The sequence below is a fragment of the Cryptomeria japonica genome, chromosome 9 (genome assembly GCF_030272615.1).
Source record: "Cryptomeria japonica chromosome 9, Sugi_1.0, whole genome shotgun sequence".
Classification (NCBI taxonomy): Eukaryota; Viridiplantae; Streptophyta; class Pinopsida; order Cupressales; family Cupressaceae; genus Cryptomeria; species Cryptomeria japonica.
This window is the reverse complement of record NC_081413.1, coordinates 365,026,153-365,098,241: the sequence shown is the minus strand read 5'-3', so window position 1 is coordinate 365,098,241 and position 72,089 is coordinate 365,026,153. Positions and strand designations below refer to the sequence as shown.

Sequence of the window (72,089 nt, the reverse complement as noted above, 5' to 3'; positions counted from 1 at the left end):
CAGAAGATCATTGTAATGACTTAGAATTTTTTTTATTAGATCATTAGAATATGGCATATCTTTGAATCCTAGAAAATGTCATTTTGGGGTTACTGAAGGAAATTTGTTAGGTCATATTGTTTCAAAAGATGGTGTGAGAATCAATCCAAAAAGGATTGTTGCTATTGATAACATTCAAATCCCCAAAACAGTTAAAGCAATTCAATCTTTTTTCGGTCAAATTAACTTTGTAAGAAGATTTGTTTCAAACTTCTCTGAAATCATAAAGCCTATTGCTAAAGTGTTGAAAAAGGGTGCTGAAATAAAATGGACTAATGAAGCTCTTGAAGCTTTTGTAAATATCAAAAGAGTCATCAAGGAAGCCCTCGTATTAAAATCACCTGAATTCTCTAAACCCTTCCAAGTGTTTCCATTTGCTTCATTCCATACCATTGTTGTTATCATGTTACAAAAGAATGATGAGGGTCATGAACAGCCAATGGCATTTTTTAGTAAAACCTTAAAAGCATCTAAATTGAACTATGATTTGAACGAAAAACAGGCTTATTCTCTTGTGAAATCTATAAAATCTTTCAGACCCTATTTGGTTATGTGCCAAATGTTGTTGTTAAAGACATCTTCAGACAATCAAAAACTACTGGAAGGATATGCAAATGGATAAATTAGTTCCAAGAATTCAATATTGATCTACAAATCACAAAGTTGGTAAGGGGTTAGGGTTTGGCAAAGTTAATGGCAGAATCTAATTTTGAAGCAGCACAGGTAAATCAGGTAGAGTTGGAAGATGTACAAATTAGCATTGAGAGATGTCCTTGGTATACAAATATTGTATATTACTTAAAATATATGAAATTTCTGGATAGTTTAAATGATAGTCAGAAGAGAACTTTAAAGCTTCAAACATCTAATTATGTGCTACTTAATGGAGATCTATACTAGAAAAATAGAGATGGTATTCTTTTATTGTATCTAGATGAGTGTCAAGCATCTGTTGTTTTGAGAGACTCACATGAAGGTGTATGTGGAGGCCATTTCTTAGCCAAAACCATTGCTCATAAAATTCTTAATGCCGGTTATTATTGGCCCCAAATTTTCAAGGATTGTCATGCTTAGATCAGAAAATGTAAGCATGCCAAAAAAATTCAAGAAGCGTAAGTATAATGGAGCTATTCCTCTTAGACCCATGCATATAGAGGAACCATTCCAGATGTGGGGTATTGACTTCATAGGGGAAATAGAAAACAAATCTAGTGGTGGGCATAAATGGATTTTGGTGGCTACTGATTATTTTACTAAGTGGGTTGAAGTCATTCCCACAAGATAGGCTACCAGCAAAGTTGTGATAAAATTTATTTTGGAAAAAATTCTTACTAGATTTGGGGTACCTCAGAAAATTGTGGTAGATAATGGGATGTGTTTCAAATCCAATGAGTTCTCTGATTTCTATGAAAATTATGGCATCACTTTGTCCTATTCATCACCTTACCATCCCCAAAGAAATGGATAAGCAGAATCCAGCAATAAAAACTTGTTGAAGATTATCAAAAGGATGTTGGGTGATAATAAAAGAGCTTGGGATTCGAAGTTGATATTAGCAGTATGGGCTGATAGAGTGACAGTCAAGAAGTCCACAAGATTTTCTCCATACGAGCTTGTATATGGCAAAGAAGCAAGATTACCCTTGAGTAATTTTCCCCTAGTCTATAAATTTGTTACAGAGGAATTTTCAGAAGAAGTAAACTTTATGGGGGACAGATTGATGGCTTTGGCTGAGTTGGATGAATGTAGAAAACAGGCTCAGGAACAAAACATTCAGAGGCAACAGATGGTTAAGGCTTTACATGATAAAAGGGCTTGTGACAGAACTTTTGAGGAGGGAAAATGGATACTAAAATGGAATTCCAAAGACCAAGACAAAGGAAAACATGGAAAATTTGATGAACTCTGGCTAGGACCTTATATCATCTTTGATAAGGGTGGAGAAAAATCATATTACTTGCAGGGTATTGATGGCGAAGTGCTGGAATTTCCAGTCCATTCTCAATACCTCAAGCATTTCTTCTCTTGATGATCAGGGAGTATTTCTTGTATTATAGTAATATATTTTTTTATTTTTTTTCTGTTATATGTTTTCAATTTTCATTTTGGTCTGCTTTCCAGAGATAACTAGGATCTTGCTATGTCCTTAAAGAGATCATACACCCCTAGAAAGAGCCACTGTTAACACATATTTTCACAAAATATTTTTGTGTTGTATATGGATCCCTTTTTTCTATCATACGAGCATTTACTATTGGTGTCTTATATGTAGGGGCATAACTGAAGAACATGGAGCTGCATCAGAAGAGGGAAATCCTTTTTCCCACATTGTTTGTGGGATAGGCTCTTTTAACACTTAAATCCAAAACGGCCCGTATGATAACTGTCGAAAGACAAATGGCTTTTGGTGTGAAGAAGGTTGAACCTAGTGGATCCCATGCATGCAGATGCGCATCTCGAGGCTACCAAAGTTTTATGACAGTCTGGCAAGGATGTAGGCTAAAGATCAAGCAAGTCAGATAGATCTAACAATCGGGCGGATGATCCAACGGTGATCGCTATACCGCAATAAGAAATAGCTCACCAGTTAATCCTCATGACTTGGAGACTAAGCACGTGTACAAAAGGGGAGGTTAATGAGCATGCAAGTTTGAGATTGATCCAATGACTATTGCTATACCGTGATAGGAAGTTGCATGACCTATATCCCCCATGACATAGCGATTGCCAAGGTGGCAAATGAGGTGTCATCCTGGTGGATCTACAAGCGAATCAGGATGTGCCACGTGGCGGAGAACAAAAGAAGAACCTAGGTCCAAGTGGTGGGTAGATGGATCCGTGGGTGAACCAAAGAGTGACACGTTGCACGGATGGATAAAGAGAAGAGAGAGCCGCTTAGGAAAGGTTAAAGGCCGAATAGATAAGGAAGATCGGACGGTCGGCCGAGTTGATCTGACGGTGGTCGCTATACCGCGATCGGAAGATGTGCGATGTTTATTCGCCGCGGCATGGCGACGGAGTGGTGGGGCCCGCTAAGGAAATAGTTCAGAGGATATAACAACTGTGCAAGTTGAAAGAGATCCAATGGTTGTCTCTATTCCACTATGGAAAGTTGCACGATCAATATCTATCGTGGATCAGTGGCAAAGAGGAACCAAAGTGAAACGGTGGGTCCCGTCAAAATGAGTTAGCAGCTGAAGTGGCAGTCAGGTGGTATGTCATCAAAAAATGACTTATCGAACAAACCTAAGTTGTGATGGATCTCTAAAAGGACTCACCGAAAGCAGCAGTTTCATCGACATGAAGTTCATCGAAGAAATTAGAAGCGGTCCCATCGAAAATAAAAGGTATCGATGAAACTACAAAATCGATAGGACATGAGAACAGCTCGCCGAGAGAAGAAGTTTGGCCGAAAGAATAATAAAAGGGAAGTATTTCTTATCGTATCACACTGCCTTATCTATTCTTTGAATGTGCGTTAAAGATGAAATTTATGTATATCTATCCTAAAAAAGTGCTTTGAATATATATTTTAGGATAAAATATTATTTTATATAAATGGATGTTATGTTCGCGAAATTATTTTCTTAAAGATGGAAATATTTTGATTTAAATGAATTATTTTAAACAAGTATAAGGAAATAAAGATCATTGACTTTTCAAACTAAAAGCTAAGGTGGAATATGTTTTGATTTTTAAATCAAGGAATTTGATTGGCTTATCTCGTGTGCAGGAGATAATGAGAAAATGATGGATATTTGCTAAAGAATTTTATCAAGGCGGAAAATAAAAGACACATTATTAAAGAATCATTTATTATTTTTAGGGTTCTCATTTGTAATTATTTATTAAACCAAAGGGTGTTTCCTTTGGAAGGAAACTATTCATAATTCCCTTCGGTGTATGAATGGGTGGGTCCTTTCATATATGCCTTTTGATTTACATACTTAAAGGGAGTCATTTTTGTATGTAATAGAGGAGAGTCATAAGAACAAGATACTACTGTAAGGATTGAATATCATTTTGTATTAGAGAAGTCTATAGGAAGAAGAAGTATCATTTTGTGCAAGCAATTTGTAATGGAGTATTTGCAAGTGCAGCTTATGTATGCAATTATTTCCTGAAGATTAATATACAAGGTTCGATGTTTCTTTTTCCAAATATTGTGTACACTTTTGTGTTGATGATTATCTTTGTCCTCTTGATAAAATGGTTTATATATTTTCTATGAAGTGAATCACCTGTCATTCCATTAAGTGAAAGATTGAGTTCTTATTGTTTGTGTAATGCATACTAAACCTTCATAGTTGATGATAAATTATCTCTTGAGTTGATAAGATATTTTGTCCACAAAGTGTCATATATATCCCTGGATAGAGGCACTGGTCTGTTATTGATCCTTTAAATTTTTGATCTATATGCATTCAAGGTCCTTGATAGAGAAATGTTCTTCCCAAATCCTATATGAACTGATCTATGCAGATTTCATTTAAGTCCTGAAAGCAATCTCATTTTCAATATACATTCACAACCATTTCTTTTCAAAGCATTCATTTAAAGCACATAATAAAGCATAGTTGCAGAACAATAATTTATCATTTGTGTAAACTTTCTAAAAGGTTTAAATCCACTATAAATAACGTCTTTTGTGCTTGAGAGGAAGAGGCATACCCACCTAGGTGCAATGGAGCCTAAAGTACAGAGGGATTTGGTCTTTGACCATCCCTGTTCGTTGGCCACAACTGTTTGGACTACTTGATGATTTAGCAAGTCTTTGGGTTTTCCAATCTATGGTTTTGGGAACCAACAATACCAATTGATGGTATGATGAAAGAATAAGTATTCGGTAAACTAGTTAGAGAGGGGTGAATTAGTAGATAGAAAAACTGATAATAACTTCACCAATCTCAAAATCAATCTCTCAAAGTAAACTATCAATGTAATACCACTGTCAAGATAAAAACTCATAAGATAAACTGGTTGATTGTTACAACAAATTAATAGTAAACAACTTCAAACTCATAAACATCCAAATGCTTTTTCATATATCAACAGAATTCATTTCTCAATGCTTCTACTTATCATGACTTATCAAAGTAGTTAAGTAAATCAACCATAAGAACATAACCACAAAAACATTCACCACTTGACACAAATATTTTTGATGTGGAAACCCAAATGGGAAAAACCATGGTGAGATGAGACACAAGATAATTATTTGAACTCTTCTGAAGTTCGCCTTGTTAGGAGCCTAGCCTGTTAAAGCTTTACAAAAGTCTTGTTAAGAACAGATCCATCATCTGATTTGGAAACCACGCACTCAACTAATCTTTGCCAACACTAAAACTAAACAACTTCATCGACCTTATAAAAAATTCAATTAGGTCAGTAACACAACAAAAACCTAATTCTCATAGAGATTACAAACAAGTCGGTTCAAGTATGATCGTTGGATTACATAGCAATCTCTGCAAATCAATCAAGAAAACCTCAATCGCTCCTTGATCACCACTTCAACAAACTTAGTAACTCATCACATGCTTTGCATTATATGCAATATACTTTCTCATTCCCTAGACAAAAACCGTTACATCAACTCGCCAAAATCACTTGAAATTGTCTTCATATAATAATCATACGTGTCATAATCATTGTCGCTCATCATCGGATTGTAAACCAATATAACCAATTCACCAAACTTAATCGATTAGGGTTTATAAAAAATAATAGGTAGGGTTTACCGGTTATCGATTCAACTCTCCAATATATAGCAATACTAGTTCACTTCACAAATTCTTCCTACCGGTTATAGTTTCCTTCACTAGTTCTTCCTACTGGTTACAAAACAATATTAACAATATCAACAATATTATTACTGGTTAATTGACATCAATGACAACATAACATATCATTAATGTAATCTTCATGCAAATGCCAACATTGTTGGCATGAAATCACTACAGGGTACCAAAAAGATAGAGGGGCAAAGTGGAGTGGTGGTACTTTAATAAAATCTAATGCAAATAGGAGCAACTACAAGAATAGTGCACATGATTTTTTTGTGCTAACAAGAGGTAGTGTGGGACGAAACCTTATGCAACTCCCAATGAGGCTACAAGGTAGTACTCCTATAACCACCCTTAGTAAAAGAACATGGGGGTACATGGATTCCAACCCCTTTCCACCTTGGCATGGTAGATGTGTAGGGGGTACAAGATATCACACCCCCTAAAAATCTCTAAAAAGGAATTAAGCATTTTCCAATGTCATACAAAGAGGCTTTTAATATTTATTTTAAAAAATAAAAGCATCTTAGGAGATTTGTGCCTATACAACACAAACACTTGCATAAGGATAAATATGGGGTATACAATTTGTGATGGTGGGAAAATGATGAGTGGTAGATAAAGAGGAAAACTAACTCTTTCCCTCAAAGAGAGATGAGAGTTTCACTATTGATTATCCTTCAAGCACTTTTCACCATTACATTAGGGAGATAAGAGGTAATTCACTAGATCCAATCTCCACACAAAGATGATAGATTGAATTCTGAATGAATTAAGGTTGTTATGATGATCCCCTTATTCCCTTTTGTTTGATTTGGAAAGGAATTTGATTGAATTATGTAGTGCAAAAGTGACAAAGAATCAATTATAACTTGAGATCTGAATATGGGATGGCGTTGTGCACCTGGATTTGGCAGTAAAATGTCGAGATGAAGTTGCCTTGCAAATTTGATGAAAAGTTGTCCGGACCGTGGTGGGAATGTACACGGTCCTCCAAAAAATCCACGAAATGAAAAGCATTTTTTTGCCTCTGCAAATGAAGCCCGAATCTGAAAGTACAATTGCGCACCTGCAACCTCAAGGGAGGTTGTAGTAGAAATGTTGATGGAAATGTTTGTGTGGAATTGAATGTTGAAGGCAATCTCCTCTTCAAGGGTTGAATCCTTGACTTGAATGCAACACCTAGCCATGAAGGGAGACTTCAGAATGCTCAATGCTGGAAAAGAATGCTTGAATGCTTGATCACTTGAACATATCCAGCTTTGACCTATCCAACTTATTGAACTTATGCATATGAGAGGATAGATGCCTCTTCAATACATGTTTGAAGGATTTGAATTTTGTCACGGGCTGACATCGGGGAGATTTCTCGCTCACTGCACATCCCTCAATGCTTGCACTAGAAAGGTTCTGCCCCAAAATAGGGTAGGGATAGGGGCACCATGCCCCTATCCTGGGAGGACAAAGGCACCATGCCCTTGTCCAAGGGGGGGATAGGGTGCCACACCCCTATCCTATCCTTGTCTCCAGGGCAAAGTTTGGACATAGTGTTGCAGAGGCCAAGGAAGCAGTAGTTTTCATAAGTTGACCACTCTCTGGTCTCCAATCAGGCTAGAGGATTCGAGTTCGCATGCATGAAGACCCTAATGTAGTCGTAAATTTCTAGGGTCACAATTTTATGACACTATATTTATCCCCCACTTTAGCTGGAGTATGAACGTATGCCGATACTATCGGTAAAGTAAAAGGAAACAAGATTGAAAGGATTTCACCACGTCAAGGAGGCAAGGTGGGCCAAGCCCCCAGTGGACTTAGGTTCTTACAACTTCGATTGACAAAGTAAAAGGAAATATCGAGAAGGGGAGAACCATGACAGCAAGTAGCAAATTTCCCTTCACTATGATTCATGAAAGCAAGGAAAGATTACAAACCAAAGAAAATTTCACTAAGTAATTCTAAGTATAACAAGAAGGAAAGTATGAGTGGAGTTTATGCCCCCACGTTAAAGTGATTGCACACACCTTATCAGGAGTGATGGCTTTAAGGTAGGATACACCTAAGAGGGAGAAGGGAGGGAGCACATTATCGCATGGATTTAGCCCCCAATCAAGGTATAAACCCAAGGATAATGTGTTAGATTCAATGACAGTCTCGAAAACACTGAGAGGGGGGTGAATCAGTGTCTAACTGGTTGAATGAATATTTAAACTTATTTATAACTTTGCAACCCAAAATAGTGTACCGGTAAATAAGAATAAATGTAGTAAACACAAATAACAAAGACAACATAGAAACACACCATAACACAAGATATTTTAACGAGGAAACCTAGTGTGGGAAAAACCTCAGTGGGATTTGTGACCCACAGTATTTACTCACTGGCCAATGAATAAATACTACTTACAATAAAGGGGCCTGCACATGCAGGGAGGCCAACAGCCTAGAGCTCATTGCTCAATGAAGAGTCTCACTGACTACAAAATGGATAATTAAATCCAATACAATGTACTTCTCAAAACAACATCTCTAATGCCAGGTTCAGTACCAGTTTAAGCTCAGTTATTAACCAAAACCTTCGTTGTCCACTATATCACCTTATACAATAATTTCCTATTTATTTCACCATACTACTACCTCTTCTACTTCATCAAAATGACCTATTAGATCTCATACATATATGAGTCTTTTACAACATACCAAGTTATCTTACAAAAGATAATTATATTACAATAAACAAAAGTTCATCCCATGTTGGCCTGAGTGCTAGTATGCTTTGTTGTCGATGTAATCTAAATGTCGGTGTAAGCGTCTGTCGGTGTCGGTGTCTGCCAATGCATGTAGAAACCTATTGTCGGTTGGTTGCTAGTTGGTTGCCATCAATGACAACATAAACTATTCTCATAAGAGTGTAGAATGTCAACAATCTCCCCCTTTGGAATTGATGGCAACACTCATGAGAAAAATCCAAAACTGTTATCCAAAAACTGAAAACCAAAAAGATGTGCTCCCTCTGAGCAAGTGATCTCCTTTGTACATGCATTTTTCGCTCCACTACTCCCCCTTTGACATCAATGACAAAGGATGTCATAAATAATCATAAGAGTACAAACATTCTACCTCAAGGTTTGTAACCGGTTGGTTACTATCTAAAAAATGTCCGCCAAAACTATATTCAAACTCTACATAAACTTGTTGCTATCAGTTAGACTTGCCTCAGTCTGCTGGATCATACCGGTGAGATAGTGCATTTGCTGCTCCGGTGATCGCTCTCCTTGTACTGTTGCCTTAGATAATTCAACTCTCTGAGTAATGAGATTGTCCAATTTTGGACCAAGTTTACTTTTGAGTTCTCGGGCATTGGACCTTATCCTTGCCTTCTCTTTCTCAAGTTTCTCCAACTTTTCCTCAAAAATTGTCATTTCCTGCTCAAAAACTGATATAAGTCCATATAAACCTATCATATTATCCACAATGTCATCAATTTGTTTTTGTGTCTTCTTAATCTCCTCATCAATGTCCTCTATCAAGCAGTGAGGTTTACATGCTTCTCTATATAACTCCTTATACTCCAAAATTGTAGAATTAAGTACCGGTAAAAGTGTGTTCAAGTGATCGGTACATTTCTTCATGGTGTTCTCAAAGAATGTATTTTTATCTTTGTCAAATCTCTCCTTAATGGTATCCTCATTCACATTATCTATGGTTATTATATTATCAGCAATGAATTTGGACAATGTGTCCAATTTACCTAAAGAATCATTATTGTGATCTATCTTACAATTAGGTGCAATCATCTTCAGGATAGGTAAGGTGTTATCAATTGCCTTAAATGCTAAGGCATTGCAATCAATTATCCTTTTAATAGAATCTAATAGAACCTTTGTGATGTTAGTAGGTCTGAATTCTCCTGTTGATGTGCTAGATTCAGCTATGGGTTTCTTTTCAACAGATGTTTGTCCAATTACCTTTACTATATCCTCTTTATTTCCATCAGATGCATCCACTTTACTTACATTTTCTTCTGTTGGATCTGTCTGTGTATGTACCTCTACCTTTAATAGTTTCTTAGTTTGATTAAGCACCTTTGTAACTGTCGGTTTCCCAGACTCAACATGAACCTCTACCTCAGATAGTTTCTCAGTCGGTACAACTGTTGGTTTCTCTGATTCTGGTTGCTCCAAGATAGTTCCCTTATCCTATGTTGGTTTCTCAGTCTTCAGTTGCTCTGTTTGAGCCAGTATCTTAGTTTCTTGAGAGTCAACAGTTTGTGCCAGATTCTCTGAGATCTTGTTGTTCTTGACATCATCTGCCTTAACTTCTATAGTTTCTTTGTCCGCCACAATGTTTATATTCTGTGTATCCACATTCATGGTAAAGGCTATCTCTGACTTTGGGTTAGTATCATCATGAGTTATACCTTCAGTAGCCATATTCGGTGGATGGGCTATATGAACCGGTTATGTTGAAGTTAATGGAGGGGTGTCCTGAGCCGATGGAGGGATGTTATTTGTTACTTTTATTGAAGGTACACCACCTATTTTACCTTTTCCCTTGTCTTTCTTATATACCTTGAATGTCTTTTCCACTTTCGATTTGTTTCTTTCCTCTTGCTTTTCCTTCTCAACAAAAAATATATCCCATTTATCTGCAGTCTCATCTGCAATTTTCTTAACCCTTCTAGCCATCAGGCTTACTTGTCAGTGTCCACTAACAAATACTGACCGGTTAGCTTCAGATATAAGCTCATCTATCTCTTCCTTAGAATTTACCAGATGTATAGCCAAGAGTGCTTCAACTTCCAAATTCTTATCCAGTTCCATCACAGATAGCCTTTTAGCTTCTAATCTTAAGTATAAATCATTGGGTAAATTATCAGTTACTTCTATCAAAACTTTATTATATATATCCAAATGTAGGATAATGCTTTCTTCAATGTTTTGTTTGTCAGAATCCTTAAAAGAATTATACCATTTATTTACATTTACCAGATTACCTTCATGTGTAATCTCATTCAGTAGATCATCCAGTGTAGGGGTAACCAGTGTTTGTTTCTTCTTTGGTGTAAGCTTCTTCTGCGGTTCCCTAACTGCCTATTGCTTTTTCCTTAGTGTCCTTATTTTATTAGGAGGAGGAGAAGGTACCGGTGGGGTTTTCCTTTTCCTTTCCACTCTCTTAAACTCAGTAGCTTTGCCACTGTCAGTATCAGAAGATGTTACAACCGGTGAAACATGTGCTTTTGGTTGCAGTCCTTTAAGCTCACTAGTTGATATACCACTGATGTTCATGACATTTTCCTTAATTTCACTGGTCTTTGTTTGGAGGCATCTCTAATAAAGTAGTATCTTTTCTTCCTTTCTTTCTACATAGATACATTACTTGCAATAGTTTTTGCATTACCAAATATTCCTTCGAATGGTTCCCTAGGTGCATCAAGTAGGGCTTTTGCATATGTTTCCAGAAGAGGTAGGTCTACCTCATAACCCATCTTAGTAACCCAAATAGTTTTAGGGCTTACTTATTCATCCAAGTCTCATCTCGCTTAATGACAAAATAGATTTGTTTGTCATACTTATCAACTATGCTTTGCGGTAAACTCTCTCTTGCTCTCATCTTAGTTTGAAATGTTTTGAAGTAATATGCAATGTTCTTATCACGGTCAATACCCATACCAGTGAAAGCTTCCTGTATTTGTTTTCCTACTAGGATGTCGTAACCAAAATCCTTGTGACCTATGTCGAGTATCTCTTTGGTAAAGTATAGCATTAAGCATACTAGTAGGCTCCCAAAATGGAAAGTACCTTTCTTATCTCCCTTAATCTTCTTCAAATTGTCAATTAGTTCATCCTTAAGCCATTCACAAACATCTATCTTAGCATTATTGTTCACCATCTCATATGCACTGTAAATACAAAGGCTAGAAACCAAAATCAGTCTATTGGCATGTGTTTCTTTATATCCAAGTATCATACCAATATATCACATTTTTATCCTTGACATCATTGACTCTAAGTGACCTGCTATCAGTTGTGGCTCTAGTTAACTCCATGACTCCCTTGTTAGGTATTTTATTGGTTTTATCAGGCCTCCTATTAGTTGAAGGTAAACCAGTGACTGCCTTAATTGCTTCCTTGGTTATCTTGCAAACATATTCTACCATATGAACTCTCCATGGACTCTGCTTAATACAAGTCGTACAACTTCCTTTGGAAATTCGGGAATGTTTAGAATTTGTACAAAACCTAAGTCTTCCACAATCTTATGTTCAGGTTTAATTGCACCTTGTTCATCGATAATAACCTCATTAAATATTTTCTTCAAATCCTCAATCCCTAGGTTTTCTATGTTGCAATGTGTGTAGATTCTAGGGTCTTCTGCAAATGCTACACCCTTCAGAATTTTTGAAAAAGCTCCGACAGAATCATCCTACTTTGCAATCTCGGGGATAATCTTAAAGACGGGTCTAGGGCGTTTGATGTTTTCAACAATGATAGGTTTTGCAATAAACTCGAGAACAAAAGATGAGGTTGCCATTTTGATAAATACCTCTTAACTAAAGTTCTTTGAATGCCTGAAAATCACTTCGTAGCTCTGCCTTAGAATGCCCTTGCTTAGTTTCATGCTCTCTAAATGTTTGAATGCCCGGTGAGTCAAACTGAGGGATTTTTGATGCTTTGTAGCCAAAATATTCTTTAAAACTGCATTAAATGCTCGTCAATTAAGTGAAAACTTAACACATATGTCGGTAAAGAAGAAATGTATCTTCTCACCATCAACCGAGGGTAGAATGCATGATTTTCAACTTGCTGCAATACCCCCTAAGGATTATTCCTCAATTGGATGAAGAATCTCCTACTAGTGGAGGGTTACTCTATTCTACCAGTGCAGAGATAGATTCATCAACTTTCTGATCACTCTTCTTAATCCATTATTTTGAAAATTCTTGCTTTACTTCATCTACCTTTTCTTTGCCCTTCAAACTAGATCCTTTATTGTTTGCTGGTATAGTCTTGCTTCTACAAAATTTTGTAATATGTCCAATCTTGTTACATGCATAACAAGTTACATTATTCCTCTAAATAGCGTTTCCATATCCTTGACCTGTTTGCGATCTGCATTGATTAGATAAATGCCCAAATCTACCACAAACATAGCATTTCACATTCATTCTGCAATTTTCTAAGTTATGACCAACTTTGTTGCATTTGGAACATTGACCAGTGGGTGAGTTTGTATTCTGATTATTTCTAAATTGACACTAATTTTCTCTATGACCATATTTGTTGCAATTGAAACATTTCCCATGAAATTTATAAGAATTAGGTTGTCTTACCCGTTTGTTCTGATCTTGATTATTTTCAGTACCGGAACTTTCTCCATGCTCAAATCCAAGTCCATTTGTATCTCCATCAAGTTTTTGTCTTTTCAGCATGTTATCAAGCCTTTCTAAACTTTTCTTGAATTTGTCTTTGTGTTCATTTGCAATGACCAACTCATTTTCCAGAATTCCAACTTGTCTTGTAAGCTCCTCCTTATCATGTTGCATGTGAATCATATTTGTCTTTAGCATATCATTTTCATGACCAAGTCTCAGATTTTCATTTCCTGCATCATTAAGTCTCCTAGTCAAGTCTTCTTCATTCTTCTTCCTATCTTCAATATCCTTACATAACCTCATAGTCATATCTTGCATTTCATTCTTCATATTAGTGTTCTCTTGTCTCAACTTATTTGCAATGTCTCTAAGAGTTTCCTTTTCATCATCATCATTCTGCATCTTCTCATGAAGTTCCTTTCTCTTATTTTGTGCTATAACCAAGTTCTCTTGAAGTCCTTTAATGAATTCCTTAGCAGTCCTCAGATCATCTTCAAGTTTGATATTCTTCAATTTTTTTGCATCAAAATCTTCAAGAGCTCCTTCCAATTGTTTTCTTAAGTTCTCCATTTGTACCGGTTTCAAAATCTTCCTCAAGTTGTTAGGCTTTTGCAAATAGAGGACTGGGCTTTAATACCAATTGTTAGATTCAATGGCAGCCCCAAAGACACTGAGAGGGGGGGGGGGGGGTGAATCAGTGTCTAACCGGTTGAATGAATATTAAAACTTATTTATAACTTTGCAACCCAAAACAGTGTACCGGTAAATAAGAATAAATTTAGTAAACACAAATAACAGAGACAACATAGAAACACACCATAATACAAGATATTTTAACGAGGAAACCCAGTGTGGGAAAAACCTCGGTGGGATTTGTGACCCACAATATTTTCTCACTGGTCAATGAATAAATACTACTTACAATAAAGGGGCCTGCACATGCAGGGAGGCCAACAGCCTAGAGCTCACTGCTCAATGAAGAGTCTCACTGACTACAAAATGGATAATTAAGTCCAATACAATGTACTGCTCAAAACAACATCTCTAATGCCAGGTTCAGTACCGGTTTAAGCTCAATCATTAACCAAAACCTTCGCTTTCCACTATATCACCTTATACAATAATTTCCTTTTTATTTCACCATACTACTACCTCTTCTACTTCATCAAAATGACCTATTAGATCTCATACATATATGAGTCTTTTACAATATACCAAGTTGGCTTAGAAAAGATAATTATATTACAATAAATAAAAGTTTATCCCATGTCGGCCTGAGTGTCGGTATGCTTTGTTGTCAATGTAATCTGAATGTCGGTGTCGATGTCTACCAGTGCATGTAGAAACCTATTGTTGGTTGGTTGCTAGTTGGTTGTCATCAATGACCACATCAACTATTCTCATAAGAGTGTAGAATGCCAACATAATGAGCACAAAACATGAGGTAGTGCCGCTTTCCTCGGGGTCAATATGTTGCACGATATCCCATGTATATCATGTATGTATATGCATATAATAATCTTCATTCCCCAAAGAAGGACACTACCTTAGAATAAATGGAAGAGAGGATGTCTTTGAGTCAACATGAAAGAGATCAAGAAAAGATCTCAATGCTTTGCATCATCCCCAAGTAGACAATAAGGGAACAATAGAAGAACAGGGATACATATAGAAGAATGCTCACAAAAAAGAAAGGAGAGAGAGAGAGAAGATTTGTAGTGCTAATATTGCTAATCTATCATGATGCCCGCCTCCTGATCTTGTTGATCACTATTTCAGGAAGGCGATAAACATGCCAGAGGAGCGATATTGAGCACAACAAATGGAGCTATCACAAGATCCTAACAAGAACTATGCTTATGTTGTAAGTCACTTTGTTCGATTCTAGGAGCTAGGATTAGGGTTTGTGAAAACTCATTCGATAAATTTTTGTCCACATCAATATATTCATGCTCACTATCAGAAGCATTAGGAGTTGTATTGCCATTATGAATATCATTTTTACATCAAATTTTAAAGCAAGAGGAGCAAGAACATGAATAGGAGTAAAACCATCACATTTTTTATGCAACTTATCATTTGGAGATGTTGGTTGAACATCTTGCTTAGGAGAAAAGGGAATCATGTCAATTGTTGGAGTCTGAGGATATTGAGTATTTTGAGGGATGACTTCACGAGCTCGAACACGACATCTTTGTCGATGTTCTCTTGTACAAAGATTCCATCGAGTCTTAGTGGAAGGCTGAGAAGGAGGAGGAATACTTGAAGAAGGAGGAATGGCTTTCTCTTTAATAGTGGAAGGTTTAGGTTGAGGTCTATTTGGTTGAACAATAGGAGAAGCAGGCCTCTTCTCTTGATAAGAGGAAGGAGGTGGAACTATGCCATAGAAAGGAGGAATATTAGGTGTAGGAAGGAGACCCAATCCATAATGAGGAGGAGGTATAGGTCTAAAATTAGGAAGAATATTGTTGTTCTTCTTAAGAGAAGGTAAAGTCACATCCATAGGAGTAGGTGGACAATTTTCCTTAGGAGTGAGATTAGTTCTATCCGAGAGGGGAAGAACCTCATCTTGAAGAATAATAGGAATGTTAAGTGTTGGGGATATAGGTTGACTTGAGGATAAGACCATATCATTCTTTTATTTTTTATAAGATTGAAAAAGAGCATCGCTCTTTGATGGAAGAGATTGAAATGGTTTAGGCCAAAAGAGATCAATAGGAATACTAGGGCTTCTTTCGGATGGACGAAATAGGCTATGGTTTACAGTTATGATTTTTCCATTGTGAGGAAATTTAAGACACTTGTGGATTGGAGAATCAATAAACTTCATGGAAGATAGCAAGGATAGCCCAACTTCACATGGAATTTCTCAGAAGAAGGTATGATAACAAAGTCAACATCCATGGATTTAGTATGGACTTTGACAGGAAGGGCAATAGAACCAATGGTAGGACAAAAGAAGCCATCAAATAACTTCACAACTACATTAGAATCATCATACAATGGTTTATGCAATCGAAAAGTGAAAAGATACTCTTCAGTTATGACATTAACCATGCAAGAGGGATCAATCAGGGCACCACGGCAAGGGATGTCATTAACCTTTGTAACTATGTATAAAGGGCCATCGGGTGCTCCAATGGTCTCACTAGGGTCAAATGTAATACAAGGATCCTTAGGAAAATCTTGTGTTTCTACCATGTTAACCAAGTTTGGAGCCATACGTATGAGTGTTTCAGAAGAGAGAGAACTAGGTGCAATCTCAATAACATTAGAGGTATGAGATGGAAAGGGATCAGTGAAAATCTTAAGATTTTGATTAGGAGGAGCAACTGATTTATTCCCTTTATCATTCACACCTGCCATAGATATAGTATTATTATCAATCAAGTCCTGAACCTTATGTTTCAATGCAAAACATTTCTCTGTATCATGACCAGGTTGATGATAGAATTGGAAAAAAGAATTGTTATCAAAATGAGGAGATGCAAGTTTGGAGGGATCAACTTGTTTTATAGGAGGAAGTTTGATAACATTTCTATGCAATAACTGAGACATAATACTATTCAAAGATTCATTCAAAGGAGTAAATTATCTTTCTCTTTGGAAAATTTTAGAAATAGGAGGCACACCTATTGTAGCATTCAAATGGTTGTTGTTGATTGGATCATTGAACTTGATGATGTTTTTTGTTGGTTTGAACTTCACAAACGGTTGTTCAACACTCTCCCCATTATCACTTGGAGCCATAGGAGTGGATTGCTCCATTTGACTCACAACCAATTGATAATTGTGGAGTGTTGCGCACAACCAGGAAAAGGAAGTAAACTCAGACAAAAGAATCTTTTCCTGATATCTTTTTGTAAATTAGAAATGAAAATTCTTTGAATATCATTATCAGGCACATGAAAAGAAATTTGAGCACACAAATGCTTATATCTACCAATGAAATCAATCACTTTTTCTTTAATACCTTTTTTACAATGCATTAAATCATTCAAAGTGATTTTAGGACCAATGTTGTTTTGAAATTGTTGGATGAAAGCATTTGCCAATTGTTGAAAGGAAGTGATAGAATAAGAAGGCAGAGAGCAATACCATTGTAAGGCCATATCTCTTAGTGTTCTTGTAAACTGTTTCGCAAGCAATCATTGATCATAAGCAAAATCAGTACACAAGGTTTGAAATGTTTTGATATGTGTTAGAGGATCACCTTTTCTATTATAGAGTTCTAATTGAGGGATCTCCACATGTTTAGGCGGCATGACTTTAACAATATCAAGAGAAAGTGGGCTCGCGACATCAAAGGTGGGCACACTGAACTTGGATTGACTCATGGAAGAAATTTGTTGTTGTAAGGAAGACACAGCTTGGGCAAGATTGTTGATTGTCATTTCGGTGGAAGAATTCATGTTAGACATAGGTGATTGAGAAGATGGTGTGATGTTGTTGAAAGAAGGCATGGACTGAGAATAAGGTGGTGGAACACTATGATAAGTAGGCATTGGTGATGATTGGGTAGAAAAAGGGACACTTAAAGGAGGAATAAATTTATTGAAGGAATTGCCTCCTTGTGTCACCCTGATTGGTTGAGGAATAGTAGGAATACTTACGGAAGACATAGGTAGCGATGGAGGATTAAATGAAGAAGAGGGTTTTCCCCCACGACCTATGGTTGTAGGAATGACATTTTGAGTTGAAGTAGGCATGATGTTAGATGTGAAAGTAGAAATACTAGTCATAGGATTAGTCAAAGGAATAAAGGAATTCACTTGTGTTGAAGGTTGTGAGTAACCTAGGGATTCGACACAACTCTTGATAGGCATGACATTAGAATCAACAATATGTGCAATGCCACACAATATATCAATGCCATTCTTATCACTTTGAATCACGTGTTTAAGACCTTCAATTAATGGAAGAGCTTCACTATTAGGGTATTCTTGGGACATCCATTGTTGAAAGCTATCAAATTAATTGTCCAATGTGGAAAGTTGATCTAAAGAAACCCTAGTTAAAGCTTCTTTGTCATGGGATCCATCAATGAGCACATGATTAGGATGGGAAGAATTAGCATGATCCTCATTAAAGAAGTCACCCAAATTAGGCTCCATCTCCTTGTTAATTAAACCTTGGGAAGCCTTAATTCTAATGCTTCCTCTAATGGGGATAAAATAGGTAGGACTAATAGTGGTTAAACTCATGCACTAGAGGGAAATTTTGAATTGTAGAACAAAGCTTACAAAATTGAGTAATGAAAAACATAAGGAAATAATGATTACACAATTCGAAATTTGTTGGAAGAAGAGGATGACACAATTTCCAAAAATGAAAGGAAAATGGATGTTTAAAATTAGGGTCAAGGGAATACCACTTAATTTTAAAATTAAAATTTTTTAAATTAGGGTAGACAATTATTAACCTCTTAATTTTAAATTTTTTCTTGAAAGTTGAAATGTTGAATTTTGAAGGTATTTCCGATTTTAGAGGGTTCAAAAATCGATAAAATCAGCCAATATCTCAGATTTAGGCTAAAAAATACAGTCATAACAGTCTCCCAAAATTTTGGGAAAAAAGTCGAGGACCATGGCGGGAACACACATGGTCCAACCAACTTCTTTTGAACTTTTTAGGGATGGATATTACAATGATTTTAAGGCTAACTTCAAAAAATTGGCAAATTTTACAATCTCTAGATGGCCGAAGTGAAGGCAGAAAGGTGAAAATAGGACCCTATTAGGGTTTTGAAGAAAAAGAGGAATTGAAGTGCAATTTTGAAAAGGGTCAAACCTAATGGATAGGGACGCCTTGGAAAATGTGTATAAATCTGAATGTAACTGAAATTGATTTGAAATTCACACAAAATCCAATTAATTTTGAAATTTGAATTTTGGGAACAAAAAAGGGGGGGAAATTAAAAATTTGAACTGTGGGATTGAAGACAAATCTAAGGGTAATCAGAAATCTGAAAATTATGTTGAAATCCAATTTTTGCACAAGTTCAAGATGATTTTTGAAAATTAGGGTTTTAACAAGTAACCTCTTAATTTTGTAAATTTTAATTGCAAATTGAACAAGACAATGAGAAAATTGAATTTGACAAATACAACAATTTTCAAATCTAATACAAACACAACCAATTTTTTACAAATCACAAGTTCAATTTTAAATTTTAAAACTAGGGTTTTTAATGAATTAACCACTAAGTTTGCAAAAAGTTGAAACTTGTAAATGAAAAATATGCAATGTTGTTTAAAGGATAGCATGCAAGACATAGGGTTCACCAAAATGTGATGGTGGGAAAATGATGAGTGATAGATCAAGAGGAAAACTAACCCTTTCCCTCAAAGAGAGATGAGAGTTTCACTATTGATTATCCTTCAAGCACTTTTCACCATTACATTAGGGAGATAAGGGATAATTCACTAGATCCAATCTCCACACAAAGATGATAGATTGAATTCTGAATGAATTAAGGGTGTTATGATGATCCCCTTATTCCCTTTTGTTTGATTTGGAAAGGAATTTGATTGAATTATGTAGTGCAAAACTGACAAAGAATCGATTATAACTTGAGATCTGGAAATGGGACGAAGCTGTGCACCTGGATTTGGCAGTAAAATGTCGAGACGAAGTCGCCCTGCAAATTTGACAAAAATTTGTCCTGACTGTGGCAGGAATGTACACGGTCCTCTGAAAAATCCGTGAAACGAAAAGGGTTTTTCCGCCTCTGCAAATGAAGCCTAAATCTAAAAGTACAAATGCACACCTACAACCTCAAGGGAGGTTGTAGTAGCAATGTTGATATAAATGTTTGTGTGGAATTGAATGTTGAAGGCAATCTCCTCTTCAATGATTGAATCCTTGACTTGAATGCAACACCTAGCCTTGAAGGGAGACTTGAGAATGCTCAATGCTAGAAAAGAATGCTTGAATGCTTGATCACTTGAACATATCTAGCTTCGACCTATCCAACTTATTGAACTTATGCAAATGAGAGGACGAATGCATCTTAAATACATGTTTGTTGGATTTGAATTTCATCACGGGCCTACATCGGGGAGATTTCCTTCACACTGCACAACCCTCAATGCTTGCACTAGAAAGGTCCTACCCCAAAATAGGGTAGGGCCAAGGGCGCCATGCCCTTGTCCTACCCCTGTCTCCAAGGAAGAGTGTGGACAGCGTGATGCGGAGGCCAAGGAAGAAGAAGTTTTCACAAGTCGAGCACTCTCTAGTCTCCGATCAAGCTAGAGGATTCGAGTTTGCATGCGTGAGGACCCTAATGCAGTCGTAAATTACTAGGGTCACAATTTTATGACACTAAACAGTTGTATATGGTTTATTGAATGAAATATTAATATACTTTTATACAACCCAAGAAATTATGATGTCATGAAATGTGTTGATGCAACTTTGCAAACATATATTTTGCCTATGTAGAAGGGAATATTTTATGAAATATTCTTCCATATGACCTTGAATTCAAAAGATTCACTTTTTTATCAGTTGTTTCAAAATTGACAAATATTATATTAGTTCATAGGTTTCCAAGCCTTCTAGAAGCAATGGTAAAGTCGTATTTGACCCAAACTACTATAAAAAAAAAAGCTACCTATAGAATATCACAAGCACCTCCCAAGGTAATCAAATATTTATAGATCTAATCTCAAATGTCTGGTTTGTATGTAAAAAAAGGTGAAATTAGAATTTCTATATTCTCTAAATCTAATGGTGACTACTAATATTCTCCACAATTTATTTATAATGACCAACAAAATAAAGCTCTAAAGAGGAATCCCCATAATCTACTCTTTAAACCTTGATGATTCTTCAAATCATACTAGGTTGCAAGAGGAGAGAATTATTAGTTTTAGGAAAGCACAAGAACACATAATCTTAAGTCTTTCAAAGATGGACTTACTCTATAAAATTGGACCTTTCTCTAATATCATGTTACAATTATCTATGGAGGTAGCTATCCCAAGATCAAGATGCTTAGGAGCTAATCACAAAAACTAAGATTAATACAATATAATAACAATAATCTATACAAAGAATGTGATATGCATACAAGAGAGAGTTGACTTGCTCATGATAGTAAGAGGCAAGTATATATAGTATACACCACCAAGAGAAGTAATTGTACAATGATATATAGGCAAGGGAGTCATACAATATTACCAAACTATGAAAGTAAAAATGCCCTAAAAACTTACCTAGGTTTAGAAATTTCCCAAAAGGGAAGTCAAATAGGAAATAGACCCATTTACAACAATGTTTTACTTTTTCAATGTTAATGGGAGTAGGTAAATTTAACTAGGTTTGGAAAGAATCCCAAAGGGAAACAAAATAGGTAATAGACCTTTTCAAACCAACACTTCTTTATTGCAGTATTAGAATAGTTTCAAAGTATTTTTAGAGTACCTTTCACCCTAGGTGAACTTAACTCTTGCATATCCCATGTGTGGTCATGATTACTTATTAGCTAATATTTTATTTCGTTGGTGTTCATATTATTCATATCTTATATGAAATTTTCATTATTCTCGTACAACATTTCTACATAGGTTATCACTTGTGTTGCTTCACCATTAGGTAAAACATTGTGAGCATCTTGTTACCCTTCATAGTATGTGCATACATTCTTATCACTTGATATATCTTATTTGACTCTTACACAATGTCATTGTGATATTTATTACATGCTTATTGTGCCTTATATGATGTTTATCATCAAAGCATTATTGCATGCTTGATGTTATTTACATGATCTTATATCCTTTGCATGAAACCAATTGGAATGAGCATATATTATCTCTCTTTCATAGTTATAAGTACAACAATGCATTTATTACAACTATTGTCATCTTTAATACTACACAAAGTTTTGTAATTCATTTTAGTTGGGTAAATCACTTTTTTCCAAATGGTCAATTTCCTTACCACTTTTCTAAATAATCAAAGCATTTTCTACTTGATAAAAGCTTTTCCTTCTTAGTTAAAATACTTCTACTTTTTGCATAAACAACATTTCTTATCCTACTCACCTTTTACTTTTTTATTCTGGGAGAGTTCTAACAATTATTTATACTCATTTTTAAATGATTAAGAGATGTCATTTGTTGAAATTTTATATTCTATGTTTGCAAGTTCTCAAGAATGGGCAATCATGGCAAGCACACATGATCAACATTAATATTTGTATTCTTTAATTGTGAATGTAGACACCTAAAATTGTCTTAGCCTAATTAAATAAATATTTTAACATTATTCAATTATCCCATTTTCTTCTATTAATTAAATGAATATTTATCTGTTTAATTAAGTCACTAATTCTCTTTTTCCCCAAATTAAATAAATAATTTATTTAATTAATTTATGTGCCCCCCTCTATTAGTTAAATAAGCTCTTTAATTTATTTAATTTATTCATTTACCTTTTTCTCCTCATTTATCTTAACCACTCCCTTTATTTAATTATTTCCTCTACCTACCCTTCAATCTTAGTTGACCATCATTTATCCCACCTCTTAATCCTAACCCTCCATTTTTAGGATGCTCTCTACATAAGAGGCTTCCTCCTCTCACTTTTAGTCAATCAACCTTGGAGCATACTTACATTCTGTTGAATTTACTTTAGCCTACATCAATCTACATCATCACAACCACATTTGTTCACCATTGAGCTCTTGTGCAAGCATAAACACTAAGAGCAAACATACCAAAGCAAGATCAATGGAGATAGGAGAACAATTAAGATCAAACCCATGTGAATGTGTGAAGGTATCATTTGAGTTATTTTATGATTTCATGTGTTTTGTGATTCTTAATTGAAGTATTTTTTAATTTCATTGTACATCTAGGGTTTTGTGGTTGGAAGTAGGGTTTGTAATATATTGAGGGATTCAAATTCAACATATACAATGAATATTTTTTATTTTTGTAGTGTCACAATTTGTCATTGGGTCAATCTACACCTCATGTTTGTGCCCCTACTTTAGTGTGTCCTATTCTCATCGCCTATTTAGGTCCATTTTGTGTCTTTTCTCCAATTTTGATGCCATGTACACCAATTGATGGATTCAGTGGTGGGGTACCCCTCTCCCTAAGGCTTCATTTTGGTCCCTTTTGCAGAAGGACCATGGCACTCAGCGCCCTAGTCCCCCTCAATGGGACCCAATTTTGAATTAGGGTAGGGGTCATATCTCTCCGATGAGAATTCATATCTATGGCTTCACATGATCTTTGGAGGTCGACCTAATTGGTAATTTACCTAGACATCCCTATATAAAGAAATTTGATCAACCTAATTTCATCTATCAGTTCTAAGTCTCCATCTATATTTGACCTAAAGAATTATTTCATCTATGAAGTATTCATCATCAAGCATTTTTTCAAAGATCTTCAACACTGCATATTCATCATTCAACCATTGTGGAGAAAAATTACATCATTCATATGCAAGCATGTGTGTTTGATTAGGTTTTTGTCATGTTCATGCCATTTCATACAACATATGTGATTACATTCAAGGAAGCAAAGAATCGTCATCAACAATTGCATAATTGAGGTATATCTTTCCAGTATTTATTTCAGTATTTGCATTTATTCATTCAAGGTTAATTCCTAAACCGAGGTTTGACTTAAGCAAACCCAAATTCCCAACCATTTTCCCCTTTTCATTGTGTGCAAAAATAGGTACAAGGTTGCATTTCAGAGGATCGACACTATTCGCAAAGACAAATAGGTTCCCTTTTTTACAACTAAAAGTTAAAAGGACCATGATGACCACCACCACGATCCCAACAATTTAGGCTAAATTTCAGGGAGTAGATTTGAACCATATTCTTTTCATGAAATCCAAGTTTGTGGCTTTGTATGACAATTGTAGCTCATTGTTTATGCATAATCTCTTCAATAATTCACTATTTTACCCTAATATTTTACAATTCACAAATACAATTCAAGTGAAGTGAAAGAAGAGCCCCATTTAGGAGTCTTGGAATTTGATTAGAATCTTGGTCTATTAAGCTTAGATCTATCAGATTCCTATTTTTCCCTAATATGATGTTGATTAATTAAAATTAGTTGTTTTATTGCATTTTTATGGTGAAACCCTAATTTTCACCCATTACATTTTGGTGAACTCGACTCCTTACACCACTATTTCTTATTTTTCTTCTTAGATCTGATTTGTGAGAGTTTTAATTTTCAACTTTTCACTCAAATTAGAGGTTAAATTCATTACCCTAATTTATTTTGGTTAATTTGACTTGTGGGTTGCATAGTTTGTAACTTTTATTTTCAAATCTGATCTTAGACATTCATCTGATTTATTTTCCATTTCACATATAATTACATTTATTTTCACTTATATTTATTATAATCATGTGTTGGATAATGGTTTCTTTCACTTCACATTGCTTCTTTTCATTCATAGCACTTTGGCATATTGCATTTTTTTGAATTTTAAAATTGCTTCCTATTGCTTAACTAAATCTCAAAGCTTTTATCCATAATGCATTTTGTTTTATGGTGCTATTTTTTTGGAAAATGAATTACATATGTAGATCACATAAAAGCCTTTGTAGATCATAATCTTATAGATGCTAATGAAAAACCTAATACTTGTACCTGTCCTAGGGTATATCATATGAATGAAGAAAGATCTAATACCCCTATCAATGATCTCTCTAATGGAGAGCAAGCATTGAAGAGAAACATGGCACCTTGTTTTTCTCATACACATACCCTAGTGCAAGGAGGGCAAGGTCAAAATATTGGTGTTTCAATCTCTCTAGATCCCCCTCATCCTCCTAAAGCCTATTTTAGTTATCAAAACATTTGTAGAGAAGATGATGTTACGAATTTCATTCATGATCTATCTCCCCACATAACATTAAGTAAAGATGAGGCCTTAGATAATAAGGATCTTCCTTCCCAACCTATCAAAGAGGATATGCATGACAGTAGAAAGGAGAATTTCCCTACAAAGGATATTCCTTCTTCATCTACTTCTCCCTTTGTTCCTTCCAGATATGCTTACACTAAAAATTTCAAAGAAATTTATTATAATACTCCTCTTCCTTCTCAAATAATGCATTCTTATAGGAGTGGCTATAACATTATATCAAAACAAGATTTTAGAGGACAAGAAATTAGAAATTTTGAACAAGGAATTAGAATCCCTATAAACCCTCCTACACCAACTAGTACCGAAGGTCTAGGACATCCTCATCAATCACCTATGGATGATCTCCTTAGAATTCAAAAGTTTAAGGAGTATGCTGCAAGACATAGAACCTATCATCCATCTAAAGGTGCTTCTTTCTCAAACACTCATTTTTGTTCATATCATCAAATTCATGACCATCATGCTAATGATTTCTAGATTTTCAAAAAAGTATGCAAGAACTAGTTGATAATGGAAATATTAAAATCTTAGATGACAATCCATCTTCTTCTAAAAATCCTTGTCCTACATCTCAAGAGACAAGACCTAATCCCACTAATAACTAAGAGAAATTAGATACTAGAATCTTTTGGATATTGAAGTATGATAATAATATTGTCTTTCCTTTTGTTAAATTTAATTAAAAATATAAGCATAGGGAAGGAGATGAATATTGTCTTCTTCATTGTGGTTATTGTCGTTCTCTTGGAAAATGTAAAGCATTTAAAAACTTTGTTCAAAAACAATATGATAGGTCTCACATAGCTCTTACAACCAATCTTGCACTCTTCTTTGGTGAAGAGGTGGTGCCTTAGCACTTCGTTCACCCTCCATGTTGTTCCTCACCCTATGACATAACTAGTAACTTCATTGGGGTCTCTTTGTCATAAGAGGTGATGCTATTTCAAATATAATAAACTTGGGGCAGCAACATAATTCATTCTTTTCTCTATCATATTTCTTCTCTCTATCTAAGGTTTCTCTATTCCGTTTAGGGGATGCATTTTTCATACTTTGGTGTCCTTTATTGCACGGAATGGTATGTATGATTAATCTCTCCTTAGGGGAGTTTGTGATCCTTCATCTAATTCTATTTTTTTCTTTGAATATTACCTCTTCTTTAGAGTTTCATTTTACATATATTGATGTCTTTTCTTGCACTGAATATTCCTTCATGTGTTTGCATTGTGCATTTGCTTATGTATAATCTCTCCTTAGAGTTAGAGGTTGTGTAATCCTTCTCATTGTCCCTACACTTCAGGGGAATTGATCTCTCTTATCCTTTCTAAGGATCCACTTTTCCTTTGTTGGGTGGTGTTTTCTTATGATTTGATGTCATTCCTTGTGTGAAGTTGTTGTTTGATCGAGGATTCTCTCTTATGCAAGAGGTGTGTATACTTGACTACAACCTCTTTTACACTTGGAAATGTATATCTATTATAAACTTACCCCTCACATTGGGTCAAAAGTGTGTCACTCTTCATCAATAATCCCTTTCACCTAGCAATAGGAGGAAGGTATGCATTCTTGTTCTCCTTCCCTTCTTTTGGTAGAAGATGCTAGGCTTGTTCAAGAAACTCCTCTTGGAGGTAGATTTCTTTCGAGAAAAGATCTCTTCTCCTCCAAGGATCCTCTTTACACTTGTTGCGAGATATTTATTTTTCAACTATCTTATCCTTTCTTGTGAGAGTATTACCTCTTTATCTTGGATTCATGAACATCGTTGCCTAAAGGATATCTCCATGGTGTTGAAGGTGTGTATCCTTGTTTCTAGCTTCCTTAAGACATCAACATAGGGAAATGTTGACATCTTAAGGGGGGGTACATATCACCCTCTTTGTATTATATTGTACTATATTTTTGCATGTCTTAAATGGGGTGTTCATTCTCCAAACCATAGCAAAAAAACTCTTACACAAGATAATTCATGCCCAAAACCAAACACAAAATTTATGTCTTATACGGGGTGCACATTCTCGAAACCAAAACAAACAAACTCTTACACAAGATGTCCTTGAAACCTAGCATATATTTGTCTTACACAAGATTACACATTCTTGAAACCAAAGAAAACAAACTCTTACATGAGATGTTCCCAATACCAAACACACACCATTTTCATTTTCATTTCATGTCTTACATAGGTTGTTCCATGCTCGAAACTAGAGAAAACAAACTCTTATATGGGTTGCTTAACACTTGAAACCAAATATTGTTAGAGTAATTGGGTCTTTACTTGACTAATTAAAAAATATTTGTTTAATTCTTTAAGTTCCCTATTATCTTTTTACACTTAAGCTAACATTAGGTCCATAGTAATTAAATCTTTTATTAATTATTATGTGCAATCCTAGGGTTTCCCTTTTTAGGGTTTCTTGACCTATTAGAGGTTAATTTTTCTTTTCTTTGTATCATTATTACAATAAATTTTTGGTGAATATTGAGCTCTCATCTTTTGATCATATTTTCCTATGTTATTTTGTTCTTCAAATTATTTTGCTTCCTTGCTTCTCCTTGTAACAGATTATTTTGCTTGCAGAATATCTTCAGGCTCTTGTGGGGTTGTATTTCTCAACTCTCGCATGGTATCAGAGCACAGATCTGCAGCTATTTGTTCTTGTTTTGAGAATTTTTGCATTGGAAGCAGATCTGGGGTTTTAGGATTTTTTTTTGTACTCAGGGATAGACCTTTTTCTGAGCACTTTGGGCCCAAACGGACCTCACCATCGTGCTCAGAAGGCCCAAAAACCCCTATAGTCATATAAAACTTGCCTAGTTTTGACTCCTAAGCATTTGAGGGTAATTTTTCTCCAAAACCAGGTCGTATGGCCCTGACACGCAAATTGAGAAAAAAATTCAAAAAAAATAATATGTTTGCCTTTTTACGGCATGCAGGCCGAATTTTTGATTTTTTTAAAAAAATCATAAAAAAATCAAAAATCAAAAAGGCCATCGAAAAAAAAAGGAGGGTTTCAAAAAAATTTTGGGGGATTTATTTTTGCAGGGTACCGGATCTAACAGTCCGGCTGCCGTACGGCCCCTGTCGAACCAATCAATCCGGGCCCCGTAGGCCCCTACCGGCCCCACCCTCCAGCTCCCGCCGGCCCTCCGGCCACCTGTCGACCCAGTCGCCACCACCTAGATAGCTTTGCCACCACCCGACCACCTCCTTCGCACCCACCACTTCGCCGCTCCTCCCCGGAGCACCGCTGAAGCCCCACCGGAGCGCCGCTCATGCGCCACCTCCTTCTGGCTCCTCCACCGGACTACCACCCTCTTGCCTTTTTGAGGGGGGGTTCATTTTTTGGCCATATCTTGAGCATTCGGAGTCATTTTTTGGAAAACTAATAGGCATCAGAAAGCTAGTTCTGAGTCGGACCTCATGGTGTTGGATTTTTTTCCAACTCTATTGTTTGACTGTACTTTTTTCTAGTCAAAGTCAGGCCTCTTTTCTGCACTTCTAGGGCCGTAGATTGGGCAAACGGACTCTGTTTTTCGAAAATGAATAGGCGTTGGAAAGCTCTCAGCATTCTCTATTCAATTATGTGATCTTTTTTCTTGGAATTTTCATCAGGTAAATGAGATATCAGTTTGAAGTTTTTTCTCTTATGCACTACTTCCTTCTCATTAATATGTACTAGGGTTTGGGTTTATCTATTGTGGGGGAGTGTTTTTTCTCGCTTTCTATTATTTATATTAGAAATCAAGAACACCAAAACTCTCAAAACAAACAAACCCTTCTGCATCTTTTGTCTATTCTGAAAGATCACATAATAAAAAAAAACCAACAAGCAGGTGCAGGTGTAGATTTTTGTTCTCATGGCAGATCCTTCAGTTGAGTTGTTGACTTCACACAACTATCACACCTAGAAGCCCCACATCATGAGGCTTCTCTGGTCATGGGGGTTGTGGTCTTGTTTGGATGAGTTTTAGCATGTATTGCAGCATCCTTATGAGCTTCTTCAGCATAGGAACAAGATGGATGAGGCCATGGGTTTTCTCTCCTTGCATGTCTCTGACAGTCTTCTGTTTCACCTTGATGAGTTGCTCACTCCTTAGGCTATGTGGTTGAAGTTTGAGACTCTCTTCGGGAGGGTCAATGAGATTCAGGCATTGCAGATTGAGGCAGAGTTGGTTTCGTTGTCACCTGATTCCTTTCCCACCATTGAGGATTTTTTGAACAAGTTCAAGACTACCAGATATGTTCTTCAGGGATGTGGCAAGATCAAGACAAACATAAAGTGCATTCACTTGATTCTTTCAAAGCTTCGGGTCATTTTCAGTTTTTTGCCTCTGCTTTCTACTCTACCATGGATGGCTTAGGTGCTCGTTTCAAGATGCCTACCTTTGATGTCTTTTGTGAGCGTTTGTCTCATGAGCAGTCTCATCTTTCTCAGCTGGATATGCTTTAGGGATCCAAGAACAAAGAATTGGTTGCTCAGTCCTCTAAGGAGAAACAAAAGCAGAAACCGAAGCCAAAGAAGTCTTCGGCGGGTAGTGAGCATCCCTCCAATGCTCCTAAGTCTGAGTCTAAACCACCATTTCCTTCCAAAAATGGAAAATCTTCACAATCTGGTGAGTCTTCCTCCAAGACTAAGAAGAAATCAGGAGACACTTGCAGTTTTTTGTGGCAAGGAAGGACATCCAGTTTTTAGGTGTTGGAAACGTTTAGAGGCTTTAGAGGAAGCCATGCAACAACATCACATCTCCTCACCTCAAGCATCTTCTCCTTCCACAGGGAAAGGTCATGCTCTCACTGCTCAAGCTTCGACCTATGGGTCCACATGGATACTAGATTCTGGTGCTTCTCACCATATGACTCACACTCAGCAGTTGGTTACTTCTCTTGCCTCTTGTGGTACTTCACAGATTGCAGTGGGTGACTCAGTTCAGCTTTCAGTCTTGGGTTCAGGTTTTGTCTCATTGGATGGGGGTACTCTGCAAGATGTTCTGGTTGTCCCTGACATCTCGACAAACCTCCTGTCCATTTATCAGATTTGTCACTCTGGCTCTGGTAAGACAGTTGAGTTCTCACCACATGATGTGGTTATTCGGGACATCCATGAGTCTAATTTAGTTGTCACTACTGGGAGTGTTGATACTACATCTCATCTGTATAGATTTGATGGATTTGAGCTCTTTGAGGGTGCAGGTTCCTCTCTTATAGCACATGTAGATTCCGTGAGTAAGCTTTGGCATGAGCGCTTGGGCCATGTCAATTATAGATATCTTTAGCAGATGAGTACACAGGCACTTGTTCTTGGGCTCCCACAGATTTCATGCACTGATAGTGTTTGTCATGGTTGTGTGCTTGGCAAGCATCACAGAGATCCCTTTCCAAAGGGAAGAGCCTCTCGAGCTTTGGCACCCTTGGAGTTGATTCACAGTGATCTCATGTCACTTCCCACTCCTTTTTCTAGGGCCAACTATATACTCAGTTTCATTGATGACTTCTCCAGACGCACATGGGTGTACTTTCTTAAGTACAAGTCTGATGTCTTTGATTCATTTTGAATCTTCAAGACATTTGTTGAGAAGCAGTCAAGTTGTTCTATTCGGCAGATACGTACAGATAATGAGGGGGAGTATGTGAATCAGGCTTTCGGAGATTTTTGCACTGAGCATGGTTTGCAACATCAGTTTAATGTTCCTTACACCCCTCAGCAAAATGGTGTCATTAAATGTAAGGACAAAACTTTACGGGAGATGGTGAATTGTATGATTTAGTCCAGGTCCATGGATTCATCTTTTGGAGCTGAGGTAGTCAATTGTGCCAACTATATTCAGAATCGAATGCCTCACAAGGCTATTCAACATATGACTCCTGAGGAGGCTTGGTCTCATGACAAGCCTGATGTTTCTTTTTTCCAAGTATTTGGTAGTGAGGCATGGGCTTTTATCCCTAATGCACATAGGAAATCCATGGAGCGAAAGAGACAACCTCTCATTTTTGTTGGCTACTATGAGGACGTTAAGGCGTACAGCTTGTTTGATCCTGATTCCAAAGAGGTCTTGTTTCGATGGGATGTTCAGTTTGATGAGCGCCTTCCCACAGTGGATACCCTGACTCCAGTGTCTACTCCTCTGCCTACTCCTCCCACTACATCTCTTATGGATTCTTTTGAGGATGATTATGATGATGATGTTGATGATCCACCATCCTCGCCTCCACCTGCTCCACCTCAGATGCCCAAGTGGGCTCGCCTTACGATTGAGGCGGCAGGTTCTCTGGCCGGTGATCCTTCAGATACTTATCGCACCCGTTCTCACACTGTGGGTTCTATTCTTTTGAGTCATGCCATTTCTGATGATCCTCGAAAGTTTTCAAAGGCTACAAGACACCCTGAGTGGGATTGTGCTATGGAGGAGGAGTATTCTTATTTGATGAGGAATCATACTTGGGATCTTTGTCCTCTTCCTAAGGGCGGGAAGATGGTTAGGTGTCGTTGGTTGTATCACACTAAGTGTGTTGCTGATGGTTCCATTGATAAGTACAAAGCACATCTTGTTGTGAAGGGTTTTTCATAGGTTGAGGGTATTGATTACTCCAAGACATTTGCCCCTGTCGCCAAGATGAACTCCATTCGCTTTGTACTATCTCTTACAGCTTCTCAGGGATGGCCTGTTTTTCAAATGGATGTGAAGAGTGCCTTCTTGCATGGGGACCTACAGGAGTAAATCTACATGGAGCAGCCTCAGGGATTTGTGCAGGATAGTTCTTTGGTTTCTAGACTTCGGCGTCCATTATATGGTCTCAAATAGGCCCCTCGGGCTTGGTATGAGAAGATGGATTCTTTCTTGCTCTCCATTGGTTTCACCCGTAGTTATTCTGATCACACTGTGTATATTCAGCTTCTTGAGGGTGACATCTTGATTCTTGTGCTATATGTTGATGATCTCCTCATCACAAGTAGCTCATCCTCTATGATTTAGCATATTCAGCGAGCCTTGATGGACCAGTTTGAGATGACAGATCTTGGTCTTCTACACTATTTCCTTGGTCTTCAGGTGATTCAGTCTTCTAATGGGATCTACATTTACCAGTAGAAGTATGATCTTGACATGCTTTGGTGCTTCAGCATGCTTGCAAGCCTGCTCCCACTCCATTTCAGTCAAGGGTTGTTTTGATCACTACTTGTCCCACTCCTTTAGTAGATTCTACAATTTATAGACAGTTGGTTGGCAATTTATTGTACCTGACTCACACCCGTCCTGATATTTCCTTTGCGATTGGCCTTGTCTCTCAATTCTCCCATGATCCTCATGAGAGTCATTGGCAAGCAGCCAAACGTATTTTGCGGTACATTCAGGGTTCTAGTTCTCATGGCATTCACTATACATCAGGGGAACCTCACATTGTTGGCTACACTGACTCATATTGGGCTAGTGATGTCACTGATCAGAAGTCTACTTTTGGCTTTGTTTTCTGCCTTGGCTTTGGTCCTATCACATGGTCTTGCAAGAAGTAGACTGCTCATGCATTATCATCTACAGAGGCTGAGTATCGAGTTGTTGTGCTCGCCAGTCAAGAGATCTTATGGCTTCGACAACTGATGACTGGGTTTGGTTTTCCTCCTAATAGTCCTACTGTTCTTTGGTGTGACAATCAGAGTGATATTCATATTTCCCGCAACCTGATATAGCATCAGTGGATGAAGCACATTGAGCTTCACATGCATTTTATCCGTCAATTGATTCAGGATGGTTCTCTCATTCTGGAGTGTATTCCCACTGCCGAGCAGGTTGCAGACATCTTCATGAAACCTTTTGCATCGCCACACTATCTTCAGTTGTGCTCTATGCTTGGGGTGAAGGAAGTTGTCCTTGGGGGGTCTTTATGAGGCCTTCCTTCCTTCTTTTATCTCTTTTTCGAGAGGAGTTTTTTTCCCACTGAGTTTTCTCCTTTTTTCTCTATTTCATAGAGATTTCATTGTATTTGGGTACCTGATTAGTTCTTGTTGTCGGGACCCATCTTTCATGCTTTCAATTGTTGTTCTAGGTTTCAGCTTCTCCCTAAGTCTAGCTTAAGGGGGGGTGTTAGAGTAATTGGGTCTTTACTTGATTAATTAAACAATATTTGTTTAATTATTTAAGTTCCCTATTATCTTTTTACACTTAAGCTAACATTAGGTGCACAAAAATTAATTCTTTTATTAATTATTATGTGCAAGCCTAGGGTTTCCCTTTTTAGGGTTTCTTGACCTATTAGAGGTTATCATTATCACAATACATTTTTGGTGAATATTGAGCTCTCATCTTTTGAGCATATTTTCTTGTGTTTTTTTGTTCTTCATATTATTTTTCTTCATTGCTTTTCCTTGTAACAGATTATTTTGCTTGTAGAAGATCTTCAGGCTCCTATGGGGCTGTATTTTTCAATCCTCATAAATATCACTTGCACACATGCACGAGGATGAGTGGAAGGATGAGTGGAACTAGCAAAAAATAGCTCAACTATTCCTACTCTCCTCCCCAACATGGATCATCTAGAAAAACACATCTAGAATGTGTATCCATGTCCTCTCCCATTCTTCTTCTCATGAATCACCTAGAAAAACACATCTAGAATGTGTATCCATGCTCTCCCCTTTCTTTTCATAAGCTCATAGCTTTGCTATTTATAGTCCATGGATGATGCGTGCTCTCTCTTTTTATGTGATCACTTGTGTTCTTGAGATTGTATTTTCAAGAATGATATTAATGGTTGAGACATTTTGATATTGAGGTCTCTTCGGCTAGTTGACTTGAGGTCTTGTTTTTGGTTTTTAGCTTTTGTGTTGTTTGTCTTTTTTTCTTTTTGTCTTTGTTTTTCTATGTTTGCCTTTTTGTTTTTGTCTTGTTTTGTGTACCCTTGCATGTGTTTGAGTGAGTTAAGATCCTAAGATTAGGGGCTTGGTTCTTGGAAATTAGTGATGTCTTATACTCCTTGTGATTATGCTCCTAATTGCTCCCCTCTTTCATCCTTCCTCTACTTTACCGTGAGTATTTGCATAGGCTTATACTCTCATTAAAGTGGGTGCTAAATGTAGCATCATAAATTATCATTGAGACAATTTACACCTCACATTTGTGCCCCTACTTTAGCGTGTCCTATTCTCATCACCCGTTTAGGTATGTTTTGTGTCTTTTCTCTAGTTCCGATGCCATGTACACCCATTGATGGATTCCTTGGTGGGATACCCCTCTCCTTGAGGCTTCATTTTTGTCCCTTTTGCAGGACCATAATTCCCAATGTCGTGGTCCTAGACCATGGTGCCCAGTGCCCCGGTCCTAGACCATGGTGCCCAATGCCATGATCTCTCTCAATGGGGCCCAATTTTGAATTAGGGCAGGGGTCATATCTCTCCAACGAGAATTCATCTTCATGGCTCCGCATGACCATTGGAGGTCATCCTAATCAAAAATTTACCTAGACATCCCTATATAAATACATTTGATCAACCTAATTTCATCTATCAGTTCTAAGTCTCCATCTACATTCAACCTAAAGCATTCATCATCAAGCATTTTCAGAGTTCTTCAAGGCTACATATTCATCATTCAACCATTGTGTAGAAAAAATACATTATTCATATGCAAGCATGTGTATGTGATTGAGGTTTTATCATGTTCATGCCATTTCATACAACATATGTGATTACATTTAAGGAAGCAAAGCATCATCATCAACAATTGCAGATCTAAGGTATATCTTTCTAGTATTTATTTCAATATTTGCATATATTCATTCAAGGTAAACTCCTAAACTTTGGTTTGACTTAGGCAAACCCCTATTCCCAGCCATTTTCCCCTTTTCACTATGTGTAGATACAAGTACAGAGATGTGTTTCAAAGGATCGACAGTATTCGCAAAGATGAACAAGTTCCCTTTTTTACGGCGGAAAAGTTGAAGGACCATGGAGACCACCACCATGGTCCCGATAATTTAGGTTGAATTTCAACGAGTAGGTCTGAATCATATTATTTTGATCAAATCCAGGTTTGTGGCTCTGTACGATGACTGTAGCTCACTGTTTATTCATAATATTTTCAATAAGTCACTATTTTACCCTAATCTTTTACAATTCAAAAATACAATCCAATTTAAGGGAAAGAAGAGCCCCATTTAGGAGACTTGGAATCTTATCAGAATCTTGGTCTATTAGGCTTAGATCTATCAAATTCCTATCTTTCCCTAATGTTATGGTGATTAAACAAAATTAGTGATTTTATTACATTTTTATGGTGAAACCCTAATTTTCAAGCATTACAATTTGTATGTTGACTATTTGGTTTACTTTGACATACATCCCTTATGGTAGTTTGCATGCAAGTCAAGGTGGGTGTAAATCTAATGGTTAAAATAACATATGCATGTGATAACCCCCTTATGTTTTTACAACCACAATGACTAGGATATCCTTTTATGCATTAAGGAGAGTGCAAAATGTCATATTTTGCATGGAAGTTAGTGAATGGCTCTATTTATCTCCATTTCATCTCCACATATCCCAAGAGTTTAAACTAATACTTCACATCTACCATTCACCACACTAGTTCATATTTGTGTGTGAAATTGACTTTTTAAGTTTTAATTTTTGAATTGAGTATGTTTCCCTTCTTTTCTTTGACTATCACTAGCTAGCTAAAGAATGAATATTTCAAATTGCATGTTATGGAAATGTATTGAATGACTAAATATAATTAATTAGAATCATCTAAAGGATTAATATAGAAATCTAGCATAGATTTTTTTAAATGGCAATAAAGAGAAAAAAGTGTCACATCAACTTTGTAATACCATCCTAAGAGCATATTGCATGGATACTCACCTGATCTTTGATCATTGTTCATCATAATTAAATCAACCAATCCAAGGGCTTGATCAAAGGATAAAAATCATTATCTAGCAAAAATATCCCCAATGGTGTTTACAAACACCACTCCCCCAAATGTAGGTACATCAAACCAAAACAACCAAATTTCAATTACTAGGTTTCAAACAAATTGATTTTATGATCCATGTTCAAGTGCATGCATGAGTTTGTTCTACTTGGATAGATCATTTTGATACTTGCAAAAGTGAACCAAGCAACGGTATAGTCAAATATTGAATTTAGTATAAGTTGTCTAACATGATCTTAGTTTGTGACATCTTAGTGAATTAGCTTATGATATCTATAAAATCTCTTCCTTATCAAAACTAGAGCTAAGTACCAATTTAGTAGTTTATTTTATATTTTAAATTAACTCTAATATTTATATTATGAGAATAAAACCTAAATTATATATATCTAGGTAAATAAAAATAAGTGCATACAATTGAACATAAATTAACCTAGATTATGCTCATCAACTTGATAATTTACAAGAAAATATTTGGAAGATTAAATAAAAGATAAGGCATTTATATTTAAAAATTATGATGAATAAATGTTAATTGTGCACAAATTAATGTAAGCACCTTGGTCTAGAAATTTAATGGTTGCAATCTAATAAACACTTTGAGCATTGTAAAGTCTCTAAAATATTTTGTGATCAAATCCACACTAGTAGGAGATGGATTTTTGTGACTTTGTCACCTTAATTTCTAATATCCAATGACAAGTAAAGACCATAATATTTAAAAATATCTTAGGGGAATTTTTCAAATTGTGTAGATCACATTCTCCTTGATCAACTCAAGCTAGCCTTATGGCCTAAGACAAATATTTGACGATAACATTCTCTAGCATGCAAGTGTCCTTTATGCAAATATCAATATGATCGATTCATATTAGTGCACATAATCAAAATATTCCTAGAATGATTTCTCATTATAGTTGCTTATTTTTTTACAAGATTCTTTGACGCAAATTAAATGCATAATGAATGTTTTCAAATACCAAAACATAATAAAAAGTCACACAAACATGTACCAAGTCGACTCATAATGGCTGGTCGAAAAGGGTGTGAGGGCAATCTAAATTTGGGGTTAATCAAAAGCACCATGGGATGATCTCAAAACGAGGGATCATATATATGTATGTGTGGAGTGGTAGGCATGATACATGGCTAATAATGGTGAAAATATGGGAATGAGTGTAACTAGGGATCTGATAAAATTATATGATAGGGATAAACATAAATGGATTAAACATGGTAAGAGATAAGAATACAAATAGAAAATGTGTCCAACTTGAGGTACATTTGCCATGTCAAAGGCTCACATATCAACTCTATATGATATGATAATGGTGAAATTTGCATATTCATGTCAATTCCCATTTAGTTTTGTGTCATTTTGAAATGACAACTTAATACATTTACATATTGACAAATGGCACAATCTTGTGAGAAGTCTAGCTCTTTCCCCCATGTTAGTCTTTTATTTACACTATCCCTAAAATTTCACTCCACCTTAATTTTGCCAATTTTTTGTCTCAATGGATGAAAGGTTGTTGATCATATCTTTTGAATCATAACTATTAGAAGTAGAACAACGAATACATAACAAGTCAATTGAGTTGACCATACGCCAAGAAATTTGACCTTTAACATTTTAAAATAATGAAATTGAAATTTGATCAACTCTTACCCCTCACCTACAAACTAGACAAACTTGTATTTAAAGGCATTCATTGCACTCATTTCATCAATTGGTAATCATTTGTATGTCATTCAAATTCATGGAGAAAGCATGCTAGAAGCACTTTTGTTGTACTAAAATAAACCTTGATGTGTACATCTATTCTAGGAGTGTGGACGACCCTTGCTTTTTACTATTAGCACAATCATGAAGCTGGTTTTTTCTAAGGGTAGAACATGTCCCTGTATCCTTCAATCCTTCAAAAATAATTTTATGTATCAACTCTTATGGTAGAGAAAATAGACAAAATCACTATTTCAAAAAAAGCAAAAATACGCAATCAGCAAAATCAGATCCACTCTACAAAAGATAAGATCCAAAAACATAAATTTAATCCACCACAATGCAAATATGATATTTTTAAGAGGACAAAATACAATCACAAATTACTAGTTTCCAAAACAAAGCATCCGAAATTCAAAACCATGTCAAAATTATTATTCTTCAAACATAACTTAATACCTTTATTTATCACATTTATTTTTTATATGTTATTTTAAGACTCAAATTTCTTAATATCTATACCAGCAACTCAATTATCTAGATCAATTCGCATGCTTATTATCTATAATAATCTTCCTTTATAAGGTGGAGATGGGTTTCATTTGGGGGAGTTTGTGAGACGGCTCCTTCTCTATGTTGCAGATCTTATTTTGATTGCAATTGATCGTAAATTTGGCTCAGAGATTGCAAGAGCACTTCTATGCCCTTGAACATTTTTGTAGTGTACTGGGGATGCAAGTCAATATTAGCAAGTCTAAAATCATTATTTTCTCTAACAAAAGCAAGCAAAGTCATCATAAGTTCCACTTTGAAGGCAATCTCTCGAAGAAGTTAAAGAGTACAAATATAACAAGAAGCTAATTTGCGAGGGTTGCTGCAGAAAAGAGAGAACTTTAGGAGGATGAAAAGCATTATATGCTCTTCGAAATAATGTTAAAACACTGGACTTTTGAGATTGGAAAACTATCCAAGTTCTTTTTGGTCTTCTAGTGCTCCCAATTGTGCTATATGGGTGTGAACTGTGGGCTAGCAGTAACAATACTTCTATATCAAAGTGGAAAACAATTGAGAAAATACATAAGTGTTTGATCACAAGCAAGTTTAAAATTAAAATTTAGTTAACTACGATATTTTGTTGAGTTATGTTGGAGCAATCCCTATTGAAGCATCTGCTACAAATGTCTCATAGAATATTTTAAAAGGATTAAAAAAAAGGAAGCAAGTAGATGGCAAAAGGTGGTTTTTGATGACAGTTTCAGCAAAAGAAAAAATACATGAATGAGATAAAACAATAGATAGATGAGTAAATGGAATATATAATTAAATGGATGCCCCATAGACAACAAAGAGATAAATGCTTTTGTTATAGATAAATTTAGTAAGCATACCTGGAGTAAAGTGCTAGGGAGAAAAAAAGAATTTATTTTGAGTTCAATCCATATGTGATCTTTTTCAAGAAGTGTACATGAAGGCTTGTATCTTGTGGAAAGCCAGAAATATTATTGCTCAATTAAAAACCAACTCTCATCAACTTTAATGTAAAATAGGATGGAGGAAAAGGTCGAAAGAAAGGGTGTATATTTATTGCACTTCCAGGGCCGCTGAATCTGAAACACTGCTTCATTTTGAAGTGTGATGCTTACGGAGACATCAGAAGCAATTATGTTAATGTCTTGATAGCTGATTCTTGGAGTAGCTTTCACTAAGGGGGTTGTTGAGAAATTGGGGGAGCTCATCATCATCTTGTATAGAAAAAGAACTGAACTGCAAATGTTGAAAATGGCAAGGCTGACTATCCCACATGTTATTTGATATTTAGCCTCGTAGACATTAAAAGTTCTTCAAATAGCTAAATTATGGCCACAATATATATTTTTTATCATCAGACTCAAGCAGAGACACCGCAATTAATGAGGTCTTCTTGTATTTAAGCATTTGTCAACCCAAACAATCTCAACACGCTGCCCTATACATGGCATTACAACATATAACTTGAAGTCCTAACATTTCCCACCATCGCACAATGTAATTACACAGAAAATCCTATATCAAAAAATCAAAGCAATAAATGAAAAAAACATTACCTAAAAATATGTTGATGCCCTAAAAATGTAATTCCTCCTTTAAAGTGTCATCAATTAGCAAAACTTTCCACATATGGTCATGTTGCACCTGTTGATCATTGGAGACTCCTCATTAGGTAATCAAGAAGGAACATTGCAATTAATGAAGGCTTCCCATATTTACCATATTTCTCAACCAGGGCATTCTCAACACACTGCCTTGGACATGACACACTACCATGGCATAAACGCCTTGCTTCCCCACCATGGGTGCATGTAAAAAAACAACCCTTCTGCACTCAAAAATCTCCACAAAAAAAAATGATAAATGAAAATATACTACGCCCCAAATATAATGTATTTCCTCTTATTACTGTCTTGTCAATTACCAAAACTTTCGCAAATGGTTATGTTAAAATTGTGCCCTAATTCAGTAATCAAATTTGTAACATTTAATTATTTGTTAGCATTTAATAAACCATAATCAAGTAAATCCAAAATGAAACAAGAGAGCAAGAGACAAACACAAATACCCTGGGAAAACCTCCAAGGAGGAAAAACCCAGCACTAAAGACCCACAGGTCACATTATGTATTCAATCTTAATTACACAAATACAATACTTAGCTTGATTCTCCAGATCTGATCCCTTTTAGTATATCAGATCTGCACTTCTAAATACACCAAGTCTGCACCAAAATGCCTTATATCCTCTTGGACAAGTTCGCACAATCCTCTTCTATATTTTGCACCTTTAGTTGCAGAGCTAGTTCGCTGATTGCATGAGAGATGAAGTGGTTGAATAGTGTTTGCAATTTAACTTTATTTATATGAGTCTTTAACCCATATAACCCAAGTCAGCCTTAATCCTTTTTGGCGCCAATTTGTTTTATTGAGGCATGGTGCATTTAGTGTGGCATGGAGGTATGGGGTCGGATTTGGCTTGGGAGCACGTTACCCCTTTAAGATAGGACCCAGTCCTATATGGGTTCGGATGTTGCCTTAAGGCAATCCGAACCCATCTTACCTAGTTATAAACAGCACTCCCTCTTAACTAGGGAAGAAGAGAATACATAATCTGAACCTTTAGAATTCCATCTAGCACACAAGCATAGAATTACATCTTCCACCTAGCACACGAGCATAGGATGGTTCTAGCACACAAGCATAGAAAGTGTAATACACAAGTGGGTCTTTACATAATTACAATTTTCCATCTAGCACACAAGCATAGATTGGATACTTTTCATTCTTGCACACAAGCAAAGAATGATCAAAGCGCTGCAAATAGAGTCACTGAGATTGGAGCTCCCTTTCAATCAAGGTTTCATTTTCCACGATACCAAGTTTGTCTCTGAAGTATTTGAACTTCACTCTAGATAAGGGTTTGGTAAGGATATCTGCAACCTGTTCATTTGTGTTAATGTACTTTAGTTGAATGGCGCCTCTTTGCACCATATCCCGAATGAAGTGATAGTGCGTTTCCACATGTTTGGATCGGTCATGGAACACAGGATTTACTGACATCTTTATACAACTTTGATTATCACAATGAATGGTGGTAGGACCACTAGCTTGACCAAATAATCCAACAAGGAGTTTGCAAAGCCACATTGCTTCTCTGGATGCAACAAATGCTGCAATGTACTCAGCTTCTGCAGTGCTTAATGCTACCGAAGATTGCTTTTTACATGCCCAAGAGATCACTGCAGAGCCCAAATTGAAACAAATACTCGAAGTGTTTTTCCTGTCCTTGACACTTCCTGCCCAATCTGAATCTGAATAGCCTTCCAAGAAGATTGAGGTATTAAGTGAATACTTCAGCCCATAACCAATAGTGCCACGCAGGAATCTTAGAATGTGCTTGGCAGCAACCAGGTGAACAAGTCTAGGCAAGCTCATGAACTGACTGAGGGCATTCACAGCATAACAGATATCTGGCCTAGTATTGACTAGATACATCGAGGATCCAATCAACTGCCTGTACTCAGATGTATCTGCAAAATCAGAGTTAGCTGCAGAAACACTTAACTTCTTTAAGTTAGATTCTATAGGAGTATACATGGGTTTACAATCCATCATTTCAAATCTTTTCAGAATATCAATAGTATATTTTCCCTAACTTAGAACAATTTCATTGGATTTTTGCCATACTTCTAACCCTAGGAAGTAATGCATTAGTCCTAAATCCTTCATTTCAAATTCTGAGGCTAATTATTTCTTACATCTTATGATTAATTTATTTTTACTAGTGAGAAATAAATCATCTACATACAAAACCAAAATAAGCATATCATCATTATAAATCTTCAAGTAGATGTTAGCATCAGCATTATTCTTACAAAATCCTAAGCTTAGTTAGTACTTATCAATTCTTTCATACCAAGCACGAGGAACCTGTTTGAGCCCATATAAGGCTTTCTTCAACCTACAAACATGAGAATCTCTTTTATGGATTACATAACATTATGGTTGCTCAATATAGACTTCCTCCTCAACGACACCATTGAGGAAGGTTGTCTTAACGTCCATTTGATGCAGCTCCCAACCTTTGGCTACAGCAATAGCTATTATAGATCTAATAGAAGTATATCTAGCAACAGGAGCAAAAGTTTCTTCATAATCTATTCCTTCCTTTTGAGAAAAACCACGAGCTACAAACCTAGCTTTATATTTTTCAATACTACCATCAACATTATGCTTAATTTTAAACAACCATTTAGAAGAAACAACAGACTTACCTTTGGGTCTGGGTACGATGTCCCAGACATCATTCTTGATGATAGACCCATACTCTTCATCCATGGCTGATTTCCAAGCATGATGGGACATAGCCTCTTCGACATTGTGAGGTCCAGACTCAATGATATTACACATCACAAAAATGTAGTTGGCGTGATTTTGGAGTCTCTTGCTATCTCTAAAGGTTCCTCTAGGAGTAGCAAATCCTTCAACATCTTGAATCGTGTTTCTAACCCAAAGTGGTCTCTTCTTGCAGACCACAATATCCTGAAGTATATCGGTAGAGTCCATGGGTTCTGCTGGGTCATCCTAAACTTCCTGATCCGGAAGGTCAGTGGACTCCTTCTGTATCTCGGGGTTAGCATCAACTTTTGAATCTTGATTTTCAATCACCATATCATTATTATCAGATAATGAGCCTTTAGATCTTTTGAAAGCAATATCTTCTTCAAAAGTTACGTCTCTACTTACCTCAACATACCTTTGACCTGAAATGTAGATCCCGAAGGCTTTAGAAGATTCACTATATCCCACTAAGATGCCTTTCTTCCAGAGGGATCCAACTTGGTTCGATTTTTTTTAGGCAAATGAACATACACCGAGCTCTCGAATATCCTTAGGTGGCTGATGTCAGGTTTGATTCTTGTAAAGGCTTCTTCAGGAGTTACATCCTTTAGAGCATGATGAGGACATCTATTCTAAATGTAAACTGTTGTTTTGGATGCTTCTGCCCATAGAAAAGGTTGCAGGTCTTGATCATGAATCATGGCTCTTACAACTTCAACAATGGTCTTGTTCTTTCTTTCAGCAACTCCATTTTGCTGAGGATTGTAGGGAACACAGAACTCCCTCTTAATTCCTGTCTTAACACAAAAATCATAGAAACTACCTGAGGTGTACTCACCTCCATTGTCAGACCTTAAACATTTAATTCAATTTCCTGTAGTGTTTTCAACTAAGGCTTTGAATTCTTTAAATCTGTTTAGAACTTCTTCAGACTCTTTAGATTTAAGAAAGTAAATCCATGTTTTCCTAGAGAAATCATCTATGAAGATAACATAATAAAGGAAGCCGATAGGAGATGCTACAAACATAGGACCACATAAATCTGAATGAATAAGTTCTAACTTTTCTTTAGCCCTACTATCACTTTTATGAAAAGGGTTCTTTACATTCTTACCCATTGCACAACCTTTACAAGCATCATCATGAGATAAACTAAGTTTAGGCATACCTTTAACCATTTTACCGAGAGTGGGAAGAGCTTGAAAGTGTAGATATCCAAGTCTTATATGCCATAGCTCGCATGATTTAGGGGCCTCATGGATGGGAGCTTGAATTGGATTAGTTGCAAACTTATATAAACTATCACATCTATTTCCAATAACACGAGCAGTTTTGAAATTAGATATCTTAGACCAAGCAAGTACTTTCCCTTCAAAAAATGCTATTTGCAAACCCTTATCTTCTAAGGCAGAAATGGAAATAAGATTTCTTTTAATACCAGGTACAAAAAGGATATCACGAAGTTGTAAGGAAATACCAGAATCTAGTTTTAAAGAGGTAGTACCAAAACCTTTTACCGAGTATCGAGCATCATCACCGATTACCACATGAAGGTTGGTATCTTTTTCAATCAGATCTGATAGATGCTCACGAAAACCTGAGATGTGTCTAGAGGCACCACTGTCAATTATCCAAGTATTATTGTCCGTAGGAACATTGCTTGATAGAGCAAAGATAAGAAGATAATCTTCACTTTGTTCAGCAACTTCATTTAAATTGACTTCCCTTTCCTTGGGATCATTCTGACAATCTCTGGCATAGTGGCCATACTTATCACATCTGAAGCAACGAATGTGAGAGGAATCTCTTGACTTCTTCCTTGGATCATAGGAGGAGGATCTAAAATCTTTGCTTCTCTTTTCTTTCTTACAATGTCCACCTTTCCTAGATTTAGCTAAGAGAATATGATTATCATCTTTGTGAGAGTTCTTGAGTTTTCCTCTTACCTCAATTCGAGATTCTTCTTCAATGCAATCAGATTAAAGACGCTCAAAGTTGGGACAATCAACTCTTCCACCAGTGCTACGAATGAATGGTTCTCATTCATCAGGTAGACCATTTAATGCAATCATAACAAGATCTTTATCCGAAATTTGGCAATCAAAAGTACTTAGCTTGTCTTTTAGTTCATTGATCTTCATGAAGTAGGCCATGATTGAGTCTTCTTCTTTCATTTTCATGTGAAGAAGTTGTTGCCTTAGAGCAAGAGCCCTGTTGAGGTTGTTGACTTCATACATCCTTTCCAAGTGTCTGATCATTTCCCTGGCAGACGCAAATTTCGATATGACAGTGACAAGATGATTCTTGATGGATTCAATTATGATCTTCCTAGCCTTGAGGGAGTCTTTCTTGAACTGCTTCAGCTCTTCAACATCTTCTGGAGGGGACAACCTTTCTTCTTCTACGAATTTCAACAGATCATTCTCTTCAAGGATCAATAGAATACAGACTTTCCAAGCAGCAAAATCAAGGGCTCCATCAAATCTATCTTCAGCCCCAACCTGACATTTTAATGTGAAAACAAACAACTACTATATGCAACAAATGATTTACTAAAATCTGAAGTTAGTGACACCTTAGCTCTGATACCATGTTAAATTGTGCCCTAGTTCAGTAATCAAATTTGTAATTTAATTATTTGTTAGCATTTAATAAACCATAATCAAGTAAATCCAAAAATGAAACAAGAAAGCAAGAGACAAACACAAATACCCTGAGAAAACCTCCAAGGAGGAAAAACCCAGCACTAAAGACCCACAAGTCACATTATGTATTCAATCTTAATTACACAAATAAAATACTTAGCTTGATTCTCCAGATCTGATCCCTTTTAATATATCAGATCTGCACTTCTAAATACACCAAGTCTGCACCAAAATGCCTTATATCCTCTTGGACAAGTTCGCACAATCCTCTTCTATATTTTGCACCTTTAGTTGCAGAGCTAGTTCGCTGATTGCATGAGAGGTGAAGTGGTTGAATTGTGTTTGCAATTTAACTTTATTTATATGAGTCTTTAACCCATATAACCCAAATCGGCCTTAATCTTTTTTGACACCAATTTGTTTTATTGAGGCGTGGTGCATTTAGTGTGGCGTGGAGGTATGGGGCCGGACTTGGCTTGGGAGCACGTTACCCCTTTAAGATAGGACCTAGTCCTATATGGGTTCGGATGTTGCCTTAAGGTTATGCCACACCAGTTGATCATTTGATACTCCTTTACAAATAATTAGGTGATGGCATCAAAATATGGTTCGATCATTAAATACTAGGGAAGGAACATTGCAATTAATGAAGGCTTCTTATATTTACCATATTCTCAACCCAGACAATCTCAACAGTTTGTCTTATACATGATACGCCACCATGAATTAAAAAGTCCTTTCCCACCATGGTACAGTGTAAATACTACCCTTCTGCCCAAAAAAGTCCCACATTAAAAACACGCCTGAAGCATATATGAAAAACAACATGTGAAGTAAAAACATGTTGACACCCATAAATGATTTATTTTCTATTTATACCATCTTCTCAAATATCAAAATTTCCATTTATGATTATGCTAGACCAGTTGGCCCTTTGTCCAGCCAGTTACAACCTCGAGCGCTCAAGCACTGAGGTCAAAAGTAACATGTTGCATTGAAACAAAATTGTGTCAGCCCTTCATAACTCGGATGGTTTTCTGCCCAATTATCCTGAAACCTTTTGTTAAGGACATAATCACCCCATTGAAGGGGAATGAGATTGAACGCAAAATTAGTTTGCCGCGTGCAATACATTGATCTGAAAGGTTAATACACCTTGCGTTGAGGATTTGGCATCCATATTACATTCTACTCCGAAGAAGAAGGAGGCAATAAAATAACATACAAATAAGCACCCTAGTCGATCTCCCCTTCCTCCACAAGACCATTACCAGCAGCACAATCGGAAATAGTTTCTTCTTCCTCATCTGATTTAATGAATAGACCAAGCTGCTCTAAAGGATTTCTTCCCTGTAAGGGAAAAGTCACCAAACCATCTACAGAACTAACAGTACTGATTTCATCTCCACAGCTTGGAATGTGGTCACCAGGAACATAGCTCAGCCTTTCAAGATCCTTCAGAATTTGATTATTTTCTTCAATTTCCACTGTCTTTTCCATCTGCCATTAGAATTTTTTTACAGATACAGCACCAAATCAGTGACAGTCAATAAGAATTATTCCCAAGCCATTACAACACATCAAAAAAGATGTAATCAAATGTTGTACTTTTTGCAAGGCTAAGCGAGCAGCCTCTCGTTCCATCTCTCTCTTTTGTTTTGCAGTGGCTGCAGCCTCTGCTTCTGCGGCCTTAGATTCAGCTTGAATTCTTGCTTTTTCTGACAAGTAAAACTGTGCACCATTATTTATAAAAATAAAGTAGCCAAATGTTATAACCAATCAACTAAGCCCAAAATCTCTAGAACTTTCCAGATTCACTAACCTTCTCTTTGAGATTTTTCTAATTCTTCCTTCTCGCGTCGTAGCTTCTCTGGATCTCCGCTGTTATGCTGCACACAAATGCAAGAAATAAATGGCAGATCCACTCACCAAGAATTAACAGCACTTTTTTGAAAAAGTAACAATTCAACCATCAGCTTTATTTCAGGCAAATTACTTGCCCGATAATAATTTCCTACCGAATTAAAGGAAATGACCAAACACTCACCTGTTTGAGTGTCTTCTCCTGAGCTTTTAAAATTGTGTCAGCAAAGCGACTCTTCAACATGGCAGCCCGGAGTAGTTTGTCTGGGGAGACCTGTCTCCAACGTGGAGCGCTCTCCCCTAACAAGTGATGATACTGAAAAGGTAAGGCGCCATATGGTGGAAAGAAAAACATAAAATCCTACTGAACGTTATCATGATCTTCTATGGAGAAATAACCTTCTTGCTGGGCAGCATCTATAACAGAAACTGCAGCTTTTGGATAAACACTGTCTTCATCCAAAACACTGACAGCACCTGCAGAAACAAATAGGAATATTACATATTTCAGATAGCGTGAGAGACATACTATGCCACAACAAAAAAACATTTGAAAACATACTTTTCACACCAGTAGTCTCAGGATCAGATTGGACCATCTGCTTGTTACCAGTAGTGAAATCCACACTTTCCTGGAGGTAGAATATTCACTTTCATTCAATATATATGCAAATCAGAAAGTTCGTAGATACTTCACATTCCAAAAAACATCAAAAGCATTATGTCAATTTCTACATCAAACAAGAAACTAAGAAATATGAGCAACCATTTATGTTTAGAACCAGCAATACAATCCATCTGTAACACTAATTGCACTAAAACACTTCGAATCCCCACCTCAGGATGTGCATCTGCATAATGCACTTCATCTGTAGCTAAGTCACTTCCTGATGAGCTTTCTGAATCAGAATCTGCAATCCCAAGTTTGAATGGAAAATAAGAAACAGAGATGTAATGGAATTATCAAAGCCAAACATCATTATATAACCCTGCAATGTCCCACCACTAGAAGAAGATCCAGAATCGCTGCTTGAGCTGCTGCTGGAACTGCTCGATTTGATGCTGGCAGCTGTCACCTCCTCACTGTCAACCTTAGGGAAGTTTATAGCTTGCATGTCATCCCCACCAACATGAACATATTCACCGCGAGCACCACCATCTGTACATAACCAAATGATTATGTGACCAAAAGAACTAAACTGCAAATACTGATTGAAAGAATAGGAAAGAAAAACTCCAACTTTCTATGTCAAACCTTGTTGAGCTATCTTTGGAGATTTGCAGCCAGACCCCACTGCAGCTCCAGAATCTGCATGCTGCAACGAAATAGTAACATGTCGGTTCAAAAAGTATATGAACGACAAGAAAGCCAAATGTTCTTATCAGAAATTGCTTAAAAAGGCAGTCATATCTGTGCTAGCAAAACATACCAACTTGACAGGCTCTGAAACTTGTGAAAATTTTGCACCTTGTCCTCTGTCTCTCAGGCAATTGCTCACAAGAATCTGAAGCTCCCATAAGTTATTGTCATTAAATGAATCAATATCCACCTCAACTTCATCTTCACACTGGGTAAGTCCTGTATGCTTCTTTAAGAAGTTATACACTCGTTCAGGCATGTTAGCAGATAACGCTTCAAGATCCTTGCTAAGCTTTGCTTTCTCAATAAATGACATTGGGGGTCTGCATATTTCAGCCTTGGGTTTCTGCTCAAATGGAACGGTCGAAGCAGGGACACAATTTACATCAGAAGATACCTTTGATTTATTTTCTATTTCTGATATCTTGGTTTTACCCAGTTGTTTTTTGGTTGGAATGAGCTGCACACCCTGGGTTATTTTTTTATAAACTTCTTCACCAGCTAACCTGGTCTCAACAACACTCCAATTTCTCTCAAATAGTTTTTTCAATGTAACCGCCATCTGATGAACATCATTAGTAGGAGGATTGTATTTCATTGCATTGGCCAAAGTCAGCCTCACATCAGATGCAAAGTCAATTGGACTCAAATAGCGCCTCATTTCTAGCTTAGTCTTTATTGTTCCCAAATCCATGGGTTCAGTAATAATCTTAAAGTAGTCTGGGATTTTCAACTTAACTGGATTAACAGGCGCATTAAAAACCCAACCAAACCTATGTGACATGAGCTTGTTCAGAATATCAGCACACTGCTGCATCTGCTCAGTGTAGGTTTCAATTTGAACTAGTTCCACTCTCTGTCTTTTTCTATTTCTCGATTCAAATCCTTCCAAAAGGCCTCGCTTAACACTTCCTTTAGAATTTGGTTTCTCTGCTGAAGGAATCTTACTATTAGAAGATACATTTTTAGAATTAAGATAATGTTGATTCACTATGGAATTTCTCTTTTCTTTTGCAAAAGTTTGAACAACACCCTGACTTCCTAAACAATTATCTACTTGATATGATCCTGAGGCTTGAACTGCACAGGGTCCAGTGCCTCCTTTAACAGGATTACTTTCTGAGCATCTGCCTTCCAACCTTGAAATGTGGCCATCACTTACAATTGGAACACTGCCTGATGAAGTAACCTGAAATTCTTTGCTTTCAATCTTTTGTCTGGTGGATCTTGTTTGGTCAAGTTCCAATTTCAACCGATTCCGCAGCTCTATTTTTTCACTCCTAGACATCTGAGAGATTGGAAAGACATGTACAGGTATACCAAGTGCATCTGTTTTATTACCAGCACAGCTTAAATTTACAGACTTCCTCTTATTAGTACTTGAATCTTCGGAAGCCATCTCAGATTCAAATCTGCCAGACACTACAAAACTTTCCAATTTCCCACAAGGGTAATTTTGATTTCTATGCATGTTGAATCCAGAACCCCTTACCAGTACCTTGCGAGATTTCTTCATAACGGTATCCCTGCTCAAGCAATTTGTGGTTACTAACAGTTGACAACGGCAAGAGCAGAGACACTATATAGAAAACATTCATTAAAGCATATCAATATCAAGTACCTGACAAAAGGTGGATCAATCATCAGTTAAGTAAATTTTCTTCTGCTGACAAAATGTCTCAACCTGGAAAAAATGAGCCACGATAAGAGATTTGATTTAAATATAATTTCTAGCATACCGTTTACAATTTGATGATGATATGCAGCTAGTTTCAACAAATACTAAGTTGCAAATAAGCTCGAGAACATAAATACAATGCTAACCATGACATTGAGCTGACAGCCTACGATTAACATCTAAAGACACATATTTATCATTGCTGAAGTGCCAATTTAAATTGTTCATTGACACTCGCAGCGTATATTATAAAGTACATTTTATATCAAACAGTCTTAGAACAGCAATAGCTGTCCTACTTAAAGCTATGACTATGCCGTTAAAGATGACCAATAAGCTGATTTCACATTTGTATCTAGGGCAATGCTCTGATATGTTAGCAAAAGATCAAACAGCAATTCTCCCAATAGCAAGAGCAATTCCCCTTAAAGCTATGAAAAACTGATACTGATGATTGCCATAGTAACTGCATTTGTTTATGTTAAGTAGAGCTCTCATTTGTTAGAGATGTACTCTAATAATTAAACATCATTATAATAGCGCATTAGAACATCAATGTTAACTTCGCTTCAACTTTGATTCTACAATTAAGGTATCGTATTGTAAATTCTATCCCATTCACATCCTGCAACTGCGGATAGAATGGTGAGGAAGATATAAATGAAATTAACAGCCAAGCATCTATTTAGAGAAAACTAGTGCAAATAAAGGCAGCTTTAAATGCAGGACTCTCCTTCTGCATGTGAGAAATATGATCTTCGGAAGTCAGTCCGCCTCCTAGACACGTTACACAGTACGAAGTGAGGTAAGGTGTTCAATGTATACCATATTCATGATTACCCTCTACCATATATAATGACTATGACCACGATAGCATGCCAAAACCCTGGCACATGTTCAACCTGAACACAAAGACATGCCAAAAACCTGGCACTTGTTCAATCTGAACACGATGGCATACCAAAAACCTCGCCACAAGCTCTATATAACATCTCTTAATCCATGGTCGAAAGTACCATGGCTTCATTTTAATTATTAACTTCGTTGACACGGAAACAGAGCTGAGGCAAGGCGAATATCCGCGCAAGGAGATCATCTACACCAGAAGCTTGAGATGGGCGTTGCTTACCACGATGCAAGGTGTGGCCAAGGCATGTGTGGAGGCACGTATTAAATTTGAATTCTCGTAAACCGTAAGGAATAAGTTAGAATAGAATATAATTATACTTATGTAAAGTAGATGCAGTGCCCTGCTGCTTTGCAAGGATTTTATTAGTGATGTTATTCATATCGATTGCGAGAGGCCCTGATTTTGGGTTTCATTAACAGGTGTCGTTAAATTAGCATCCAAGCTTTACAAGTAGCCAAACAAAGTCCTGAAATCGACTTCACAATAACGCGCTTCAGCTAGGGTTGTTATTTGTTTTCTTTTATTTCATCTAGGGTTGTTGTGTTTTCTGATATTTCATATAGGGCTATGTCTGTCATATGATGAGGGAGTATCAAATAACTAGGGCTTTGACATTTGCAGGATGAATTAGGAACATACGCATGCATGTTCAAACTTGATATAGGAGCACAAGTAGAAATGAGATAGTCGTGTCCATGCTTACGGCCCAAATCGTATCATTGCAGAAGAAATATGAGGAATTGGATAGGAGAGGGAAAGGCCACAAGAAAGCTAAATATACCACCTATTTACTGAGCTTACCAGGTCTCCCAAGGACGCAATGGATCGCTCCTCCTCCAAGCGATAGCGCAAATTATTGAACAAAGCAAAGAGGAATGAATAAATAATTTGGAGAGCTCCGTGTATATATATAGGCAATCTGAGGTCCAATACGACGGCAATTCGGGGCGTTAGCGAACTAATACCTACATGCCCGCCCGCATCTTCTAGATTTATTATAGTAAGGGTGAAAAGTACAGATCTCGATTTGATTTATGTATCTAAGGGTTTGAATATGATGTGTACCTTTATTTTCCCTATTTTAGGTTATTTTCTATGCATGTGGATTTCAATCGGATTCATATTTATATAGCTGTGATTTTATTTCTAAAAATTTTAAATCAAAATTAATTATAGGTTCAAGTCATTTTTTTAATTAATTGTTATTAATTTATTTGAATATAAAATAGTTAAATTCATTCATTAGGGTCTTATATAAAGAACCAAACTCTAAGTCATTATGATTATCTAGAATTCATCAAAGAATTGTCTTGTGATATCACACTTTAGCATTACATCAACATCTACATCAGTAAGAACAAATTAAAAAAATACACAATTGCTTGAGGTGCCTTCAAACCACTTCAATGCTCCAATGATTTGATTAAGACATTACGAGGGGAACAAGTCACCTCCTACACCTAGCACAACAATCTCTATTATTTTGAAGATCTCAATTATCTAGGTTGAATGTGTAGAAGGATTCATATCTATAACTATGCAAATGACCCAATAAACTAGTAGCAATCATCTAATAGAGTTCCACGTATGAATATAGTAGCATTTATCACAACATATTCAACACAAAACATTGATCTAAGTACTTTTTCTTATTTAATTTCCATATGTATTTATGAACATTCTTAACAAGATTTATTGGCTCAACTCATTATTTTAGGTTTGTTTATTTATCATTGTTGATTAATTATTTAAAACTAGATTATTTGTATAAAGAGCATTTATTTTCCATACATGAATTGGTGAACCTAACATATGAATCCTTATAGGTTTTACCCTAGGATTTTGTCCACCTTTCTATTTTTTATTGTTTGTATTTCTCATTTTAAATTTGATTAGAGTTAGTATCCACCCTTATGCACTATGGGTGACAAACCAAGAAATCACGACAAACTTGTCTTCAAGATGGGCAACTAATGACCAATAATTAAGGTCAATAAGACTTTCTTCACTTTTACCTGTGTAAAACCAAGGGGGGTTTCCTTAGATGTTGGGTTGATGATAGATAGATTAAGGACTCCCCTAGCTTATTCTAGCTGGTTACTCAAATATATTGTTCCCATACAGTTCATCTAGGGGGAGGGGCCCCTATAATTCTATGGGGTGTCACTTTCCACCCACTCCATAGAATTATAGGGTAAGCAGTGTCCTAGAAATATAGAGTGAGTAATGAATTAATAAATGCCCAGTCGAATTGTAGGGGGGCCCTAATTCATGATCTATCTAGGATAACCACCAAATCCTCATATCAAAGCTTAATATCTAGCATATCCTATGAAGAACATGATACATGGGAGAAAAGAACATAAACTTCAAATCCTCAAGCATATCATGATCAACACAAATGAAATTATAATACAATGATAATAGCATAATAAAGCATAGTAAAAAAGAGGAAATGAGCATAGAAATCATAAGAACGTAAACACCAAACATAAATGTATAAACATGAACTAACAACTCCCTTAAAAACCTCTATAGTTCTCAAGTCTCCTTCACAATGATAGTAATGTTGTCCTCAAAAATATGCAAGAACAAGTATTAAGACAAAACGAAAGCCCAAGCATAGTGGTTAACCCAAAATTGGAGGGAAAGATTCAAATGTATAGGCTTGGAGGGAATTTGATCAACTATCAAGTTCGAATTGAATATAGAAGAGATTGAATGACTCAGATTGTGTAGGAGAAACTTTGCCAAAGATAGGGAGAGAGTGGATAATTTGATGAAGGAAATGAAGGATAAGTGGTGACGGTTGTCAAAGAGTGGAGAGAGTGGAGAGGTGCGTGGGAAAATAGAAAATTATTTAATAAAATTTAATTTCATGAGCAAGGGGGTAATATTAAATAGACATTTTATCTTTTTACCAAATTGGGAAGGGAAAAGGTGAATGGAGAGATAAATAGATTTATCTATTCGACCTTAGAGGAATAATTAGATAATTAAATAACAAAAATTATTAAATAATAAAGAGCCTTTAGAGGTGTTAAAATCTGAGAAACAGATTACAACCCATAATCGAATTGAAAGAGATAGATCAAATAATCTGTAAATGCAAATGAAATGAACAACATAATAGTGATACCGAGAGAAAATAGATGGAAGTACTCCAAGGCAAAATAGCATCAGATTACTATCTCCAACTATATGAAAATACAAGCTAGCCAGTGAGTTTATATAGACTAGAAAGAGGGGAGAGGTGGCAAAATGGACAAATAGAGAGAGGCCACTATGTGGGTTAAAGATAGCAAGAGGATCTTCCCACAATAGAAAATGCCACCTCCCTTGTAGGATGTCGACACCTCAAATCACCCACTCACTAATTAAACTCACTTTATATAACCTGAACAAGCTTAATAAAAGTGTAGGAAAAACCTAGGAAAAGGGAACAATATAAACCCAACTAGGAAAATAAAAACCTACATTAGAAACCCCCCTTAAGCATAGCTTAGGTGGGTGAAAATATGGGTCCTAGCAAATGAAGCCTGATGAGATACCCATGTACATAATATACCCCTCCCAGAATAGAGAGAGAAAGAAAGAAGGAACTAAGAAGTCCCCCCAAAAGAGGACACCTATCGCACCCCAAACAAATCTCTGAAATGAATGAACTTGCTCTCAGGGAAGGGTTTGGTGAAGATGTTTATAGTCTGATTTGATGTTTGATAGTACTGAAGATCAAGAACCTTCTCATGAATCACTTCCCGAATATGGTGCATGTGAATCTCAATGTGCTTGGTTCGTTGATGATGGACTGGATTGCAAGAAATCTAAATGGCACTCTAGTTGTCACAAAATATTACTATAGCCTTCCAGAAGGGAATGCCCAACTCAGTGAGAATATGTTGAAGCCATATGGCCTCATTAGAAGCATTAATTGTTCCTTGATACTCAGCCTTAGTAGATGAAAGAGAAATAGAAGATTGCTTCTTGTTCAACCAAGAAATTAGACTAGAACCAAGAGAGAAGCAATACCTTGAAGTAGACTTGTGATCCTGAGAATCACCTACACAATCTGAATCTGTATACCCCACCAAGTCAATATCCACGCCCACTGCATAATGAATCCCATAACTATGAGTAATTTGGATATAATGAAGAATTTGCTTAGTTGCCTTCCAACGCAACTCATGTGGCTCTTGCATGAACCTGAAGACCAGACCCATAACATATGAAATATCAGGCCTCGTGTGAGTAAAATATGTGAGGCTTCCAATCAATTTGTCGTGATACAAGGTAGCATCCACAAAGGGTGAAGAACAAGATGCCTCAAGTTTGACTCCTAATAGAAATGGAGTCGGTGCAGGCTTACAATCATCCATGCAAAATCGGGAGAGTATATCAAGAGTGTACTTAGGTTGTACAATGAAGATATTAGAAGTGACTGAGTGATCACAATTCCTAAGAAGTAGTGGAGTAGGCCTAAGGCAAACATCAAGCAATGATCATGAAGGGTAGTATTTACTGCCTTGATGACGGATGAGTGACTCCATGTGATCAACAAGTCATCAACATAGAGAACAAGTAAAGTGAGAGTATCATCTTGATGCAAAATATAGACATTCAGATTAGAATGGCACCGAGTGAACCTAACTTACAAAAGAAAGGAGTCCATCTTGGCATACTAGGCTCGAGCGGCCTGTTTAAGGCCATAAAGAGACTTTCGAAGGCGGAAAACAAGTGAAGGATACTAGACGAATCCCTATAGATGCTCCATATATATCTCCTCTTGAAGGTCATCGTGAAGAAAAGAACTCTTCACATCAATATAATGAACTTCCTAGTGATGGGTTGCGGCAATAGCAAGAATAAGTTCGATGGAATTCATCTTAGTAGCTGGCGCAAAAGTCTTAGAGTAGTCAATCCTAGGATCGTGGGAGAATCCTTTGGCGACCAAGCGAGCCTTACGCTTATCAACTAACACATCTGCAACAAATTTTGTTTGGTAGATCCACTTCCACCAAACAAGTTTACTTCCCTTAGGAAGTGGGACTAAATCCCAAGTATGGTTCCTCTCCAAGGAATTGAACTCCTCCTACATAGTAGCATCCCACTCAGGGACACCTGAATCTTCTTGAAAGGACTGTGGATCCAAAGTTGTAGCAAAAAAGAGATGTGGAGCATGCTCAAATTGTGACCTTGTTCTTCTCTCATCTAAAGGTTCACCAACCCAATCACCAACTGATTCCAATGTCTGATGAGCCCAAAGAGGCCTAGTAGTTGGAGAATAAGGAGAATCTGGAGGAGAATCATCACCCTCTGAATGATGACTAAGAGAGGAGGAAGATTAATCCTCATCATCATCATCTGAAGTGGAGGAAGAAGACTCCTTAGAAAGATCGGGAGGATTAAAATCCTCAGAAGAACTATCATCATGAAGTCGCAATATCTCCATAGGAATGAAAGATGGAGAAGTGGCAGAAGAAGAACTAGAGGTATGCTCCTCAAAATGAACACTCCTCTAAATGAAAATCTCATGTGCGGTAGGATGGAGAAGTTTGTATCCTTTGACACTATTATCACAAAAATTTGCACCCTTGTTGAACACTAGTGCTCAACAACCTAGTGAAACATGGAAACAACCTCTAAGTGTGGGACCTTGCGCATGTGGCGTTGAGTCTCCGGAGAGGGTCATCTTCGTTATCAATCAAGGTGTGGTGTTGGACCAACCCAACACTTATAAACCTATTCTAATGATTTGAGGGGAAAAGGGGAGAAGGAATGTTGAAAGGGAAATAAGATGATGCTCCTAAATTGAAATATGGTCCTCCCTCCCCATAACTACACCAGACATCAATGAATACTATACAAGGATGTGCACAATTTTTTATCCTAATAAACTCCCTAATAATATGCAAAGGTTAGAATCTTGGAAGATGAAATAATTAAAGAGATTCACAAACAACATATATAGGGGTGTTAACACAATCACATAAGATAAGAATTAGAAAAGAATGCATTCAAATAAGAGGTAATATGCATTACACAGAATATTTAAATTGAAAGAGAGGCAACATAGACAATTTTATTGATATAAAGGTAAGGAAAAGTTTACCGTTGCAGAAAAGTATAAATTTTCTATAAGAGAAAGAGGGTTAAAAACCCTAACTAGATAGGGTTATGTTACAAAAGAAAGATGATTAAATCTGAACAAGCTGATTGAATGGTTGCATGTCTAGAAATATCTCTCAGAACTAGGAAAGAGCAACAATCCATGAAAATCGGGAAAATCCCTACAAGAAAGGCATCTGATAGTCCTCTGTCAGGCCCCAAAAGTCTTTTGTCTATAATAAATGAGCATGGGAGGCCAAAATGAAGCATCTATAGAATCATGATGGAGTAATGGTAATCATCCCTCAACCTCCTAAAAGTGGTTGAGATAGATTGGGTCTAATTTGGTTCGGTGACGGGTCAAAAACTGATTGTCTACCCATCAAGTTGGCGAACACCCTCGAACACCTATTTGAATTTCAATGAATGCCTCTAGTTTAAATTTGGGCCAATGGATCCTCCTTATTGTGCGTGGATGAATGGCTGAGATTGCGCCACAAAGATTGGGCCCATCAATAAAAAACAAGTCCTATTGTTCAATCGCGGCTAAGGAAAAGCCTTACTTTCTAATCGTTGTGAAATCGCATCTAGTTTAAATTTGGGTCACTGGATACTCCTTATTGTGTGTGGATGGATGGTCAAGATTGCACCACAAAGGTTGGGTTCATCCATAAAAAACAAGTCCTATTGTTGTATCGCGGCTAAGGAAAAGCCTTACATTCTAACCGTTGTGAAATCGCCTCTAGTTTAAATTTGGGCCACTGGATCCTCCTTATTGTGCATTGATGGATGGTCGAGATTGCACCACAAAGGTCGGGCCCATCAACAAAAAACAAAGTCCTATCACTACATTACGGCTAAGGAAAAGCCTTACATTCTAACCGCTACGAAATTGTGAAACATTTGACCATTGCCAACAACCTATCACCATATCGCAGGGGTCAAGTGACGGTTAGCCATAACCACTGTGACCCTGCGGTAACATCCTTTGGAGCTTATGGCCTCATCATTGTTTCATAGCCTTGACCCAAAATTTAGCCTTGGCCATCACGAAACAATGAAAATACCCTTCCCTGGGCCCCGCCATCTCCATTTCACCCGAGGGCTCATAAATTATTTTCAAACCACCACGAAAATATGACAAACATTAGCACCCATCACCAAATCACAAAAAGGGGCCCACCACGAGCTCCAACCTCCATGAAACTATGAAAAGGAAAAGCGATAATTGTCATATCATGAAGAGAACCAAAAGGCAAGTCTCAACCACCACGAAACAATGATAACCAGAATGAACCTCGCGTCAGTTGGTAGTGAGTGAAAGGGGTCGGTCCCGAGATGAAAAGGGGACTCTCCAACTGGTAAACTTTAAGTGAAATGACTACCTAAGATGATCAACACTGAGAAAGAACAAGGCTATAAAATGACTAAGGCAAAAATTCCTTAAGGGTTTAGGGTTTAAGCCTTAGGGAGAAATATAAGGTTTTAGCCATCTGATGATCTTCTTAGATTAGTTATCTGCATGGCTAGGATTGACATAAAAATGTTCAACATTTCTAGTGACTTAGAGGAGTGGAAAACCTTCTTGGCACAAGACCATAAGCTTGGGAGGAAATCCATTAGGCACAAAGTCAAGACTGAAAAATGAAGAAACAACCTCTGCCCTAGCAACCTGCAAAAAAATTAAATTGTGCCATTCTAAGGAAGAATGGATTGTTCTGGAGCACTTCTTAAGAAGTTGGAGACTATCTAATATTTACATGGGCCAAAAAAATCATCTCACGCACAAGCCTTGAGTTGGATGTCGTTGACTGCAATGGGAAGGGCTTCACCATCAAGCCTGGATAGGTAAAAAGAATTAGCTTCCTTGTAGTTGGTGATAACATATGGGCCACTCCGAATAGCATCAAATTTGGAGTACCTACCTAGTTTAGCTTGGTCTGAATCCCACTTTAGGGCAAGGTCACCAACCTTGAAGGCCCTAAAAGTGGCTCCTTTGTCAAAACTTCTTTTGACTTGTCCTTGATGATCCGTGAGGGTCTGCAAGGCCCTACTTCTGACTTCTTCTAGCCCCATCAGCTCTGCATATCTAAATGCCATGGTGTCATTCTCCAAGAGCTCTAGTTGGTGTGCTAAATCAAGAGAGGGTAATTCAAGAGATAAGGGAAGCCTTGCTTCCCTTCCATATACTAATATGAAGGGTGAATTACCAATTTCTCTCTTAGGTGTGATCTGGTCAACCCATAGGCCCATCCCAAACTTCAAACACCAAGACCTTTGATTGTCATCTAAAGTTCTCTTGATGATTATCATTAGGTTATTATTTTAAGGAATCAACTAGGCAGTTCCCCTAGGGGTAGTAGTTTGATGATGTCTTCAAATATACATCATGTTGAATTTCCCATAAATTGATTTGAGCTCTGACAAAATCCTTGTCATTTTCAGATATAATGGTGGAAGGCGCAGAAAATCTAGTTACAATTCCCTCTAAGAATTGAACCATTGAATTTCAGTTGCATCTTTCAAAGCAACTATCTCTGTCCACCTTGTGAAGTAATTTGTAGTGTCCAAAATCCACTTATGGCCAGTGCTTGATAAAGGATTGATTGGGCCAATGAAATATATTCCCCATTGAGCAAAAGGTTGATCAGTCTATATTGGATGCAAAGGAAGGGCAACCAACCTTTGTTTACCTGAGAATAGGGAACACTCCTTTCACTTCCTTACCCACTTGTGTGAATCTCTAAATAAGGACGACCAACAATAGCCTACTCTGATGATTTTCATGGCTGCTGCAGGAGCACCTAGTGAATCTCATGGAGCACTTCATCAAATTTTGGTTTGAAATGGCCTATGTTGGTCTCAATTGAATAATGGACATGTTTTATGTCAAAAGGGTGTGTTTAGTGTGTTTAAGTGTCCTTTGTGTCTTAGTTTTGTTGTTTGTTGAGTTTTTGGTCTATTTTTGATATTTTATGCTTTGTAAGCCTGAAATGGGCAAAATGTGGAAAAATGGTCAAAACGCCTGATAAAGCCTTGTTAGGAATTGAAATATGTTTGTGTGGTTATATTAAACCCTTTCACATGGTGGAGTTAATTCTATTTGGCTCACAAGTCAAAAATGCTCATTGTACTAAAAATTCTCAAAGTTGTCAAGCAACATTTTGACAATTTTTGGAAAATTTGTAAAAATAAGGCAAAAGGTGGTTATTGGTTCGTACCTGGGCATGATTTGGGTGGTGAGTGTCTATTTAAATCCTCACACAACTTTGTATCAGGTTTTCATTCAAAGAAAAGAAGATTTCAATACAAAAACTCAAGATTTTGTCATTTTTCTTACACTTTTCTGCTCCAAATGGTATAGCAGTCCATACTTCCTGAGAATTTGGCTGTAATTTTTTCATTTGGGAAGTTGTACCATGTTGTGTTAAATATTTCTCACCTAGGTTTGTGTGCTGGTGTGGAGTTTTAGCATTGTAGCAAAATTATTTAATTTTTGCCCTGTTCTCGGTTGAGTAAGGGTTTGGCTTCAATAATGGAAGCAACTTGATTTTCTTTGGCTCTTTCTCCATGGCCTCTGAGATTCAAGTTTATGTACATATCCTTTTTGTACATACAAGTTTTTTTTTATTGTCAATAGCAAAGAAAGTGGTTTTTGTTGCTAACTAGGCGAGCTCCCATAGCCCGACTAGTGAACTTTCATGGTGAAAACAAAGTTGCTCTACAAACCCACACCAAGTGAACCTTATTTTGGTTTCCCAAGGTGGAATTAAGTTTTATCAGATCTTTTAAGCCATATGGAAGAGTTTTCCAATGAATAATTAGTTGAGAAATGCATTTTGAGCAGCCAAAGTATTGAAAAACAATGGTTTTTTAGCACTTTTCCTCTTGAAACTTGGTTGCACATCAAGTGTTTGTCTTTATGCTTGTAGGAAAGGAATTTGGAAGGCTTAATAATGATGGTACAGATATTCTAAAAATATTTGGTGTTCTGAAGAAGAGTTTGGAATGGTGATAAGGTGTTTGAAGACTTAAAACCCTTGAAAACCCTTGTTTTTAGGCACATTTATAGGACAGTAGTTGTACAGTCCTGTCAAACCTCCTCATAGAAAAAATTTGAAATATATCCATAAAGGGTATCCATAAATGAAAAATTTTCATGAGGTTTTTTGGCATTTTGTGGAGTTATAAGCATTTTAGCAGTTTTGGAGGGCTAATTGGGGCTCTTTTCTTGTAGCCCTGTTTTGAGCTTTTCCTTAAATCAGGTAAGAAGACAAATTGAAAGACCATCAAAACAAGTTTAATTAAGCCTAAGAGGATGTTATAAAATATCCTAAACCTCCTGCAACTCTTGGTGAGTGATCTTAGTGTTTGGAGCTAAGAAGCTAAGTTTCATTTTTGTGAGACTTGAGAGCAAGTTTAAGTGAAAAGAAGAATTGACATGGTAGGAAGATCTCGGGGTTGATATGAAGCTTAGAGAAGGAAAGACATAAAATAAATAGTACATAAACAAGTGACAAAACCTTCAACAATTACCTTTGAGGGAACTTGCAAGCCAAATTGATTGTACACACACAAATTGAACCAATTCTTGAGTATCTCCCTATCATAGTGGTATCAGAGCAAGAAGTAAGTCTTGGCTAGAAGTGAGTAGTTTCAAGATGGTGACCAATGTTGAGTTAGACAAGAAGGTAGAAGACCAAGAAGATGAAAATATATCACTAAGGGAGAGATTGGAGCAGCTAGAGATATAACTAGTTTCAGTAGAGGTCAGGACTGGAGAAGTGAATGATAAGGTGGATGATAGGGGCAAATTGGTAGCAATAGAAGATGATATCCCTATACCTGACCCTGTTCTTGAACAAGAACCTTTCTTGAAGGCTTTTAATGCATTGAGTGGCAAAACCTTAGAAGGTGTAGCCCTTTTTAGTGGCAAGATGGATCCATATTCAATCATGGAGTGGATTGAAGGCTTGGAGAATCACGTTGAATGTGATGGGGTGACAGAGGCCCAAAAGGTGAAGGTAGCTAAGTATAGGTTGAGAGGATCTACCTTAACATGGTGGAAGTTCATTCAAGCTGAGACAGAAAAAGAGGGGAAACAACCTATAGCAACCTGGAAAGGAATGGTGTCTAAGGTCAAGGAAACCTACATACCAGATGATTATGAAATCCAACTACATAAGAAGAGGCAAAATTTGAGGCAAAGGGAGTTAGATGTGAGCATCTATACAAAGGAGTTTCAAAGACTATGTTTGAGGTCAAAGGTTGTGGAAGATGAGAACATAAAATTTGCAAGATATCTCAATGGCTTGAGATGGAATATACAAGAAGAGTTGAGTTTGTTGTGTCCCAATACAGTGCAGAAGTGCTACCAACTGGCACTCAAAGTGGAAGAGAAAAGTAGGAAGAAGCAAGAAAAAAGCAACAGTGGCAGAGGTAGGGGAAGAGATGGTAGAGGCCATAGAGGCAATTTTGGTGGAAGAGGAGTTGATCAAAGGTCCCAAGGAGAGTCCAAACTTATAGAGAAAAGTGGGGATTCTAATAGCAAGAGAAGCTATAGAGGAAGGGGATCTAGCAACCCAGGAAGAGGTAGATCTAGTGGACTAGGAAGAGGGTCCTACTTCTCCACCATGAAGTGTTACAATTGCCAAAAGTTGGGTCATCCCGCTTATAGATGCCCTGAGAAATATTCTTCATCTCAAGGAGGTTAAAGAAGAGTGACATATGTGCAAGAAGATGTAGCAAACGGTAAGACACAAGAAGTGAGTTTAGTTGCAGAAGATGGGGAAAGTTTAATGATCAAGGAATCTTGATCAAGGAACCAAACAAAGAGGAACCAACCCAAAGAAGATCTTTATTTAGAATCAAGTGCAAGCTCATGGGTAAGGTTTGCAGAGTGGTGATAGATTTAGGGTCTACAAAAAATATTGTGTCAGAGGAAGAAGCAAATAAACTTAAATTGGACAGAGTTCCACATAGTAGTTCGTATAAGGTCACTTGGCTCAACAAGGAGTAGCATGTGGTAGTGCATAAACAAGCTTGGGTTGGGTTCACAATAGGGGGTTATAAGGATAAAATTTTGTGTGATATACTCCCAATGGATGCTTGCCACCTACTTCTAGGTAGGCCATGGAAATTTGATAGAAAAGCCATTCATAATGGTGAGAAGAACTCTTATTCTTTTCAAAAAGATGGAGTCACATATAAAATTCAGTCCTTAAATGATGAAGGAGAGGGAAGCAAGTCCAAAAACCCAAATACCTTGTTGGTGAGTGAAAAAGAGTTCATAAACACTCTTGAAGAGGGTAAAGGAGTGGGATTTTCTCTCATAGTGAAACCAGAGGAAGAAAAGAAAGAAAAGAAGGTTCAAATACCTCAAGAAGTGCAGCAAATACTAGACAAATTTCGAGAAATCATAAGTCATGGAGCACCAGCAACCCTGCCACCAACTAGAGCCATAAGCCATCAAATTGACTTCATTCTAGGAGCCTCATTACCCAACAAAGCATCCTATAAGATGACCCCAGAACAAAATAAAAAAGTGGCTAGACAAACACAAGAGTTGTTAGATCAAGGTTTGATAAGGAAGAGTATAAGTCTGTGTGTCATACCTACAGTGTTAGCACCAAAGAAAGGAGGAACATGGAGGCTATGCACAGATTCAAGAGCCATTAACAGAATCACTATCTGATACACATTCCCTATCCCAAGGATTGAAGATTTGATGGATTTCTTGGGAGGTGCAAAGTTTTTCACAAAGATTGATCTCAAGAGTGGTTACCACCATATCAGGATAAAGGAAGGTGATGAGTGGAAAACAACCTTCAAAACTAATGAAGGAGTTTATGAGTGACTTGTTATGCCATTTGGTCTCACTAATGCTCCTAGTACATTCATGAGATTCATGAATGAAGTGCTTAAAGATTTTATTGGTAAATTTGTTGTTGTATACTTAGATGATATTTTTATTTTCAATAGAATGAAAGATGCACATCTAAAGCATCTTAAATTTGTATTGCAATAATTGTATGATTAGCAACTAACAATAAACTTGGAGAAGTGTGAATTTACGAAGCAGGAACTAGTCTATCTTGGTTTTGTACTTTCAAGTGGAGACTTGAAAATGGACACATCAAAGGTGGAAGCCATGGCCTATTGGCCAACACAAAAACAAGTGAAGTGTGAAGCTTTCAAGGTTTGGCACAGTTCTACAGGAATTTTATAAAGGGATTCAGTGAGATTTGTGCACCTATGCTAGATACTATTAAAGGTGGAGTCAAGACAAAGTTTCAATGGACCAAAGAAGCTAATAAGGGGTTTGAACTCTTTAAACAAAAGGTAGCTACACAACTAGTACTCATTCTTCCTAGTTTTGATAAGTTGTTCACTATTGAATGTGATGCAACTAACATAGCAGTTGGTGTTGTTTTGAGTCAAGATAATAGACCAGTAGCTTTCTTTAGTGAAAATATCAATGATGCAAAAAAGAAGTATTCATCCTATGATATAGAATTGTATGCTCTTGTCCAAGCTCTTCGAAAATGGAGGCACTATTTGCTTCCCAAAGAATTTGTTGTTTACACAAATAATCAAGCTCTTAGTTTTTTAAATTCACAAGATAAGTTGAGTCATAGACATGTTAAATGGGTTGAGTACTTGCAATCATATACATTTTCCATTAAGCATAAAAAGGGACAATGTAATAAAGTAGCAGATGCTTTGAGTAGAAGGCTACTAACAGTGCAAGAAGTGCAGATTTAGAGTATTGGAGTTGATTGCTTCAAGGATTTGTATCCAAATGATGAATATTTTGCAGCCATTTACAAGATTTGTCAAAAATTTCAAAACCATTTTCATAGTGAATATGCTGACTTTACCTTGCAAAATGGTTTGTTGTTTAGAGGTGGACAGTTGTGTGTTTCCAAAGTCTCAATGAGGGAAAATATGATCCAAGAGAAGCAAAATGGGTGTTTGAGTGGTCATTTTGGTCTAAACAAGACATTGGAACTTGTGCAACATTTCTACTATTGGCCAAGAATGCAAAGGGATATCAGGAGGTATGTTAAGCAGTGTATGGTTTGCCAAAAGGCAAAAGGCACATATACCAATGCTGGTTTTTATCAGCCATTATCCATTCCTACAAGGCCATGGGAATGTGTGAGTATGGATTTTGTGGTTGGTTTACCCAAAACAAAGTTTGGTTTTGATAGCATTTTTGTTGTTGTTGATAGATTCAGTAAAATGGCACATTTTGTTCCTTGCAAAAATACTCATGATGCTAGTCACATTGCACATTTATTTTTCAAAGAGGTTATTCGAATCCATGGTTTTCTTATTAGTATTATTTTAGATAGAGATGTCAAATTCCTTGGATATTTTTGGAAAACTCTTTGGAAAAGATTGGGTAATAACTTGTCTTTTGGTTCAGCCTATCATCCCCAAGCCGATGGCCAAATAGAGGTGGTCAATAGGACACTTGGTAACCTCTTAAGGTTTTTGACAAAAGAGTATGGACAGAGTTGGGATCAAATTATTCACCAAGCAGAGTTTGCCTACAATGACAGTGTCAACAAGTCTACTGGTAAGAGTCCTTTTGAGATAGTGTATGGTATGCACCCAAGGGGTGTTATGGAGTTGAGAAACCTTTTTAATGTGCAGAAAAGAAGTGGTCAATGTGATGATGTAGCCCAGTCTATGTAGGAGGTTCATGATCAAGTAAAGCAAGCTCTCCAAGATGCCTCACAGAAGGTCAAAGCTAGAGTTGATGCAACAAGGAAAGATGTACAATTTTCAGTTGGTGACTTTGTGATGGTGCACTTGAATAAGTCCAGAATTCAAAAAGGAATTCCTAGCAAACTCCAACTGAGGAGGATAGGTCCTTGTAAGGTTTTGGCTAAGTATGGCTTTAATGCTTATAAGATTGATTTGCCTAATGATGTTGCATTGTCTCCTATCTTCAATATTGCAGATTTGGTTGCATAAAAAGGGAAGCTTCCTAAGGAGGATGAGAGAGTTTCAGAAGTTCACCAATCACTTTCATACCCACCTCTTCCTTCTACACCCATGCCTCAAGCTGAAAAAGTTTTTGGATTCTAGGATTCTAAAAAAGACTCGGCACCAAGTTTATATGGAGCATTTGATCAAGTGGAGGAACAAACCAAACTCTGAGGCTACTTGGGTACCTGAATAAGAATTTATTTAGTTTGGAATTGATCCCTCATTGGTTCCAAACTGGGTCACTTGACTTCTTTGTCTTTGGGGGAGTATGGTGCAGGAGCACGTAGTGAAGCTCATGGAGCACTTCATCAAATTTTGGTTTGAAATGGCCTATATTGGTCTCAATTGAATAATTGACTTTTTGTATGTCCAAAGGGTGTTTTTAGTGTTTTTAAGTGTCCTTTGTGTCTTATTTTTGTTGTTTGTTGAGTTTTTGGTCTATTTTTGACATTTTATGCTTTGTAAACCTGGAATGGGCAAAATGTGGGAAAATGGTCAAAACACCTTATAAAGACTTGTTAGGAATTGAAATATGTTTATGTGGTTATAGTAAACCATTTCACATGGTGGAGTTAAGTCTATTTGGCTCACAAGTCAAAAATGCTCATTGTACTAAAAATTCTCAAAGTTGTCAAGCAACATTTTGACAATTTTTGGAAAATTTGTAAAAATAAGGCAAAAGGTGGTTATTGGTTCATACCTGGGCATGATTTGGGTGGTGAGTGTCTATTTAAATCCTCACACAACTTTTTATTGGGTTTTCATTCAAAGAAAAGAAGATTTCAATACAAAAACTCAAGATTTTGTCATTTTTCTTACACTTTTCTGCTCCAAATGGTATAGCAGTCCATACTTCCTGAGAATTTGGCTGTAATTTTTTCATTTGGGAAGTTGTACCATGTTGTGTTAAATCTTTCTCACCTAGGTTTGTGTGCTGGTGTGGAGTTTTAGCATTGTAGCAAAATTATTTAATTTTTGCCCTGTTCTCGGTTGAGTAAGGGTTTGGCTTCAATAATGGAAGCAACTTGATTTTCTTTGGCTCTTTCTCCATGGCCTCTGAGATTCGATTTTATTTACATATCCTTTTTGTACATAAAAGTTTTTTTTAATTGGCAATGGCAAAGAAAGTGGTTTTTGTTGCTAACTAGGAGAGCTCCTATAGCCCGACTAGTGAACTTTCATGGTGAAAACAAAGTTGCTCTACAAACCAATACCAAGTGAACCTTATTTTGGTTTCCTAAGGTGGAATGAAGTTTTATAACATCTTTTAAGCCATATGGAAGAGTTTTCCAATGAATAATTAGCTGAGAAATGCATTTTGAGCAGCCAAAGTATTGAAAAACAATGGTTTTTTAGCACTTTTCCTCTTGAAACTTGGTTGCACATCAAGTGTTTGTCTTTATGCTTGCAGGGAAGGAAGTTGGAAGGCTTCATAATGATGGTACAAACCTTCTCAAAATATTTAGTGGTTTGAAGAAGAGTTTGGAATGGTGATAAGGTGTTTGAAGACTTAAAACCCTTGAAAACTCTTGGTTTTAGGCACATTTATAAGACAACAGTTGTACGGTACTATCAGACCTCCTCATAGAAAAAAATTGAAATATATCCATAAATGAAAATTTTTCATGAGGTGTTTTGGCATTTTGTGGAGTTATAAGAATTTTAGCAGTTTTGGAGGGCTAATTGGGGCTCTTTTCTTGTAGCTCTGTTTTGAGTTTTTCCTCAAATCGAGTAAGACGACAAATTGAAAGACCATCAAAACAAGTTGAATTAAGCCTGAGAGGATGTTATACAATTTCGTAAACCTCTTGGAGCTAAGAAGCTAAGTTTCATTTTTGTGAGACTTGACAGCAAGTTTGAGTGAAAACAAGAATTGACATGGTAGGAAGATCTCAAGGTTGATATGAAGCTTAGAGAAGGAAATAAATCAAAGAAACAATACCTAAACAAGTGACAAAACCTTCAACAATTACCTTTGAGGGAACTTGCAAGCCAAATTGATTGCAAACACACAAATTGAGCTGATTCTTGAGTATCTCCCTATCAATGGCAGTGGTCCTACTAGAAAAATATCCATCTAAGGGGCTATCATGAAACTCTTCTAACAATTTGTTGACTTGATCCTCTTCGATGCACCTCAGTAAGTCTCCATTTAGGCCCCTTTTGAAAAAATGCCATCCACTAATACATAAGAAATAGACTAAAGTTTGAAGTGTCTTCTTTTAGTTTTGTCAAAATTAAGAGGGTAACTACCATCCCTTAGGAAGGTAGACATGTCATCAAACCAACTGGTTTGTCCACATTCATTGTTGGGTGACTATTTCTTCTCCTGCAACACAAGGGAAACCTCTGGGTTTTTGTCAAAAGATGAAACAAATTGTTCACATAGGTCTTTGCCTCTTACAAACTTGGTGATTTTAATGTTGAGTTCATATTCCATGACCTTAGTGATCCACCCAACCCTCTTTTCACCAATATCCTTATTCACGAGGAAATCTTTCACACTTCCATGTGGCACTAGGAGCTAAATGCAGTTGTTAGAGAGCATACGTCTGGATTTGTTTAATGCTCTAACAAATATGATGACTTGCTTCTCCACGTAGTTATATTTAAGCTCATAATTCTTTAGGCCTTCACTAAAAAAGGTGATGGGTTGCTCTAACCCATCATCATTTAGTTGTGTCAAAATAACTAAGATACTTGCTTCTCCTCCCAAAGTGTAGAGGATGAGGTCTTTATCATAATTAGGATTTACTAGGGTGGGAGCTTGCAAAATTGCTTGTGATCTGATCAAAACCATCTTTTCCCTTTCTGGTCCATTTAAAAACCATATTCTTCTTTAGCATTGTTGTGAAAGGCTTAACCATAGCAACCAAGTTTGGAATAAATCTCCTTACAAAGTTAATCTTAGTAAGGAAACTTTGCAAACCCTTTTTGTGACTTGGGAGGGGAAGAGATAAAATGCCCTCCACCCTTTTCTAGATCTATGGCCAAACCATCCATTGCTACAATGTGTCCTAACAGTTTTCCCTAATCGGTGGCAAATACACATTTATTAGGATTTAAAGACACACCATACTCTCTGCATTTTCTGAATACTCGCTCAAGGTGACCAAAATGATATGTTGAATGCTTGAGTACATAGTTATATCATTTAGGTATACTAGTACAAATTATGTTATTACTTATTTGAAGGAAATATTCATATCCCTTTGGAAAGTGGCACCTACATTAGTTAGTCCAAAAGGCATTTTACAATAGGCATAGGTGCCACATTTAGTATTAAATGTAGTCTTAAATTGGTCTGATTCTTGAAATAGGATCTGATTATATCCTAAATATCCATCCAATAATGAAAATATCTCTGAGCCACTTACTTTAGCTAAAATTTCATCCATGGAAGGAAGGGGATAATGGTCCTTAAGGGAGGCTCTATTGTGATCCCTAAAGTCTACACATAATCTGATTTCCCCACTCTTCTTCTTAATTGGAACAAGATTAGCTACCCAAGAAGAATGTTTTATTAAAAAAAATATATTAGATTCTATGAGCTTGGAAAACTCCTTCCTCATTAAGGGCTCAACCTTGGGGTTTATTGGCCTTTGATTTTGCCTGACAGGCTTTGCATTTGGATCTAGCTCCATGGTATGCTAGGCTAAACTAGGTTCAAACCCTTTTAGATCCTCATAAGTAAAAGCAAATACATCATTATATTCATTATAAAGGTTGGTAAAGACTTCTTGGTCTATTTTGGAACTGTGTGAGGTGAAAATGATGATAACAAACTATTACAAAACCACAAAGATCCAACCACAACAAACCCTAGTCCTACAATAAAACATTCACCATACACCATACACCAATGAAGGAACCTAAAAACATGCAAATCAATAAATTGAAACAATAATACCATTCACATGCCAAGTAGGGTTTTATCTCTATCGACTCCTCTCTCCATTGATCTTGTTTGATATATTTGCTCTCAAATTTGTATATTGTGCACAAGAGCTCAATAAAGAACGAATTGTGGTTGTGAAATCGCTTGATCGCAAGAAGACTTGATAGGCGCATTAGTTAGCTTAGGGTTATGAAAGGAATAGAGTATCCTCTTATATAGAAGACACTTTAAAAAATAGAGGGATAAGATTAAGAGGTGAAAGAAATAAATGGTTGGCTAGGATTAAAGGGTAGGTATAGAAAATGATAAAATGATAAGAGGGTAGGTAGAGGAAAATTAAAAGATAAATGACATGTGTCATGAAGAGAAAAAGATAATTAATTAAATAAATAAATAAATAATTATTTAATTATTAGAGGAAGTGGGACCAATTAAATAAATAAAATATTTATTTAATATAGGGAAAAGTTAATTTAAATAAATAAAAATATTTATTTAAATAAGAAAAGGCTAGAAGAGGATGAGTGAATTAATTAAATAAATAAATAATTATTTACTTAATAGAAGACTTAGGATAAAATAATTAAATAAATAAAATATTTATTTAATTAAGCTAGGATAATTTGAGGTGTCTACAAGAACATACCTTTCCCAAGTTTAGAGCTTTCCCATCAACCATTGAGATTGGATTGTAATATCCTTTTCTTGCGGCCAAATTCATAGCCCTCCCTTTCACTTGGTCATTAGAATTGAAGATCCCCTCCAAGGTGACTAATCCTTTGGGCAACTTATTTGAACTGAGCTACATGATTTGATCTCCATACTAGTTTTGTAATGAGGCTTAGTTCTTGGCTGAGAACTCTGTCTCCTCTTGTAAAAAGTTGACAGTCTGTTAATCTGAATCAAAGACTTGCCAATTAACTTGATTATCAGGTACAACAAACCTAACCACAAGCCTGACTTGTTGCTTCTTCCTATCTACAACATGAGTTGGTATTTCATGTTGAGCACCAACTGCTACTAGCCTATCAGTATGCTTGTTCTGATTTTTAGGGGCACTAGATATATTGAAGGCTTCAAATCCTTCTATTAGGTCCCAAACTCTATTCTTGTAAGATTTCAAAAGGTTGTTTTTGGTTATTCTTTGAGCTTCGACTTGATTGACAACCAACTCACTGTCTCCATGCACTCTTAAGGATTTTATCCCTCTTCTTTGTGTTGTTTGGAGACCTAAGATCAATGCTTCATACTCAGCCACATTATTAGTGCAACTAAACTGGAGCCTATATGAAAAATGATATTTCTACTTGCTAGGAGAGATGAATAACACATCAGCCCCTACACCATTCTTGTTTCTTGAGCCATCAAAAAACATATCCAACAATCCATTGAAATCATTAAACTCCTTGATAAGATTGGGAATAAGGGTGTGTTCCTCGTGAATGCGATATGTACCAAGACCTATATTAGTGACCCCACCAATTGGGTCAAATTGAAAAGCATTAGCCCACTCATCAAGTAGGCAGTCAGGGACCTCCTCCACAAGATTAGCAGACTTTGTGACTAAACCATCCTCATGTTCATCATGGAGAGTCAATATGGTCATTTGCAAAGGGATCTACCTTGATGGTAACCTTTGTACCATGTCTTGATCTAAATAGCATATGAGACCAGTCTAACGATAGATATCCTCCTATCTTGGTAGTAAAATCTATTGACAAACAAATAGCAAAGAGAGCATGGAGGTCAAAAATTAAAATGTCTTGCAGCACACTACAACCCAAGCAGACATGCAAGGTTAAACATAAGTCCTTAATGACTCGCACTGTTTGAATTGATGTGCCATCAAGCTACACCACTCCCCTAGTCATAGGTTCATATTTAATACCTAGGTGGTTAGCCAACCTCCTTGGGCAAAACTGAGCTGCTAGCCCTTGAATCTATCATGCAATTGTGAACTAAATTATCTCCTATAATCAAAGAGAGATAGAAAGGAGG

At 36.7% G+C, this 72,089-nt stretch overlaps 1 protein-coding gene across 2 annotated transcripts; it reads right to left on the bottom strand.

The window, feature by feature from the left end:
• Positions 1–46,121: 46,121 nt before the first annotated feature.
• On the bottom strand, positions 46,122–52,071 carry LOC131076829 (transcription factor GTE9). 2 transcript variants are annotated; one of them, XM_058014159.2, is made up of 12 exons: positions 51,890–52,067; positions 50,122–50,184; positions 48,571–50,026; positions 48,396–48,456; positions 48,144–48,299; positions 47,978–48,051; positions 47,703–47,772; positions 47,540–47,617; positions 47,325–47,440; positions 47,100–47,166; positions 46,886–46,995; positions 46,122–46,777 (listed from the first exon to the last, which is right to left on the bottom strand). In XM_058014159.2, exons 2-12 carry the CDS (start codon positions 50,142–50,144, stop codon positions 46,514–46,516), a joined length of 2,475 nt encoding a protein of 824 aa, XP_057870142.2. In that variant the 5' UTR covers positions 50,145–50,184; positions 51,890–52,067; the 3' UTR covers positions 46,122–46,513. The 2 variants fall into 2 exon arrangements, 1 of the variants encoding a protein (XP_057870142.2); XR_009113490.2 differs by having other exon boundaries at positions 46,640–46,777; positions 46,886–47,008; positions 51,890–52,071.
• Between the last annotated feature and the right edge of the window lie 20,018 nt (positions 52,072–72,089).

Bases quoted from the DNA above. Each gene is read 5' to 3' on its own strand.
- LOC131076829 (XM_058014159.2), bottom strand. From the start codon at position 50,144: ATGATTGATCCACCTTTTGTCAG. The intron at 48,052-48,143 runs GTGGGACATTGC...TTGGGATTGCAG, and splicing joins TTCTGGATCTTCTTCTAGTG to ATTCTGATTCAGAAAGCTCA. The intron at 47,441-47,539 runs GTTATTTCTCCA...ATCACTTGTTAG, and splicing joins AGATGCTGCCCAGCAAGAAG to GGGAGAGCGCTCCACGTTGG.